We start from the raw sequence: 71893 nt of genomic DNA, 5'->3' as shown, positions 1-71893 counted from the left end.
TAGTTTTGGATTGATACAGGGCTAGGCAGAGACAGTGGGGCAGTGGCTTTAGTTTTGGATTGATACAGGGCTAGGTTCAGACTGTGGGGCAGTGCGTTTAGTTTTGGATTGATAGAGCTTGATAGAGCTTGGCTGAGTGTGTGGGGTAGTGGCATTAGTTTTGGAATTGATACAGGGCTAGGCTGAGACAGTGGGGAAGTGGGATTCGTTTCTGATTGATATAGGGCTAGGTTGACACAGTGGAGCAGTGGGGTTGTTTTGGATTGATAAAGGGCTTGGTTGTAACTGTGGGGCAGTGGGTTTCTGTATTGATAGTGGGCTTGGTTCAGACAGTGGGGCGGTGGGTTTCGTTGTGGATTGATACGGAGCTTGGTTGAGACAGTGAGATTAGTTTTGCATTGATGCAGGGCTAGTTTGAGACAGTGGGGCAGTGAGTTTAGTTTTGGATTGATACAGGGTTTGGTTGAGACGGTGGGGATGTGGGAGTAGTTTTGGATTGAAAGAGGGCTAGTCTGAGACAGTGTGGCAGTGGCTTTAGTTTGGGATTGATACAGGGCTACGTTCAAACATTCGGTCAGTAGGATTCAATTTAAATTGATAGGGCTATATTGAGACAGTAGGGCAGTGGGTTTAGTTTTGGATTGATACAGGACTAGGTTCAGACTGGGGGGCAGTATTTTTAGTTTTGGATTGATACAGGGCAAGGCTGAGACAGTGGGGCAGTGGGTTTAGTTTTGGATTGATACAAGGGCTAGGTTGAGACAATGGGGCAGTGGGTTTAATTTTGGATTGATACAGGGCTAGGTTGAGACAATGCGGTTAGTTTTGGATTGATAAAGGGCTTGGGTGGGACAGTGTGTTTAGTTTCAGATTGATACAGGGTTAGGTTGAGAGAGTGTGGCAGTGGGTTTAGTTTTGGATTGATACAGTGCTTGGTTGAGACAGTGGGGCAGTAGGTTTAGTTTTGCATTCATACAGTGCTTGGTTGAAACAGTGGATCAGTGGGGATAGTTTTCGATTGATACAGTGCTAGGTTGAGACAGTGGGGCATTGGGTTTAGTTTTGAATTGAAATAAGGCTTGGTTGAGACACGGGGCAGTGGCATTATTACTGGATTGAGAGAGAGCTTGGTTGAGACAGTGGGTTTAGTGTTGGATTGATACACGGCTAGGTTGAGACAGTGGGGCAGTGGGTTTTGTTTAGGATTTTTACACGGCTAGCTTGAGACAGTGGGGCAGTGGGTTTAGTTTTGGATTGATACAGGGCTAGGTTGAGTCAGTGGGTTTAGATTTGGATTGATACAGGGCTAGGTTGAGACAGTGGGGCAGTGGATTTAGTTTTGGATTGATACTGGGCTAGGTTGAGAAAATGGGTTTAGTGTTGGATTGATACAGTGCTAGGTTGAGACAGTGGGGCAGTGGAACTGGTTTTGGATTGATACAGGGCTAGGTTGAGACAGTGGGTTTGTTTTGGATTCATACAGGGCTTGGTTGAGACACTGGGTTTAGTTTTGTATTGATACAGTGCTAGGTTGAGACAGAGTGGCAGTGGGTTTAGTTTTGGATTGATACAGTGCTAGGTTGAGACAGTGGGGAAGTGGGTTTAGTTTTGGATTGATACAGTGCTAGGTTGAGACAGTGGGAGAGTGGGAATAGTTTTGGATTGATACAGGGTTTGGTTGAGACAGTGAGATTAGTTCTGAATTAATGCAGGGCTAGTTTGATACAGTGGGTTTAATTTTGTATTAATAGACGGCTAGGATGAGACAGTGGGGCAGTGGTTTTAGATTTGGATTGATACAGGCTAGGTTGAGACAATAGGTCAGTGGGTTTAGTTTGAAATTTATACAGGGCTAGGTTGAGACAGTGGGTTTAGCTTTGGATTGATGGAGGGATTCGTTCAGACAGTGGAGTTGTAGGATTAGTTTTGGATGGATACTGGGCTAGGTTTAGACAGTGGGTTTAGTTTTGGATTGATACAGGGCTAGTTTCCGATTGTGGGGCAGTGGGTTTAGTTTTGGATTGATACAGGGCTAGGTCGAGACATTGGGGCAGTGTGTTTAGTTTTGGATTGATACAGGGCTAGGTTGAGACAGTGGGGTAGTGGGTTTAGTTTTGGATTGATACCGGGTTGGGTTGACACTGGGACAGTGGGATTAGTTTTGGATTGAAACAGGGCTAGTTTGAGACAAAGGGGCAGTGGGTTTAGTTTTGGAATGATAGGACTAGGCCGAAGCAGTGGGGCAGTGGGTTTAGTTTTGGATTGATACAGTGCTAGGTTGAGAGAGTGGGGCAGTGGGATTAGTTTTAGGTTGATACTGCTTGTTTGAGACAGTGGGGCAGTGGGATTAGTTTTGGATACATACAGCGCTTGGTGGAGACAGTGGGGCAGTGGTTTTATTTTTGGACTGATACAAGACTTGGTGCAAACAGTGGGGCAGTGGAATCAGTTTTGGATTGATAAAGGGCTAGGGTGAGACAATGGTGCAATGGGTATTGTTTTGCATTGATACAGGGCTAGGTTAAGACAATGGGGCAGTGGTTTTAGTTTTGGATTGATACAGGGCTAGGTTGAGACAATGGTGCAGTGGGAATTGTCTTGGATTGATACAGAGCTACGCTGAGACACTGGGTCAGTGGGTTTAGATTTGGATTGATACAGGACTAGGTTGAGACAGTGGGGCAGCGGGTTTAATTTTGGATTGATACAGGGCTAGGTTGAGAGTGGGGGAGTGGGATTTTCTTCGATTGATACAGGGCTAATTTGAGACAATGGGGCAGTGCGATACGTTTTGGATTGATACAGGGCTAGTATCTGACAATGGGGCAGTGGGTTTAGTTTTGGATTGATACAGGTCTAGGTTGAGACAGTGGGGCAGCGGGTTTAATTTTGGATTGATACAGGGCTAGGTTGAGACAGTGGGGCAGTGGGATTTTCTTCGATTGATACAGGGTTGTATGAGACAATGGGGCAGTGGTTTATTTTTGGATTGATACAGGGCTCGGTTGAGACAAAGCAGCAGTGGGTACTGTTTTGGATTGATACAGAGCTAGGCTGAGACAGTAGGTCAATGGGTTTAGTTTTGGATTCATAAAGGGCTAGGTTGAGACAGTGGAGCAGTGGGATACGTTTTGGATTGATACAGGGCTAGTTTGAGACAACGGGGCAGTGAGATTCGCTTTGGATAGATATAGGGATTGGTTGAGACAGTGGGGCAGTGGGTTTTGCTTTGGACTCATACAGGGCTAGGTTGAGACAGTGGGGCAGTAGGATTCGTTTTGGATAGATACAGGGCTAGGTTGAGAGAGTGGGGCAGTGGCAGTTGTTTTGGATTGATACAGGTCTACGTTGAGACAGTGGGGGCAGTGGGATCAGTTTTGGATTGATACACGGGTTGCTTGAGACAATGGGGTTAGTTTTGGATTGATAAAGGGCTAGGTTGAGACAGAGGCTGTGGGTTTAGTTTCGGATTGATAGAAGGCTTTGTGCAGACAGTGGAGGGTTGCGATTAGTTTTGGATTGAAGAGGGTTTGGTTGCAATAGTGGGGCAGTGGTTTTAGATTTCAATTGATACGGGGCTAGTTTGAGACAGTGGGGTAGTGGGTTTAGTTTTGAATTGATACAGGGCTAGGTTCAGACAGTGTGGCAGTGTGTTTAGTTTTGGATTGTTACACGGGCTAGGTTAAGACAATGGAGGATTGGATATAGTTTTGGATTGATACAGGCTAGGTTGAGACAATGTGGTTAGTTTTGGATTAATACAGTGCTTGGTTGAGACAGTGGGGCAGTGGTTTTAGTTTTGGATTGATACAGGGCTAGGTTGAGAAATTTGGTGCAGTTGGTATTGTTTTGGATTGATGCAGAGCAAGGCTGAGACAGTGGGTCAGTGGGTTTCGTTTTGGATTGATACAGGGCTAGGTCAAGGCAGTGGGGCAGTGGGTTTAATTTTGGATTGATACAGGGCTAGGTTGCGGCAATGGGGCAGAGAGTTTAGTTTATAATTGATACAGTGCTCGGTTGAGAGAGTGGGCAGTGGTGTTATTTTGGATTGATACAGGGCTAAGTTGAGACAGTGGGAAAGCCGGATTTGTTTTGGATTGATACAGGGCTAGTTTGAGACAATGTGGCAGTGGGATTAGTTTTGGATAGATATAGGGCTTGGTTGAGGCAGTGGGATTCGTTTTGGATAGCTATAGTGCTTTGCTGAGACATTGGGGCAGTGGGTTTTGTTTTGGATTGATACAGGGCTAGTTTGAGACATTGGGGCAGGGGTTTAGTTTTGGATTGATAGAAGGCTTGGTGCAGACAGTGGAGAGTTGCAATTAGTTTTGGATTGAAGATGGTTTGGTTGAGACATTGGGGCAGTGGGATTAGTTTTGGATTGATACAGGGCTTGGTTGCGATTTGGATTGATACAGGGCTAGTTTGAGACAGTGGGGCAGTGGGTTTAGTTTTGGATTGATACACGGGCTAGGTTGAGACAATGGGGCAGTGGGTATAGTTTTGGATTGGTACAGGTCTAGTTTGAGACAATGCAGTTAGTTTTGGATTGATAAATGGCGTGGGTGGGACAGTGTGTTTAGTTTCAGATTGATACAGGGTTAGGGTGAGACTGTGGCAGTGGGTTTAGTTTTGGATTGATACAGTGCTTGGTTGAGACAGTGCGGCAATAGGTTTAGTTTTGCATTCATACAGTGCTTGGATGAAACAGTGTGTTTAATTTTGGATTGATACAGTGCTCGGTTGAGACAGTGGGGTGGTGGGTTTAGTTTTGGATTGATACAGGACTAGGTTGGGGCAATGCTGCAGTGGGATCAGTTTTGGATTGATACACGGCTAGGTTGAGACAATTTGGCAGTGGTTTCGTTTTTAATTGGTAGTGTTCGGTTGAGAGAGTGGGCAGTGGGGTTAGTTTTGGATTGATACAGGGCTAGTTTGAGACAATGGGGCCGTGGGGTTCGTTTTGGATTGATATAGGGCTAGGTTGAGACAGTGGGGCAGTGGGTTTTGTTTTGGATAGATATAGGGCTAGTTTCAGACAGTGGTGCAGTGGTTTTAATATTGGATTGATACAGCGCTTGGTGCAGTCAGTGTGGCAGTGGGTTTAGTTTTGGATTGATACAGTGCTTGGTTGAGAAAATGGGGCAGTGGGTTTAGTTTTGGATTGATAAAGGGCTAGGTTGAGACAGCGGGGCAGTGAGATCAGTTTTGGATTGATACAGGCTAGGTTGAGACAATGTGGTTAGTTTTGGATTGATACAGTGCTTGGTTGAGGCAGTGGGTATAGTTTTGGATTTATACAGTGCTAGGTTGAGACAGTGGGGCAGTGGGATTAGCTTTGGGTTGATAGAGGGCTAGGTTGACAGTGTGGGACAGTGGGATTAGTTTTAGATTGATAGTGCTTGGTTGAGACAGTGGGGCAGTCAGTTAAATTTTGGATTGATACAGGACTAGGTTGAGGCAATGGCGCAGTGGTGTTAGTTTTGGATTGATACACGGGCTAGGTTGAGACAATGGGGTTAGTTTGGATTGATAAAGGGCTAGTTTGAGACAGAGGCAGTGGGTTTAGTTTCGGATTGTTAGAGGGCTTGGTTGAGACAGTGCGTCAGTGGGTTTAGTTTCGGATTGATAGAAGGCTTGGTGTAGACAGTGGGAGGTGCGATTCGTTTTGGATTGAAGAGGGTTTGGTTGGAACTGTGGGGCAGTGGGTTTAGTTTTGTTTTAATAGAGGGCTTGGTTGAGACAGTGGGGCAGTGGGTTTCGTTTTGGATTGATACAGGGCTAGGTTGAGACAGTGGGGCAGTGTGTTTAATTTTGGATTGATACAGGGCTAGGTTGAGGCAATGGGGCAGAGAGTTTAGCTTTAATTGATACAGTGCTCGGTTGAGAGAGTGAGCAGTGGTGTTACATTTGGATGGATACAGGGCTAGGTTGAACAGTGGGGAAGCCGGATTTGTTTTGGATTGATACAGGGCTAGTTTGTGACAATGTGGCAGTGGGATTAGTTTTGGATAGATATAGGACGTGGTTGAGGCAGTGGGATTCGTTTTGGATAGCTATAGTGCTTTTTTGAGACATTGGGGCAGTGGGTTTTGTTTTGGATTGATACAGGGCTAGGTTGAGACAGTGGGGCAGTGGGATTAGTTTTGGATTGATACAGGGCTAGGTTGAGACATTGGGGCAGGGGGTTTTGTTTTGGATTGATACAGTTCTAGGTTGAGACAGAGGGCAGTGGGTTTAGTTTTGGAATGATAAAGGGCTAGGTTGAGGCACAGGGCAGTGGGTTTAGTTTTGGATTGATAGAAGGCTTGGTGCAGACAGTGGAGAGTTGTGATTAGTTTTGGATTGAAGAGGATTTGGTTGAGAAATTGGGGCAGTGGGATTAGTTTTTGATTGATACAGGGCTTGGTTGCGATTTGGATTGATACAGGGCTAGTTTGAGACACTGGGGCAGTGGGTTAATTTTGAATTGATACAGTGCTAGGTTGAGACAGTGGGGTGGTGGGTTTAGTTTTGGATTGATACAGGACTAGGTTGGGGCAATGGTGCAGTGGGATCAGTTTTGGATTGATACACGGCTAGGTTGAGACATTGGGGCAGGGGGTTTTGTTTTGGATTGATACAGGTCTAGGTTGAGACAATGCAGTTAGTTTTGGATTGATAAAGGGCGTGGGTGGGACAGTGTGTTTAGTTTCAGAATGATAAAGGGTTAGGTTGAGACAGTGGGTTTAGTTTTGGATTGATACAGTGCTTGGTTGAGACAGTGGGGCAGTAGGTTTAGTTTTGCATTCATACAGTGCTTGGTTGAAACAGTGTGTCAGTGGGTTTAGTTTTGGATTGATACAGTGCTAGGTTGAGACAGTGGGGCAGTGGGTTTAGTTTTGGATTGATACAAGACTAGGTTGAGGCAATGGTGCAGTGGGATCAGTTTTGGATTGATAAAGGGCTAGGTTGAGACGGTGGGGCAATAAGTTTAGTTTTGCATTGATACGGTGCTTGGTTGAAACAGTGGGTCAGTGGGTTTAGTTTTGGATTGATACAGTGCTAGGTTGAGACAGTGGGGCAGTGAGTTTAGTTTTGGATTGATACAGGAATAGGTTGAGGCAATGGTCCAGTGGGATCAGTTTTTAATTGATACAGTGCTCGGTTGAGGGAGTGGGCAGTGGGGTTAGCTTTGGATTGATACAGGGCTAGGTTGAGACAGTGGGGCAGTGGGATTTGTTTTGGATTCATACAGGGCTAGTTTGAGACAAAGAGACAGTGCGATTCGTTTTGGATAGATATAAGGCTAGGTTGAGACAGTGGGTCAGTGGGTTTTGTTTTGGATCGAAATAGGGCTAGGTTGAGACAGTGGGGCAGTGGGTTTAGTTTTGGATTGATACAGGACTAAGTTGAGGCAATGGTGCAGTGGGATCAGTTTTGGATTGATACACGGCTCGGTTGAGACAATGGGGCAGTGGTTTAGTTTTTAATTGATACAGTTCTCGGTTGAGAGAGTGGGCAGTTCGGTTAGTTTTGGATTGATACAGGGCTAGGTTGAGAGAGTGGGGCAGTGGGATTTGTTTTGGATTGATACAGGGCTAGTTTGAGACAATGGGGCAGTGGGATTCGTTTTGGATTGATATAGGGCTAGGTTGAGACAGTGGGGCAATGGGTTTAATATTGGATTGATACAGCGCTTGGTGCAGTCAGTGTGGCAGCGTGTTAATTTTGGTTTGATACAGTGCTTGGTTGAGACAATGGGGCGTTGGGTTTAGTTTTGGATTGATAAAGGGCTAGGTTGAGACAGCGGGGCAGTGGGATCAGTTTTGGATTGATAGACGGGCTAGGTTGAGACAATGGCATTAGTTTTGGATTGATAAAGGGCTAGGTTGAGCCAGGAAGTGGGTTTGTTTCGGATTGTTAGAGGACTTGGTTGAGACCGTGGGTCAGTGGGTTTATGGTGACATAGAAGATAGGAGCAGGGGTAGGCCATTCAGTCCTTCGAGCCTGCTCCGCCATTCAATGAGATCATGGCTGATCATCCAAATTCAGTACCCTGTCCCTGCCTTCTCCCCATATCCCTTGATCCCTTTAGCCTTAAGAAATATACCCAAATCCTTCTTGAATATATTTACTGAAATGGCCTCCACCGCCATCTGTGGCAGAGAATTCCACAGGTTCACCACTCTCTGGGTGAAGAAATTCCTCCTCATTTCTGTCCTAAATGTCTTACCCCTTATCCTTAGACTATGACCCCTGGTTCTGGACTCCCCGGCGATCAGAAACATCCTTCCTGCATCTAGTCTGTCAAGGACTGACAGAATTTTATAGGTTTCGATGAGATCCCCTCTCAATCTTCGAAACTCCAGTGAGTATAAGCCCAATCGACACAATCTCTCCTCATACGTCATTCCTGCCGTCCCAGGTATCACCCTGGTGAATCTTCGCTGCACTCCTTCCATGGCAAGAATGTCCTTCCTCAGATAAGGCGACCACAACTGCACACAATACTCAAGGTGCGGTCTCAGCAAGGCCCTGTACAACTGCAGCAAGACATCCTTGTTCCGGTACTCATACCCTTTTGCTACGAAGGCCAACATACCATTTGCCTTCTTAACCGCATGCTGCACCTGCATGCTTACCTTCACCGACTGGTGCACAAGAACACCCAGGTCTCTTTGCACTTCCCCTTCTCCCAATCTATTGACATTCAAAAAATAATCTGCCTTCCTGTTTTTGCCACCAAAGTGGATAACCTCACATTTATCCACATTATAGTGCATTTGCCATGTTTCTGCCTAAACATCCAGCCTGTCCAAATCGTACTGGAGTTTCACGACTTCCTCCTCACAGCATACCCTCCAACCCAGCTTTGTGTCGTCTGCAAATTTGGAGATATTACATCCAATTCCCTCGTCCAGATCAATAATATATATTGTAAACAGCTGGGGTCCTAGGACCGATCCTTGCGGTACCCCACTGGTCACTGCCTGCCACTCGGAAAAAGAGCCGTTTATTCCAACTCTTTGCTTTCTGTCCGCCAACCAGTTCCCTATCCAAACAATACCTTGCCTCCCAATCCCATGTGCCTTAATTTTGCACACTAATCTCTTATGCGGGACCTTATCGAAAGCCTTCTGAAAGTCCAATACACAACATCCACTGGTTCTCCCTTATCTATTTTACCAGTTACATCCTCAAAAAATTCCAGTAGATTAGTCAAGCATAATTTACCTTTTGTAAATCAATGTTGACTTTGTCCGATCCTGTCACTGCTTTCCAAGTGCTCTGCTATTACATCTTTTATAATGGACTCTAGCATTTTCCCCACTACCGATGTCAGGCTTACTGGTCTATAATTCCCCGTTTTTTCTCTACCACCTTTTTTGAATAGTGGGGTAACATTAGCTACCCTAAATCCATGGGTACTGTTCCAGAATCTATCGAGTTCTGGAAGATGACCAGCAGTGCATCTACTATTTCTAGGGCCACTTCCTTAAGTACACTAGGATGTAGATTATCAGGCCCTGGGGGTTTATCGGCCTTCAGTCCCATCAATTTTCCTAATACCATTTCCCTACAAATACTGATTTCTTTCAGTTCTACCCTTTCATCAGACCCTATGTTCCCCAGCATCTCTGGGAGGTTATTTGTGTCCTCCTTTGAGAAGGCAGAACGAAAATATGTATTTTGTTGGTCTGCCATTTCTTTTTTCCCCATTATAAATTCCCCTGATTCTGACTGCAAGGGACCTACGCTTGACTTCACCAATGTTTTTCTCTTCACACATATCTATAAAAGCTTTTACAGTCAGTTTTTATGTTCCCTGCAAGCTTACTCTCATAATCTATTTTCCCTTTCTTAATTAATCCCTTTGTCCTCCTTTGTTGAATCTTAAACTGCTCCCAATCCTCAGGATTTTTGCATTTTCTGGCAAATTTATATGTCCTCACCTTGGATCTTATGCTATCCCTAATTTCCCTTGTTAGCCACGGTTGAGTCACCTTTTTTGTTTTATTTTTATGCCAAAATGTGATGAACAAATTCTGTAGTTCATTCATTCGGTCTTTGAATGTTTGCCATTGCCTATCCACCGTCAACCCTTTGAGTGATATTCCCCAATCAATCCTACCCAACTCACTCCTCAGACCATCGTAGTTTCCTTTATTTTAATTGAGGACCCTAGTCTCTGAGTGAACTACTTCATTTTCCATCTTAATGAAGAATTCGATCATATTATGATCGCTCTGACCCAAGGGGCCTCGTACAACAGGATTGCCAATTAATCCTTTCTCGTTACATAATACCCAGTCTAAGATGGCCTGATCTCTGGTTGGTTCCTCAACATATTGGTCCAGGAAACCATCCCGTAAACACTCCAGGAATTCCTCCTCCACAGTATTGTTACTAATTTGGTTAGCCCAATCTATATGTAGATTAAAGTCACCCATGATGACTGCTGTGCCCTTATTGCACGCTTCCTTAATTTCCCTTTTAATGCCATCCCTAACCTCCGCCTTACTGTTTGGAGGTCGATATAACACTCCCACTAACGTTTTCTTCCGCTTAGTATTTCTCAATTCTACCCATACAGATTGATAGAAGGCTTGGTGCAGACAATGGAGAGGTGCGATTAGCTTTGGATTGAAGAGGGTTTCATTGGAACTGTGGGGCAGTGGGTTAGTTTTGTATTAATAGGGGGCTCGTTTGAGACAATGGGGCAGTGGGTTTAGTTTAGGATTGATAAAGGGCTTGGCTCAAACAGTGGGGCAGTGGGTTTAGTTTTGGATTTATACAAGGCTAGCTTAAGACAATGGGGCAGTGCTTATCGTTTTGGATTGATACAGTGCTAGGTTGAGACAGTGGGGCAGTGGTATTGTTTAGGATTGATACAGAGCTAGGCTGAGACAGTGGGTGAGTGGGTTTAGTTTTGGATTGATACAGGCTAGGTTGAGGCAGTGGGGCAATGGGTTTAATTTTGGATTGAAACATGGCTAGATTGAGGCAGTCGGGCAGAGGGTTTAGTTTTTAATTTATACAGTGCTCGGTTGAGAGAGTGGGCAGTGGTGTTAGTTTTGGATTGATACAGGGCTAGGTTGAGACAGTGGGGCAGTGGCATTCGTTTTGGATTGATACATGGCTAGTTTGAGAGAGTGGGGCAGTGGGAGTTGTTTTGGATTGAGACAGGGCTACGTTGAGACAGTGGGGCAGTGGGCTTAGTTTTGGATTGATACAGGTCTAGGTTGAGACAGTGTGGCAGTGGCATTTGTTTTGGATTGATACAGGGCTAGTTTGAGACAATGGGGCAGTGGGATTTGTTATGGATTGATACAGGGCTAGGTTGAGACAGTGGGATACGTTTTGGATTGATACAGGGCTAGTTTGAGACAATGGGGCAGTGGGATTAGTTTTGGATAGATATAGTGCTTTGTTGAGACAGTGGCCTAGAAATTCAGTAAGGCCCCGCCAGGTCTTTAGCGCCCGAAATTTAGCGCTCGCCCGGATTCCCGTAGCGCCCGCCTGAAATTCAGTTGCGACGGGCCAAGACGGAGGCGGGCGCTATTGCAGGGTTTGGCCGCCTCGCTTGGGGCGATGAAAGTCTATTTCAGTCATCCAGTTGCCGCTGCGCCACCCGATGCGGTGTGGCAGGCTGGGGTACTGCAGGCCTCCTCCTTCTCTTAAGGAGGAGCTGCCTGCAGCCGTGAGATCGCCGCTGGATTCCCCCGGCAAATGAGCCCGGCAGGACGGAGAAGTGCCGGGCTCGCGGGAGTCAGACAGCAATGCCGCGGGGGGGTGGTGCAGGAGTCCGGGGAGGGAGGTGCGGCCATGCGGCCGCCGGGAAAGTGGCCGGCCGCCCCTCCACATTTATGCGCCGGCCTCTCGGAGCTGCAAGGCCCCGTTTTTCAAACGTTGTTTGCGGCCGCTGCGGGCGAGGCGGCCGCAACTGAATTTGGCCTTTGGCACGGAATCGCGTTGGAACGGGGTGCTGAGCACACCGATGACGTCATCAGTGCCAGCGCAGCGCTACCGGCTAACGCCGCTGTTAGGGACCAACTTAATTTCGGGCACTAAAAAACTTCCGCCGCAACCCTCTCTTTCGCCCCTAAGTGGGCGTAAACGCGACTGAATTTCTAGGCCAGTGGGTTTTGTTTTGGATTGACACAGGGCTATGTTGTGACAGTGGGGCAGCGGCATTCGTTTTGGATTGATACAGGGCTAGGTTGAGACAGTGGGGCAGTGGGCTTAGTTTTGGATTGATACAGGGCTAGTTTATGACAGTGGGATCAGTTTTGGATTGTTACACGGGCTAGGTTGAGACAATGGGGTAAGTTTTGGATTGATAAAGGTCTAGTTTGAGACAGAGGCAGTGGGTTTAGTTTCCGATTGTTAGAGGGCTTGGTTGAGACAGTGGGTTTAGTTTTGGATTCATACAGGGCTTGGTTCAGAGTGTGGCAGTGGGTTTAGTTTTGGATTGATACAGGGCTCGGTTGAGACAGCGGGGAAGTGGGGTCAGTTTTGGATTGATACACGGGCTAGGTTGAGACAATGGGGTGGTGGGTCTAGTTTTGTATTGATACAGGGCTAGGTTGAGACAATAGGGTTAGTTTTTGATTGATAAAGGGCTTGGGTGGGACAGTGTGTTTAGTTTCAGATTGATACATGGCTAGGTTGAGACAATGTGGCAGTGGGTTTAGTTTTGGATTGATACAGGGCTTGGTTGCGATAGTGGGGCAGTGGGATTAGATTTGGATTGATACAGGGCTTGGTTCAGACAGTGGGGCAGTGGGTTTAGTTTTGGATTGATACAGGGCTATGTTGAGACAGTGGAGCTGTCGGTTTAGTTTTGGAATGATAATAGAATCTGGTGGGAGCAGGGCAGTGCGATTAATTTTTGATTGAAGGAAAGCTGTTTCGACAGAGTGGGCCAGAGGGATTAGTTCTGGATTCAAACAGGGCTATAGTGGGAGAGCGTGACTGTGGGATTTGTTTTGGATTGTTACAGGGCAATGCCTGGATGGTGGGTCAATGGGACTATTTTCGCTTGATAGAGATAAGGCGACACTGGGACAGTGTCTCTAATTTGTCATTCACACAGCGCTAGAGGGCAAGTGAGAGGCAGTAGGATTAGTTTGTGATTGATACAGAGCTTTGGGGATAGAGCAGGGCAGTGGGATTAGCTTGTGATCGACACAGGGCTAGGGGGCAAGTGTGAGGCAGTAGAATTGGTTTGTGCTCAATACAGAGCGATGGGGATAGAGCAGGGCAGTGGGATTAGATAGGGGTTGATACAGGGCTTTGGGGAGAGAGTGGGGCAGCAAGATTAGTTTGGGATTGATACAGCTTTATTGTGTGACAGTGGGATTAAGTTGTGATTGATACAGGGTTGTGGTAAGAGACTAAGGCAGTAGGATTTGTTTTAGTTTGATACAGGGCTGCGGTGAGAGTGGTGCAGTAGGATTAGGTTCTGTTTGATACTGGGCAACGGTGAGAGACTGCGCAGTGGGATTAATTTTGGATTGATACAGGCTTAGGTTGAGACAGTGGGATTAGTTTTCGATTGATAGAGGGCTAGGTTGACACAGTGGAGTAGTTTTGGATTGATAAAGGGCTTAGGTTGGACAGTGCGGCAGTGGATTCAGTTTTGGATTGATAGAAGACTTGGTTCAGACAGTGGGGAGGTGGGATTAGATTTGGATTGATAGAGGAGTTAGTTGGAACTGTGGGGCAGTAGGTTTAGTTTTGTATTGCTAGAGGGCCTGGATGAGAGAGTGGGGCGGTCGGCTTTGTTTTGGATTGACACGGGGCTTCGTTGAGACAGTGAGATTAGTTTTGCATTAATGCAGGGCTAGTTTGAGAATGTGGGTTTAGTTTTGTATTAATAGAGGGCTTGGTTGAGGCAGTGGGATTAGTGTAGGGTTGATACAGTGCTAGGTTGAGACAGTGGGGCAGTGAGTTTAGTTTTGGATTGAAACAGTGCTAGGCTGAGACAATGGGGCAGTGGGCTTAGTTTTGGATTGATACAGTGCTCGGTTGAGACAATGTGGCAGTGGCTTTAGTTTTGGATTGAGACAGGGCTAGGTTGAGACAATGAGGCAGTGGTCTTAGTTTTGGATTGATACAGGGCTAGGTTGAGACATTGTGGCAGTGGGTTGAGTTTTGGATTGATAGAGGGCTATGTTGAGACAGTGGGGTAAGTTTTGGATTGATACCCTGCTAGGTTGAGACAATTCGGCATTGGGATTAGCTTTGGATTGATAGAGGGCTTGGTTGAGACGGTGGGGTAGTGGGTTTAGTTTTGGATTGATACAGTGCTAGGTTGAGACAGTGGGGCAGTGGGATTAGTTTTGAATTGATACAATGCTAGTTTGAGACAATGGGGCATTGGGATTAGCTTTGGATTGATAGAGGGCCTGGTTGAGAGAGTGGGACAGTGGGTTTAGTTTTGTATTTATAAAAGGCTTGCGAGGGACAGTGGGATTAGTTCCAGATTGATACGGTCCTTTGTTGAGACAGTGGGTCAGTGAGTTTAGCTTTGGATTGATAGAGGGATTGGTTCAGACAGTGGGGATGTCGGATTTGTTTTGGATTGATACAGTGCTTGTTTCAGGCAGTGGGTTTAGTTTTGGATTGATACAGGGCTTGATTCAGACAGTGGGGCGGTGGGATTAGCTTTCGATTGATACAGTGCTTGTTTGAGACAGTGGGCTAGTGGGTTTCGTTTTGGATTGATACAGGGCTAGATTGAGACAGTGGGGCAGTGGGATTATTTTTGGAGTGATACAGGGCTATGTTTTGACAGTGGGGCAGTGGGATTAGCTTTACATTGATAGACAGCTTGCTTGAGACAGTGGGCAGTGGTTTTAGTTTTGGATTGACAGATGGCTATTTTGAGCCAGTATGGGCAGTGGGTTTAGTTTCGTGTTCATTCAGGGCTAGGTTGAGAGAGTGGGTACTCGGCTTAGTTATGGATTGATACAGTGCTAGGTTGAGACAGTGGGGCAATGGGTTTAGTTTTGGATTGTTACAGGGCTACGGGGAGACAGTGAGGCAGTGGGTTTAGTTTTGGCTTGATACTTGGCTAGGTTGAGATAGTGGAGAACCGGGTTTCGTTTTCGATTGATACAGGGCTAGGTTGAGACAATGGGGCAATGGGTCCAGTTTTTAATTGATACAGAGCTAGGTTGAGAAAGTGGGGCAGTGGGTTTCGTTTTGGACTGTTAGTGGGCTTGTTTGAGACAGTGCGTCAGTGCGTTTAGTTTTGGATTGATAGAAGGCTTGGTTCAGACTGTGGGGTGGGTGGATTAATTTTCGATTGATAGAGGGCTTGGTTGGAACTGAGGGGCAGTGGGTTTAATTTTCTATTAATAGAGGGCTTGGTTGAGACAGTAGGGCAGTGTGAGCAGTTTTGGATTGATAGTGCCAGGTTGAGACATTGGGGCAGTGGGTTTAGTTTTGGATTGATACAGGGCTAGTTTGAGACACTGGGGCAGTGGGTTTTTTTTTGGATACAGGGCTAGGTTGAGACAGTGGCCTTAGTTTTGGATTGATACAGGGCTAGGTTCAGACACTGGGGCAGTGGGGTTTTTTTTTATTGATACCAGGCTAGGTTGAGACAGTGGGGCAATCTGCTTAATTTTGGATTGAAACAGGGCTAGGTTGAGACAGTTGGGCAGTGGGTTTTTCTTTGGATTGATACAGTGCTAGGTTGAGACAGTGGGTATAGTTTTGAATTGATAGAGGGCTATGTTGGGACAGTGGACAGTGGGCTTATTTTGGGATTGATACAGGGCTAGGTTGAGACAGTGGATTTAGATTAGAATTGATAGATAGAATGCTTCAGAGAGTGGGGATGTAGGATTAGTTTTGGATTGATACAGTGCTAGGTTGAGACAGTGGTTCAGTGATTTTAGGTTTCGATTGATACAGGGCTAGGCTGAGTCAGGGGTGCAGTGTGATTTTATTTGGATTTATGCAGTGCTAGGTTGAGACAGCGGGGCTGTGGGATTAGTTTTGGATTAATACAGTGCTTGGTTGAGAAAGTGTCGCAATGGCTTTAGTTTTGGATTGATAAAGGGCTAGGGTGAGACAGTGGGTTTAGTTTTGGATTGATACAGGACTAGGTTGAGAGAGTGGGTTTAGTTTTGGATTGTTACAGGGCTATTGGGGAACATTGTGGCAGTGGGTTTAGTTTTGTATTGATACAGGTCTATTGGGGAACATTGTAGCAGTGGGTTTAGTTTTGGATTGATACAGGGCTTGGTTGGAACTGTGGGGCAGTGGGTTTAAGTTTCTATTAATAGAGTGCTTGGTTGAGACAGTGGGGTAGTGTGACCAGTTTTGGATTGATACCCCGCGAGGTTGAGACAATGGAGAAGCGGGTTTCGTTTTGGATTGATACAGGGCTAGGTTGAGACAATGGGGCAATGGGTCCAGTATTTAATTGATACAGAGCTAGGTTGAGAGAGTGGGGCAGTGGGTTTCGTTTTGGATTGTTAGTGGGCTTGTTTGAGACAGTGGGTCAGTGTGTTTAGTTTTGGATCGACAGAAGGCTTGGTTCAGACCGTGGGGTGGGTGGATTAATTTTCGATTGATAGAGGGCTTGGTTGGAACTGTGGGGCAGTGGGTTTAGTTTTCTATCAATAGAGGGCTTGGTTGAGACATGTAGGGCAGTGTGAGCAGTTTTGGATTGATACAGAGCTCGGTTGAGACAGTGGGGCAGTGGGTTTAGTTTTGGATACAGGGCTAGGTTGAGACAGTGGTCTTAATTTTGAATTGATACAGGGCTAGTTTCAGACACTGGGGCAGTGGGGGCTTTTTGGATTGATACCGGGCTAGGTTGAGAGAGTGGGGCAATGGGCTTAGTTTTGGATTGAAACAGGGCTACGTTGAGACAGTGGGGCAGTGTTTTTTTTGGGGATTGGTACAGTGCTTGGTTGAGACAGTGGGGCAGTGGGTATAGTTTTGAATTGATGGATGGCTATGTTGAGACAGTGGACAGTGGGCTTAGTTTGGGATTGATACACGGCTAGGTTGAGACAGTGGATTTAGTTTTGGATTGATAGAGGGAATGCTTCAGACAGTGGGGATGTAGGATTAGTTTTGGATTGATCCAGGGCTAGGCTGAGACAGTGGGTCAGTGGTTTTAGGTTTCGATTGATACAGGGCTAGGCTGAGACAGTGGTGCAGTGTGATTTTATTTGGATTGATACAGGGCTTGGTTGAGAGAGTGGGGATGTGGGATTAGTTTTGGATTGATACAGGGCTAGGTTGAGACAGTGGGTTTAGTGTTGGATTTATGCAGGGCTAGGTTGAGACAGTGCAGCTGTGGGATTCGTTTTGGATTAATACAGTGCTTGGTTGAGACAGTGGCGCAATGATTTTAGTTTTGGATTGATAAAGGGCTAGGGTGAGACAGTGGGTTTAGTTTTGGATTGATACAGGACTAGGTTGAGACAGTGGGTTTAGTTTTGGATTGTTACAGGGCTATTGGGGAACATTGGGGCAGTGGTTTTACTTTTGTATTGATACCGGTCTATTGGTGAACATTGGGGCAGTGGGTTTAGTTTTGGATTGATACAGGACTTGGTTGGAACTGTGGGGCAGTGGGTTTAATTTTCTATTAATAGAGGGCTTGGTTGAGACAGTGGGGTAGTATGAGCATTTTTGGATTGATGCAGTGCTAGGTTGAGACAGTGGGGCAGTGGGTTTAGCTTTGGATTGATAGAGGGTCTGGTTGAGACAGTGGGGCAGTGGGTTTAGTTTTGGATTTATAAAGGGCTTGGGTGGGACAGTGGGTTTAGTTTCAGATTGATACAGGCCTTGGTTGAGACAGTGGGTTTAGCTTTGGATTGTGAGAGGGAATGCTTCAGACATTGGGTATGTAGGATTTATTTTGGATTGATATAGTGCTTGGTTCAGACAGTGGGACGGTGGGATTTGTTTTGGATTGATACAGTGTTTGGTTGAGACAGTGGGCTAGTGGGTTTAGTTTTGGATTGATACAGGGCTAGATTGAGACAGTGGGGCAGTGGGATTATTTTTGGATTGATACAGGGCTAGGTTGAGACAGTGGATTTAGTTTTGGATTGATAGAGGGAATGCTTCAGACAGTGGGGATGTAGGATTCATTTTGGATTGACACAGAGCTAGGTTGAGACAATTGGTCAGTGGGTTTACTTTGGATTGATACAGGGCTAGGTTGAGACAGTGGGTCAGTAGTTCTCGGTCTGGATTGATACAGGGCTAGGCTGAGACAGTGGTGCAGTGGGATTTTATTTGGATTGATACAAGCCGTTGCTGAGAGAGTGGGGATGTGGGAGTAGTTTTGGATTGATACAGGACTAGGTTGAGAAAGTGGGTTTAGTTTTGGATTGTTACAGGGCTATTGGGGAAAATTGGGGCAGTGAGTTTAGTTTTGTATTGATGCAGATCTATTGGGGAACATTGGGGCAGTGGGTTTAGTTTTGGATTGATACAGGGCTTGGTTGGAACTGTGGGGCAGAGGTTTAATTTTCTATAGTACAGTGCTAGGTTGAGACTGTGGGGCAGTTGGTTTAGTTTTTGATTGATAGAGGGTTATGTTGAGACAGTGGGGCAGTGGTGTTAGTTTTGGATTGATACCCTGCTAGGTTGAGACAATGGGGCATTGGGATTAGCTTTGGATTGATAGAGGGCCTGGTTGAGACAGTGGGTTTAATTTTGTATTTATAAAGGGCTTGGGTGGGACAGTGGGTCCGTGGGTTTAGCTTTGGATTGATAGAGGGATTGGTTCAGACAGTGGGGATGTAGGATTTGTTTTGGATTGATACAGTGCTTGGTTCAGACAGTGAGTTAGTGGGTATAGTTTTGGATTGATACAGGGCTAGATTGAGACAGTGGGGCAGTGGGATTATTTTTGGATTGATACAGTGCTTGGTTGAGATAGTGGGTTAGATTTGGATTGATACAGGGCTAGATTGAGACAGTGGTGCAGTGGGATTTTATTTGGATTGATACAGGGCTTGGTTGAGAAAATGGGGATGTGGGATTAGGTTTGGATTGATACAGGGCTAGTTTGAGACAGTGGGTTTAGTGTTGGATTGAAACAGGGCTAGGTTGAGACAGTGGGGCTGTCGGTTTAGTTTTGGATTAATACAGTGCTTGGTTGAGACAGTGGCGCAGTGGTTTTAGTTTTGAATTGATAAAGGGCTCGGTTGAGAGTGGGTTTAGTTTTGGGTTGATACAGGACTAGGTTGAGACAGTGGGTTTAGTTTTGGATTGACACAGGTCTAGGTTGAGACAGTGGGTTTAGTTTTGGATTGTTACAGAGCTATTGGGGAACATTGGGGCAGTGGGTTTAGTTTTGTATTGATACAGGTCTATTGGGGAACATTGGGGCAGTGGGTTTAGTTTTGTATTGATACAGGTCTATTGGGGAACATTGGGGCAGTGGGTTTAGTTTTGGATTGATACAGGGCTTGGTGGAACTGTGGGGCGGTGGGTTTAGTTTTCTATTAATAGAGGGCTTGGATGAGACTGGGGCAGTGTGAGCAGTTTTGGATTGATACAGTGCTAGGTTGAGACAGTGGGGCAGTGGGTTTAGTTTTGGATTGATACAGAGCTAGGTTGAGACAGTGGGGCAGTGTTTTTTTTTTGGATTGATACAGGGCTAGGTTGAAACAGTGGGGCAGTGGGTTTAGTTTTGGATTGATACAGGGCTTGGTTGAGACAGTGGGGCACTGTTTTTTTTTGGGATTGATACAGGGCTTGGTTGAGACAGTGGGGCAGTGTTTTTTTTAAATTGATACAGGGCTAGGTTACGACAGTGGATTTAGTTTTGGATTGATATAGGGAATGCATCTGATAGTGGGGCAGTGGGATTAGTTTTGGATTGATACAGCGCTTGGTTGAGATAGTGGGTTTAGTGTTGGATTGATACAGGGCTAGGTTGAGACAGTGGGGCAGTGGGTTTAATTTTCGATTAATACAGTGCTTGGTTGAGAGAGTGGCGCAGTAGTTTTAGTGTGTGATTGATAAAGGCCTAGGTTGAGGCAGTGGGATTCGTTTTGGATTGATACAGGGCTAGTTTGAGACAGTGGGTTTAGTTTTTGATTGATACAGGGCTATTGGGGAACATTGGGGCAGTGTCGTTAGTTTTGGATTGATAAAAGGATCTGGTGGGGCAGTGTGTTTAGTTTTGGATTGATACAGGGCTTGCTCGAGACAGTGGGGCAGTGGGATTAGTATTGGATTGATACAGGGCTTGCTTGAGATTGATCTAGCACTGTGCAGACACCTAAAACACAAGCCCTCTCCTTTTGTGCTGTGAACCTCTCTGGTCCTATTGTCCATGTCTGTAGCATCAGTGCTTTGATTCAGACCTAATTTGATGGTTTTGAAGCACTTTGGCAAGGCGTGAAGATGTATAAGGCGCTGTAAGAATGCAATTTCTTTCCTTGGTGAACTGAGCATAAATGCCATTCTTTGTCTCCTTGAGTCGCAGCGGCGATTAACTCAAACCTTAATCTAATTATCCAATGACCTAGCAGTTCAGGCAGACACGGAGCTGTGTCCCAACAAAACGTCCGAATAACTCACAAAAAGTACAGCAGATGCCAGGAAAAAGAACAGCCTGTATTTTCCGTGCGGATGCCTCCGATCTGGAAAAAATCTACGCCCTTACCTGAAGGCACCAAAGGTCCGGCCATTTCCGCTCCTGGGTCTCTGCTCTACGAAATGCGCAGGGCCAGGTATCCCAGGGGCGCATGCGGTTCCCAGGCGTCGCTGAGATCACGTGGGCCAAGGGGAGCCAATGGTAGAAGGGAATCCCCCTTCATACTTTTGTCACCTTAGAGCTGTCAAAAGTATGAATGGAGATCACTGAAAAAACACACCAGAACATTAAATAACCTTTTTTTCATCACATTTTTAAAATTGTTTAAAATGATATTAAATGAAGTATTTTAAACAAAAATTTAATTTTTTGAATAAAAATTAAGCATTTTTACGGGCGAAAATTAAACTTACATTTTTTAAAAGTATTTTTAAATTATAAATGAGTGAATTTTTTTTTTTTACTTTTTTAAACTCTTATGCTGGTAAAAGCAGGCCATTTACCTGCTTTTCCCAGGCGTAAGATTTGTAAGTGTTTTCAGTGGGCGGAGGTTGTGCAGAAAGCGGAATTCTCCATCGCAGAGGCCCTTCTCCAGGGCAGACGTCGGATCTGTCAAGAGGATTCTTGACGGATTGGAACAGCTCGTTTTCAGCGCATGCGCTTCGCATGCCTAAAACCGGAAATTGCGAAGTCCCTGTGGGTGTGTACACAGCTCGTACGCACCCGTAGGGATCAGAAAATAAGGTCCATTGAAAAACGGAAAAGCCAAACTGGCATCGCCCTGCTAGTCAATCAGCCTCTCTGGAGGGACATGCAGCCTCCGGTTCCCGTGTGCACCCAGCTTACATACATAGCATAACACAGGATATCCGGCACAGTAACAGGTCATTCGGTCCAACCAGTCCATGCTGCTGCTTATGCTCCACTCGAGTCTCCTCCCGTCTTTCCCCATGTAACTCTATCAGTATACTCCTCTGTTCCCTTCTCCCTCATATGCTTGTCTAGCCTCCCCTTAAATGCATCCACACTATTCGCTGCAACCACTCTCTGTGGTAGCGAGTTCCACATTCTCACCACTCTTTGGGAATATAAGTTTTTTTCTGATTTCTTGCTGACTTTCCTTTATTGATGGCCTCCAGTTATGCTCCTTCCCACAAGTGGAAACACTCTCTCTGTATCTATTCTATCAAAACCTTTCATAATTTTAAAGAGCTCTCAGCCCTCAGCCTGCTCTTCTCAAGAGAAAAGAGATCCAGCCTGTCCATCCTTTCCTGATAGGTATCCCCTCGCATTTCTGGCATCATCCTTGTAAATCTTTTATGCCGCCTCTCCAGTGCCTCGATATCCGTTTTATAATATGCCGACCAGAATTGTACGAAGTACTCCAAGTGTGGTCTAACCAAGTTTCGATATAAGTTTAGCATAACTTCACTACTTTTCATTCTATCCCTCTAGAAATAAACCCTAGTACTTGGTTTGCTTTTTATGGCCCTTTTATTGTGTGTTGCTACTTTCAGTGATTTGTGTATTTATACTCCTAGATCTCTTTGTTCCTCTCCCCCACTTTGATTCGTATTTTCCAAGTAATATGTGACCTCCGTATTGTTGATTCCAAAGTCTAAATCATTAATAATGAATTGTGAGCAGCAGTGGTCCCAGCACTGATTCTTGTGGGACCTCACATCCCACCTTCTGCCACTCTGAATAGCTACCCTTTACCACTACTCTCTACTCTCTGTCTTGAAGCCACCTAGTTATCCATTCTGCTACTTATTCCCTGGTTCTGCATTCCCTCACCTTATTCAAAAGTCTATTATGGGGTACCATATCGAAGGACTTTTGAAAATCTAGATAAATTACATCTGCTGCATTATCCGTCTCTACGCTCTCTCTTATGTATTCAAAAAAGCAAGACTTTCCTTTTTGAAATCCATGCTGACAATTCTTTATTATATTTTTAGTTTCTAGATGTTCTTCTGTTTTCTCCTTTAACATTTCATTTAACCATACTTCCAATGATGCAGTCAATGACATCAAGAGAATAAGTATAACAGTTAAATAAATTGACCTTTAACAACAATATATTGCTGGGTTAATGGATTGCAGTGGATATGTTACTGGACAAGTATAGCTTCAGTTTAACAAGTTGAGTTTAAATCCCACTGCGGCACTTTGAGTATTTCAATTCAGTTTATTTTTAGTAAGCTGGTGAAAGATCTTAATGACCTAGCAGAGTTCTTGAACGAGACAACAACATAGGTAGCAACCAGTAGTGTTTGGGCAATAGATCAAGATTTATTAAGCTTACAGTGTAATATACTCAACAACAGGCGATAGTTTAAGGAGTAGCTCGCTGCCCTTGGTCTCTGGAACCTCTCGGACACAGGTGAGGTCATCTTCAGTCTGTCCCTTTGTTCTTGCAGCACGTCTGTGTAAAGTTGTTCTTTGAGTATCGAGGTTTTAACCCTTTTCTTATCAAAAGTTCATTTGGCCAGTGTTCATATATGGTCTTTAAACAAATCACCTTTTTTAATTGGTTCTAATGGTAAAAATACCATTGTCACTCAGACTAGGGGTAGCATCTTGGCCCCTCCTTTCCATTATTATTCTGACAACTTTGCCCTGTTCATCCTGATCTTGTTTATAGTTCTTCACCCCATTGAATTTACCTTAACACTCTCATTCTAGCTCCCCTGGTACGAGCAGTACAAGGCCTCGTAAGCTGTGTAAGCTGCATAACTGTCTGTTATCAGAACTAGTCAATACTGTTTCTGACTGTATTCGAGGTTACATTTTGAACAAGCCTCAGCATTTTAGTTGAAAGTTATTATGGCTCATACCCAGGAGTAATTCTGGGTAAGATTAGTTGGTCAATGGCTACACTTGAATGTATATGTATATTTATATGGTTCTCAGCTACTAGGGAGGGACCTCTTAATATCAGTCTTTCCTACACTAACACCAGTAAAATTAACCATGAATCTTTTGGATTGTTGTTAAAACCCAACTGATTCCTTTAGGAAGGAAACCCGCTGTGATTGCCCGGTCTGGCCCGAAAATGTGATTCTAACCCCACAACAACCTGGCTGATTTTTAAGTATGAAGTGACCCAGCACGAGCCTCAGTTCTCTCAAATCGCTACAAAGAACAGCACTGCAGGAGATATCATCACACAGAGAGCAGCGGGTCAAGAAGACGGCCTGCCATCACCTTCTCAAGATAGCTAGGGATGGGCAAGCAGAAGCACAACAGAAACACAACTAGAATCTCCTTATATCAACATTCACGGGATTTGCTTCTCAGCTACCAAGTGCTGTCCTCACCTTCCGCTCAGTAGCTGCAGTAACAATTGCAATAGTCCAGTCTGGCACCACTCCAGTATCATAGGAGGATTGAAATATTATGGCCAGATCCTCTGCGATTCCCACCCTTACTCCCATCAGCAGCCTAGAACAGAGCTTAAACATATAAGATACTGAGGGGGTTCGACAAGGTAGATGCAGACAAGATGTTTCCCCTCATGTCGGAATCTAGAACAAGGGGGCATAGTTTCAGAATAAGGGGTCGCCCATTTAAAACTGAGATGAGGAGGAATTTCTTCTCAGAGGGTCGTAAATCTGTGTTATTCTCTGCCCCAGAGAGCTCTGGAGGCTGGGTCATTGAATATATTTAAGGTGGAGATAGACAGATTTTTTAACAATAAGGGAGTGAAGGTTTATGGGGAGAAGGCAGGGAAAAGGTGCTGAGCCCAAGATCAGATCAGCCATGATCTCATTAAATGGTGGAGCAGGCTCGAGGGGCCAAATGGTCTACTCCTGCTCTTATGTCCTCACCCGGACCATCTGACTTTTCTACTTTGTTTACAGCCAACTGTTTTAGTAGCTCCTCTTCATCTATTTTTATCCCATCCAATTTCTCTACTACCTCCTCCATTATTGTGACATTGGCAGCATCCTCCACTTTAGTGAAGACAGATACAAAGCATTCACTCAGTAGCTCAGCCATACCCTCTGCCTCCACAAGATGGTTTCCTTTCTGGCCCTTAATCGACCCCACACTTGCCATGACTTTCCTTTTCCTCTTTATATATTAATTAAATACATTGTTACCCGCTAAGCTTTCCCCATACAGTCCCTTTGCCTGTCATATTTCCTTATTCATTTATTCTCTGCCATCTCTGTATTCAGCTCGATGCTTTACTGTATGAGGAACCTGACAGAAGTCTGCTTTTTCGGCTTCATTTTACTCTATTTATTCAGGCAGCCAGCGAGCTCTAGCTTGGGATGCCCTGCCTTTCCCCCTCATGGGCATGTGCCTATTCTGTATCCAAACCATCTCCTCTTTGAAGGCCTCCCATTGCGCATTTACTGTTCACCTGCTAATGGTTGTTTCCAATCCACCTATGCCAGATCCTTTTTCAATTTACTTCGCCCGAGTATAACTGAAATAAATGGAGATCAGGGGTAAAGTCACCGGTGGCTGAAGTCAAACCTCGCAGAAAGGAAGATGGTTGCTGAAAGCCAGTCATTTCAGCCCCAAAACATTACTGCAGGAGTTCCTCAGGGCAGTATCCTAGGCCCAGCCAGCTACAATGAATTTCTAAGATTCTAGACTGAGATCAGACAGGGATGAGACAGAGACTGTCCAATGTTCTGGGCAAATCTTTTCATGGGTCAAACGACAAAAGTTCAGTGAGTGTACAAAAAGTAAATAATCGTGATGCAGAACCAATTTATACCCCAAAGGGCAAGACCTCTGCTTGCCAAAAAAAAGTAAGCCGCCATGGACGACAAAATAGTCAAGGGACTACATAAAACTGAGCAATAAGCATGCAAAAAGTAGCACGGATCCTGACGACTGGGAGAGGTAAGAACAAAAGGTGACAAAATAGATAGTAAGAGTTTGGGAATATGAAAAGAAACTTGCAAGGAATATCAAAATCAGCACAATGTTTCTTTACAATTAAGTTAGGGACAAAAGCGTGGTCAGGAGCAATGTGGGCTACAACGTGATATTGCAAATGAAAATAAGGAAATGGCGGACATAGTGAATAATTATTTTATGTCGGTATTTACAGTAGAGGAGGAGGATAGCATGTCGGAGATCCCAAGGAAACTAATATTGAAACAGGGACAGGACTCACCAAAATTACATTAATGCAGAAAATAAAGGCATGAAAGATTAACAAATCCCCAGGGCCAGATGGTTTCCATCCCAGCGTTTTAAAGGAAGTAGGTGAGCACATTGCAGATGCGCTAACTATAATCTTACAAAGTTCTCTTGATTCGGGCACGTTCCTTTAGATTGGAAAATTGAACATGTCACTCTGCCAGTTAAGAAAGGTGAGAGCGAAACCAGGAAATGATAGAGCAGTTAGCTTAACACCTGTTGTCGGGAAACTACTAGAGTCTATCATTAAGGATAGATTGACTGAAATTCTTAAATTCTCAGCTAACCAGAGGGAGCCAGCCTGGATTTGTAAAAGGATAGGTCAAGCCTGACGAATCTTTTTCAATTTTTGAAGAGGTGACTAAAGTACTGGCCAGGGGAATGTCTATGGATGTTATTTATAGGGACTTCCAGAAGGCTTTTGACAAAGCCCCTCCGAAGAAACCGTTCGCTAAAGGTGGAGCTCATGGATTCGAAGGCAAATTATTGACCTGCTTAGGATATTAGCTGAGCGCTAGGAGACAGAGTGGGGATAATGGGCAGGTACTCTAATTGGCAGGATATGACTAGTGGTGTACCGCAGGGATCTGCGTTGGGGCCTGAACTATTTGGCGCATTTATTAATAACTTAGATGATGGGATAGAGAGCTACATATCCATGTTTTCCGATGACACAAAGATAGGTGGTATGGAAGCAGTGTAGATGGAAGCATAAAATTACAAAGAGATCTTAATAGATTAAGTGAATGGCAAAACTGAGGCAAATGGATTTCAAATGTGTGAGGTCATCCACTAGGACCTAAAAAGGATAGATCAGAATACATTGTAAATAGTGAAAAGCTAGAAGCAGTGGAGGTCCAAAGAGACTTAGGGGGTCCATGTACATAGATCGTTAAACTGTCATGGAGAGAAACAGAAAATAATTAACGAGGCAAATGGAATGCTGCACTTTACATCTAGAGGACTAGGCTACAAGGGGGTAGAAGTTGTGCCACAGCTGTACAAATCCATGGTTAGACCACACCTGGGTTATTTTGGACAAAGGGTGAAAACAGGCGCTAAATGGGTGCTGTACTAAATGGGCGCCTGTTTGAAAATCTATCGATCATGAGACCAGCTGTTACCATCAGCATATGTGCCAGAGGGTCAATCACAGGAGGTGGAGAAGGAACGGGGGAGCACCAGAGGCTTCCAGCTAGATGAGCCGCACCTGGGAGGGTTGCTCGTCGCAATCTAATTGAACAGAGCTTTAGAGGGACGAGCTCCACAGACCCCAGAGCACTGTGGCCACACGAGGTACCTTCCACCAGAGAGTCCATCATCTGCACTCAATCCGGTCACCCCTTCCCCCTGAAGGTTACAATAAGAGACCACCGATTCCACGACTACCAAATTACCATAATCAATGTTATATACACATCAGAAACAAAATATGTAAATATGACAGAAACAACATCACTTAAAAACATTAAACTGTTCACCCTGGGGTTTACCCTCAGTGGCTATCTATAAGTGCTGTTGGGTAATCTGGTGCTTCTACGAAGTACAACCCCATTGGCAGCAGCAGGCGGGGTGGAGGCTGCTCAGAATCTGGAGAGGGAAGTTCAGATGTCCTCCTGGGACGCCCTCGAGAGGCTGGAGGCCGTGATGGCCCCGCCTTAGATTGCATCATCCCAGCATGTGCTTCAGCATTCTGGGCCACCTGGCTGACAGGCAATGGCAAGAGCAATGGTGGAGTGGCGGGGGAGGGAGTAGGAATGCTGGTATCCAGATAGAGGCCTGTAGATTCCTGCTCCACGATTCCCACGCCACTACCTGGGGGCCTCTGTTCAACCCACCCAATGATCTGGTAGAGGACAGATCTGCATCGGAGTCAACCTGCAAACCCCTTTCAACCGAGGAGCCTAGAGCCACCAGGGCAGCTGCCTGAGCTTCCATTGCAGCAGTTTGCTGCTCCATGGGAGCTGCAATGACTGCAGTGGAAGCTGCAACCTCTGTCATCAGACGCTGCATGATGTTGGGCTCCTCAGGTCACTGGCTGGAAGTCACCAGCCGCTCCATGCTGGAGAGGATGGGTTCCAGGCTCTGGGTCCAGCCCCGGACCAAGGTGGAGGCGGACACCACCATCCCTCTCGCCACGACCAGTAGGCTGTCAGGCAGGCTCTCCATTACAACAAGCATTTGGTTTGTCGCATCCATCAGCCATCTTCTGAAGCTTGGCCCTGTGAGGTCCTCATCCGACTCCTCTCCAGCAGAGCTAGCACAAGATCTCGCCTCCCCCCCCCCCTGGAAAGGTGGCATCTGTGTTCCTTCCACCCAGCGTGGCTGCTGCCCGCTATTGCCTGGTGCATCGCTCGATGAGTACCCCTCTTCTAAGCCAGCTCGTGGTGGCGGCCTCTGAGCTGGTGCCTGCTACAGTGTTAGCCAGTGACACAGTGCATTCGTCCTTGCTCTCCTCTTCCTCCAGGGAGTGAGGTGACTGTTGCTGTTGCTGAACCTGCTCCACGGGCGAGGTGTGTCTTGCTCCTGGGAATCTACAATGTAAAGCGGGGAAGGATTAGGGTGCAGCGATAGCAAGTATATCTTTTGGGCGATTAGAGACAAGGAATAGGCCAGCATCTGCAAGGAAGCCACAGTGGCCACATACCTCTCTGCGAGATGCCCTCTGCTCTACCTCAGGCCCCACTGCCTGCCACACGTCTCCCGATCACGGCCAGCATTGCTTCCTCAAGGGGAGTGATCTCATGGAGTCGTGTTTCCCCGCTCCCGGTCGGCTCCTGCTGCTGATAGCCATTTGCTTATTTTTCCTGGAACAGAAAAAGAGGGGCTATTGTGAAGGAGTGTATTGGCAGGCGTGTTTGTGTGTGTGGGTGAGATGCCTCACATGGTTGAGGAGCTGTGAGATGTGTCTGAGGTGCGTGCACTCTTCTGATGGGTACACTAAAATAAATAGACTGTAACTAATAAAACTTTAAAAGAACATAAACAAATTAAATTAAAATGTCATTGGCCGGGGTGATGATGCACTGCAGTCCACGCGGCGCCCACCTGTCGCGGAAGGCCTCAAGCATGCCAGTGGACAACGCGTCCTCCATCTCCAGGGCCACCGGGGTGTGAACATGGCCATGGAAGAGGGAGGCAGGCAGTCGGGCCCCCTCGACCGGCCGCTGCCTGGACCACTTGAGTGCATTATCACCCCGGCCAGTGAAATTTTAAATTAATTTGTTATGGTTCTAGGTTATAGAAAAAGGTTATAACCTAAAAAATTAAAGCATTTCAAGAGGGAAGTTAGGAAACATTTCTACACGCAAAGGTTGTAGGAATTAGGAACTCCCTTCCACAAACGGCAGTTGTTACTAGGTTATTTGTTAATTTTAAACTGAGACTGATTTTTTTTCTTAACCAAAGCTATTAAGGGATATCGGGTAAAGGGAGGTCTATAGCGTGAGGTCACAGCTCAGCCATAATCTCATTGAATGGAGGAACAGGCTCGTGGGGCTAAGCAGCCTGCTCCAGCTCCTATATTCCCTCCATCATAACGTCAGGAATGGGCCTGTTCGCTAATAGTTGTAGTACTCAGCTCCATTCACAACTCCTCAGATAGTGAAGCAGAGAAACATTTGAGTGAGAGGGGAGCAGTGGGTTATGCAGATAGATTTAGATGAGGAAAGGCGGGAGGAGGCTCTAGTGGAGCACAAACAATGAAATGGACTGGTTGGGTCGAATGGCCTGTTTCTGTGCCTTATAATTGTGAAAATTGACAGACAGGATGTACTAGAAAGGCTGGGTATGCTTAGAGTGGATAAGGCGCCTGGTCCAGATGGCTTGCATCTCAGAATACTAAGCGAATTGGGGGAGGAGATAAAAGAAGTGCTTGCGTTAATTTTACACTATTCCCTGGATGCGGGGGAGATGCCTGAGGACTGTAAAATAGCAAATGTGACACCATTGTTCAAGATAGGGTGTAAGGACAATCCTAGTAACTGCAGGCCAGTCAGTTTAACATCAGCAGTGGGTAAAATTTTTGAAACAATTTTCAAGGAAAAAATTAACGGGTATTTGGAGAGGTTTAAGCCATTTAAGGAGAGTCAACACGGGTTTGTAAAAGGAAGATCGTGTTTGACTACTCTAATTGAATGTTTTGATGAAGTAACAGGAAGGATCATTGAAGGGAATGCAGTGGATGTTGTCTACATGGATTTTCAGAAGGCGTTTGACAAAGTACCAAATAGAAGGCTGGTTAACAAAATTGAGGCTCATGGAATAGGTAGGTCAATGGCAGCTTGCAAAAGGAATTGGTTTAAGGACAGAAAACAGCGAGTTGTTGTAAATGGCTGTCTTTCAGACTGGAGGATGGTAGACAGTGGTGTTCCCCAAGGGTCAGAAGTGGGACCACTGCTTTTTGATATATATAAATGATCTGGATACTGGAATACAGAGTAGAATTTCTAAATTTGCCGATGACACCAAACTTGGAGGTGTGGCAAACAGTGAGGATGATAGCAATCGATTGCATCAGGACATAGAAAGGCTAGCAGAATGGACAGACAAGTGGCAGATGGAATTTGATACAGAGAAGTGTCAGGTGATGCATTTTGTCAGATGGAAGAAGGAGAGGCAATATATAATTAATGGCACAGTTTCAAAGAGTGTGCAGGGACAGAGGGACCTGTGAGTTAATATGCATAGGTCCCTGCAGGTGGCAGGACATATTGAGGGACTGGTTAGCAAAGCATCTTGGATCTTGGGTTTCATAAATAAAGGTATTGAGTACAAAAGTAGAGAAGATATGCTGAATCTTTATAAAGCACTGGTTACATAGAAGATAGGAGCAGGAGTAGGCCAATCGGCCCCTCCAGCCTGCTCCACCATTCAATGAGATCATGGCTGCTCATCCAAATTCAGTACCCTATCCCTGCCTTCTCTCCATATCCCTTGATCCCTTTCGCCTTAAGAAATATATCTAACTCATTCTTGAATATATTTAATTAATTGGCCTCTACTGCCTCCTGTGATAGAGAATTCCACAGATTCACCACTCTCTGGGTGAAGAAATTCCTCCTCATCTCTGTCCTAAATGGCTTACCCCTTATCCTTAGACTGTGGCCCATGGTTCTGGACTCCCCGGCCATCGGGAAGATCCTTCCTGCATGTAGTCTGTCTAGTCCTGTTAGAATGTTATAAGTTTATAAGTGTTTAGGCCACAACTGGAGTATTGTGTCCAGTTCTGGTCACCACACTTTCGGAAGGATATGAATGCCCTTGAGAGGGTGCAGAGGAGATTCACCAGAATGGTTCCAGGGATGGGGGGTGTTAGCTACAAGGACAGGTTGGAAAAGCGGGATTTGTTTTCATTAGAGCAAAGGAGGTTGAGGGTTGATTTGATAGAGGTGTACAAAATGATGATGGGTTTGGATAGGCTAGACGAGGATAGGCTGTTCCCACTAGTTGATGGTACAAGGACTAGGGGACACAGATTTAAGGTTTTGGGCAAGAGATACAGTTGGGATGTGAGGAAAAACTTTTTTAAGCAGCGAGTGGTGAGATCCTGGAACTCACTGCCAACGGAAGTGGTGCAAGCGGAGACACTCAGGGCTAAAAATTCGGTATCGCCGCGCCAGGTCTTTAGCGCCCGAAATTTAGCGCTCGCCCGGATTCCCGTAGCGCCCGCCTGAAATTCAGTTGTGGCGGCCCAAGACGGAGGTGGGCGCTATTGCAGGGTTTGGCCACCTCGTTTGGGGCGATGAAAGTCAGTTTCAGGCGTCCAGCTGCCGCTGCGGCACCCGATGCGGTGCGGCAGGCTGGGGTACTGCAGGCCTCCTCCTTCTCTTAAGGAGGAGCTGCCTGCAGCCGTGAGATCGCCGCTGGATTCCCCCGGCAAATGAGCCCGGCACCACGGAGAAGTGCCGGGCTCGCGGGAGTCAGACATCAATGCCGCGGGGGGGTGGTGCAGGAGTCCGGGGAGGGAGGTGCGGCCAGGCGGCCGCCGGGAAAGCGGCCGGCCGCCCCTCCACCTTTATGCGCCGGCCTCTTGGAGCTGCAAGGCACTGTTTTTCAAACGCTGTTTGCGGCCGCCACGGGCGAGGCGGCCGCAACTGAATTTGGCGGTCGGCACGGAATCGCATTGGAACCGGGGCGCTGCGCACACCGATGACGTCATCGGTGCTGGCGCAGCGCTACCGGCTAACGCCGATGTTAGGGACCGACTGAATTTCGGGCGCTAAAAAACTTCGGGCGCAAACCACTCTATAGCCAATAAGTGGGCGCAAACACGACTGCATTTCTAGGCCTCAATGTTTTCAAGGGGGAACTGGATAGGCACTTGAGCGAAACAAACTTGCCGGGCTACAGGGATAGAGTGGGGGAATGGGACTGACTTGATTGCACTACAGAGAGCCGGCACGGACTCGATGGGCAGAACGGCCTCTTTGTTTGCCATTATGTCTCTATGGCTCGATGAAATTGTCCCTTTAAACAGACACAAAGACTCTCTCCCTTTAAACAGACACAGGGACACTGCCACTTTAAACAGACGCTGTCCCTTTAAACAGACACAGAGACACTGTCCCTTTAAACAGAGACAGAGACACTGTCCCTTTACACAGACACAGAGACACTGCCCCTTTAAACAGACACAGAGACACTGCCCCTTTAAACAGGCAGAGAAATATATCGCCGATCCTTCATCGTCGATGGGTTAAAATCCTAGAACTCACTCCCTAACAGCACTGTGGAAGTACCTTCGCCACACAGACTGCAGCGGTTCAAGCAGGCGGCTCACCACCACCTTCTCAAGGGCAATTAGGGATGGGCAATAAATGCTGGCCTTGTCAACGACGCCCACATCCCATAAACAAATTAAACAAAATGTAAGTGTTGCCCTAAAACGGGCACTTGTTGCGATGATTGTTGTTTGTTAACTGTGGGGCAATCCAGTCTCACCCTTGTTGGTCCATCAAAAAGACCCAATGACTGAGGATCGGTTTTGATTCGCAGCGTATTTTCCACTCAATCCCATCCGACTGGACAAGATGCTGCCTCTCAATCAGCACGGACACCCATCGGGCGAGAACATTGCTGACGGCACTGGTCACAGGGATTTAATTAAAACTGAGATTTGATTGGTCAACGCACGATTCGAGTCCCGTATAAAGCAGAGCTGCGGGCTGAAGAGCTATAAACACAGAAGTGAACGGTGTTCGGCGAGGTTTGACATGTTGGTATTTGCGGTCCACCTGATGCTTTTTGGAAGTAGTTTCTGGGGTTACAGAAAAGGAAGTTTTAGTGAGCGGGAGATTGTTTCATTCTCTCTGACCTCAGTTTGTTTTCCTTCTGTCTTTAGTTGGGAACCCAAAAGTTTTGGGTTGAATCTGGAGTGGTTTCTGTGCCGATGCTGTTTGAGATAGTTGCTGTAATTTTGTATTAATTATTTATAGGCCACAGGTTAACCGGCGTTTGGTTTTCCAGGTCTTGGGGTGGACTCCTGGTCTCGGCAGCTTGTTTCTTTCTGATTTAGGCTAAGGCTTTTTTGTAAGCTGCTTGGCCGGGAATGCAGCGCCGCAATCATAAGAGCATAAATAGGACCAGAAATAGGCCACTTGGCCCCTCGAGCTTGCTCCGTCATCATTTCTGAGCTTGCTTCACTGAGCTTCCTTCACACTGTCCTCCTATTTACTGACACATTACCGTGTCCTCAAGATATGTTAATGGTCATTCCTAACTGAGCTGATTGTCTCCTTCTGACGCAGATTAAATCTGTCATTCGGTGTAAAACTAGCAGATATGGAGAGTGGTGCCAAAATCAATTTACCTTGTAAATGTTGGCGATGTGGAGTTCCAAAGGCTGTGGTGAGCCCTATGATTGAACGGGAAGAACTCTGCGATTCCGGTAAGTTGCTTTTTCTTTCTACTCACTCGGTCTCTGAAATCCAGATGTTTGGGAGATCCGTGATTTAGCGGCTGAGTCTGGAGAAGGTTCACTCGGTGACCTGGATGTTTAATGTCTCCTGACTATTAGAACGATCTCTTTTCTAATGGTGTTAAGAATCTTGAGAAACTTTCATGTAGCACCTTTCATGACCTCGGGACGTCCCAAAGCGCCTTGCACCCAATGAAGACATTAAGTAGTTGCTTAAGTTTTGATGTGAGCATGGAGATTAATCTCAGTCCAGATCTAATGGATTGCCCCACACCTTTCCACTGTCTGTAATCTTAATCTGGGTTTCTAGAGATGAGCTAGATGTAAGTAGAATTTTTACCATGCCAGTTAGGTGTTGGAGGGGCCCTTGCTCTCGAGAGCTGTGATGGTGACACTGGGCTGCAGGCCTGGGGTAGTTTCAGGCTCCAGTTCACTTGCTGGACCTTAACGGTTTTTTAAATTTGGAAAATACTTTACAAACTACTGTTTGCGGATATCTTAAGGTATTGTAGTACTTAATTTTTAATCAAACTGGTTCAAAGACGAATTAAAACAAATTAAACCTGGTCAATCCACAACACTTGGTCATGAAATGGGCAGAGTTTAAGGCCCAATTTACTGATCAACTTGTGTCGAGCTGTGGTTCAACTGGTTGCACCCACACCTGAAGGTTATAGGTTAATTCCCACGACAGACACTTGAGCAGAGAAAACTCTCTAGGCTGACACTCCAGTGCAGGACTGAGGGAGTGCTGCATTGGCTGGAGGGTCAGATGTTCAACCAAGCCCTGTCTGCTCTCGGAGATGTAAAAGATTCTGACACTAATTCAAAGAGCAGGAGTTCTCCCTGGTGTCTTGGGCAATATTTACCCCTCAATCAGCATCACTAAAGCAGATTATTTGGACACTACCTCATTGTGGGAGCTTGCTGTGCACAAATTAGCTGCTGTTTCTAACAGTACAAGACTGGAGCTAATACTAAATGTAGCAAAGGGGGAATTTAACATCAGCTGTGGCTCAGTTGATAGCACACGCCTGAGTCAGTTTGTGGGTTCAAGTCCTGCTCCAAATTGCTGTTTGTGGGAGTTTGCCGTGTGCAAATTGGCTGCTGTTTCCCACACTACAACAGTGACTCCTTCAGAAGTACTACTTTGGCTGTAAAGTGTTCATTGAGATCGTGGCTGATCTGTGACCTAACTCATACCTGCCTTTGCCCCTTATCCCCTAATACATTTGGTTAACAAATCTTAGACTGAGTTAAATTTAACATTTGAGCTAGCATCAATTGTTACTTGTGAACGAGAGTTCCCAACTTCTACTGCACTCTACACTCTACTGTCATCTGAGTAATGTTTCACTTTTTACACCGAACCTGGTACTGCTGGGTTAGACACTTTTTTTTTTTTTTTTTTTTTTTTCTTTTTTTTTTCCGGATCCAGTTCCTGCGGGACCTGGACCGCGGCTCCCCCTTCTACTCGCTGGAAGAAAGACAGGGGGTCTGTAAGCAGCTCTTGGGGCTGATGACGGATCTCTGGTATCGGATGCGGAGGGAATCAGCGTGGAGGCCCTTGCCTATTGTGTTACAGTCACGGATCCCGCTGACTTGCGGAGGATGCGGGAATGCCAGCAGATTTACTCGGACGTGTCCTCCGCCAAGATCAACTGGGAGAAATGTTCTGGACTCCTGGTGGGTCAGTGGCAGGTGGACTCCCTGCCAGAAGAGTTCAGGTCCTTCGCCTGGAGCACAACGCACCTCCTCTCTTTGGGAGTCTACCTTAGCCCTGTCGAGGACGCCTGGCCAGTGAACTGGCAAGAGCTGGAGGCCAAAGTCACTGCTCGCCTAGGATGCTGGACAGGACTGCTCCGAGTGTTGTCCTACAGGGGTCGAGTGCTGGTCATAAACCAGCTGGTGGCCGCCATGTTGTGGTATGGGTTGGTCACTTTGATCCCTCCCCCTTCGTTTGTCGCCAAGATGCTGAAGAAGCTCCTCGACGTCTTCTGGGACAAAAGGAAGCACTGGGACTATGCTGCAGATCTGAGTCTTCCACTTAGGGAGGGCGGCCAGGTGCTAGTGTGTTCGCACCCACGACTGCAGGTTTGGTGGCTAGCGGAGCACAGGGCTGTGCCTGGTAAGGTGAGTAGAGTCGGGGACCTGCTCGATGGCGGAGGAGCGGGCTGGATGGCGCCGGAGGAGCTGGTGTGGAGCCCGTCTTTGGCTAATGTCCGGCTTGCGGTCAAAGCCATCGAGTCGGTGAAAGTGGCACTGGGCCCCTACTCCACTAGGTGTATCGTGGTGGCTCAAGCACATGGGGTGATCCCGTCCGAGCTTTCCCCCGTTCGGACGGACTTCCTCATCGGTGCCCGGCACCACACAACTTGAGCCGTCTCCAGGAAATACCCTCCGTGTCTCTTCATTCAGCGTGGAGTTGTTCCCTGTATGGGCTGCTCCTGCACACTCTCCACTTTGCCATCTTTGCCTGCCGTCTTGCCATCCGGCGGAGGTCCCCAATGGAGGGCTCTCTATGCGGGAGTCCACCCTTGTTCTATTGGGGACTTGGCCTGGAGGGTGTTGCACGGAGAAGTCCCGTGCAATATGGTTTTAAATAGGTTCACGGACTCCCAGGCCGCCTGCATTTTCTGCGGCCTGGAGGAGTCAATGTTTCACATCTACACTGAGGTTCCAGCCCCTCTTTCACTATTTGAAGGGGCTGCTCCTCGATTTTGGGCTGCACTTCAGTCCCACGCTCTTGATCTAGGGTCACCCAGTGCGGAGGGGAGCGGGCAGGTTGGAGGACCTCCTTTTTGTAGGACTGGGCCTGGCCAAGAGAGCCATTAATTGGTCCAGGCAGCGGGCGGTTGAGGGGGTCGTTCAGCCCAATTGCCTGCCTCTTCTGTGGCCATGTTTGCGCCCGGGTGGCCGAGATGGAGCACGAGGTGTCACCAGCAAGCTTGAGTACTTCTGCGACCCGGGGGGGGGGGGGGGGGGGGCTGGAGTGCATTATCAACCTGTACAACCAAATTCTAATTTAATTTGTAAAGTTTTATTAATTTTACAGACAATTTGTTTAAGCACGCAATCAAGAGTAGACACGCTTTCGATGTGAAGTTTGCTTTTCAAACTTTGCCCCGCCTCTGTCGGTGACTTGGCCATCCACGTGGGCCACTCGAGTGATCTTTCCAAACCAGGAGCTCGGGGGTCTGGGCTCACTAGCCCAGACCAGACTGAGTTCAACGTACTGCTGTGAACAGACCGAGTCCCGGAGTGTGGTCAACTTGTCACGGGGACCGAACCCAGTGCCCGCCGCGCACTCTAGGCTAGAAGTTCCCGGAGGATTATAACCGGCTGGGTTAGAATGAAATGTCATCCTTAGCTCGAGGGGCTTGGGAGGGGATGAAGAACTATTCTGACTCGGGTTATTGTCTCTAACGCTGGGCTGGGATCCCTTTAAAACATATGACGCAAGATGTGTCTCTCCTAGAATCCTGTTAAAGCGCAGCTTCTGCTTTCGTGACCGACAACCTGCGATGCCCCGGGAGCGCCCGCCGTTTAAATCTAATATCGAGTTAGGAATGGGTCTGTTTGGTGCTTGTATACCGGCTCCTAAAATCAAGCGAACCCGAGCGAGTGATTTCCAAGGTTTGGGGGCTGAGGATTTACCCCGTTCCTAGATTAATCGCTCGCCCTCTGTACAGGGAAGGGGTGTGGATTCCTCCTCCGGGGAGTGTTTCTTGTGGGGTCGGGGGCTAAATCCAGACTCTGAACAGGCCCTGGACTCGGATCCTGGAGTTTGTGTAAATGTGGCTCTAGACTGCCTCAGTATGCCGGTTTGGCCTCATTTTAGGAGCTCTGACCGCCCCCACCACCTAAACTCCTGCCTCTCCTCCTGTCTCTGCAGAGGGCGGAGCGTCGAGCGCTGGAATCCCCACCACTCCCCCGAACACGGTAAATTCGCTGGCGGCCAGGAGACGGTCCACCGATGGCCAACTGTCCGCTGCTGAGGGTCCGGCCCAGCCTCGGGGGTAAGTAACGCCGAGTCTCCCTCAAACTCCAGTGGCGGAGTCCTGTAGATTTGCCGTGTCACCATTCAGCCTCGCCGTTGGCCGCAAAGACCAGGCTGAACGTGAGGAATGAGTTTGGGTTTCCAGGATCTCTAGACCCTGCCTGATACTATCCGGCTTGTCTGTGCTCCCTCTCCGCCGACCGGTGACTACCGAAGGATTGGTGATTAGCTTCGTTGAGTTGGTGTTCGAACTGGTTTCAACGTGGATTTTAGGGGGGATTGTTGCCACCAGGAATGTAACCTAACAGCAATTTTAAAAAGCAGACTGTCCAGGGTAGTAATATCTGGATTATCCCCAGTGCCACGCGCTATTGAGCAGAAATGGGAGGTGAATGAATGGCTAGAGACATGGTGCAGGAGGGAGGTCTATCGATCCCTGGAACATTGGGACCAGTTCTGCGGCGGAAGGGACCTGTTCAAGAAGGCTGGCTGGCACCAGAACAAAGCTGGGACCAATACTTGTGGACAGGTTAGTCAATGTTGGGAGGGTTTAAACTAATTCGGCAGTATGGTTGGGCACCAATATTGTATTTATAAAGTAGAAATGTACACAACTGAGTTCTAGTTAGAAATACAGAATTGGGTGGGACCATGAAGTCCAAGCTAGGTTTGGAGTGCCCATGTGAATGCACGGTTTGCTTAAGGTTGGCGAGCTGCAGGCGCAAAAAAACACGAATATGTGGCGTTAACGGAAACTGGCTCAAATGTGAAGATTGGATGCTTCATATCCTGGTTCCAAAGTCTTCAGGCGAGATGGGGAGGGGAACAAACACGAGTGGTAGAAGTTTTGATTGAGGAAAATATTCTAAATGTCCTTGAGGGATCAACGGCAGAGTCTTGGTTTCTCAACTACAATCAACGTGGAGATATTGGGCTACTTGGTGTATTTTATAGGCCATTAATTGGTGAGATACATGGGCAGAGTTTTCAAAAACTAGAGATGCATGAACGATAGTGATAATGGGAGACTTTAACTCCCTCTATGGAATGAGGCAGTGATTTTTCAAGGAGGTAATTCGGGTGTGTTCAGGAGAAGTTTATTAGCCAAAGAGGAAAGGAGGCATTGCTGGATCTAGTCCTGGGGAACGAACTTGATCACTTGATGAATGTAACATTTGGAGAGCATCTCGAAGATTTATCATCGTATGGTAAGATTTAGCCTAGTTATGGAGGGCTATTTTCAATGAATTTAGCAGGATCAGGACAAGGTAAATTGGAGTTGCAAGACTTGAAGTCAGACATGGCAAACGGTGAAGGTGAAACCAGTCGACTGCAACAGGACATAGGAAACTAGCAGACAAGTGGCAGATGGAATTTAACAGTGAAGTGTAAGGTGATGCATTTTGGCAGAAGGAACGCAGATGCAATATACACTTGACACAAAGTGTGGAGGGACAGAGTTAGTGTGCTTAGGCCCCTGAAAGTGGCAGGACATTGAGTGGTTAGCAAAGCATATGGGATCTTGGGCTTCATAGAGGTATTGAGTATAAAAGTAAAGTTATGCTGAACTTTTATAAAGCGCTGGTTAAGCCACAATGGAACTATTGCGTCCAGTTCTGGTCACCACACTTTAGGAAGGATGTGAAAGTCCTTAAGGGTACAGACGCGATTTAACATTGGTTCCAGGGATGAGTAATTGCAGTTAACTGGATAGTGAAGCTGAGGTGGTGGTTCTTGGAGCAGAGGAGGCTAATAGGCTGTTTGATAGTGTTTAACAATGAAGGGCTTAGAAAAAGAATCATCTTCCAATGGCTGAAGGGTAGCTCACGAGGGCACAGATTTAAGGTGATTGGCAAAAGAACCAGAGGCGACATGAGAAATTCTTACGAGTGGTTAGTATTTGGAATGCACTGCCTGCTAGGATGGTGGATGCCGATTGAACAGTAGCCTTAAATAGAATTGGATAAATACTTGTAGGGATAATATTGCATGGATATGGAGGAGTGGGACTAACTGGACTGCACGACGAAAGAACAGGCGCAGACTCTCTAACTCTTTGGATATCGTGACTCGGCCTTGCTCTGGCGGCTCCTCACTTTACAGTTCACTGGCTGCAAGTGGAACGGTCAGCTCGATGCTGTTTGAAGATTCGCCTTGTTAATTCAACCTGGTTACATCCCGGGGGCTGCGGTTCATTGAGCCGCTTTAAAATATGACCAGAAATCGGCTGGCTTCCCGCACCTGCCCAATTTGGTCTCCTTTGAGAACTGGCTGGTCTTGGTCGTAATTTCTCCCACCGCCAGTTGCTCATATCTAGACTTCACCAGTAATTTGTTCGGTAAATAAAGCTAGAGTTCCTTTCCAGAATAGTGGCCGATTCACCAGGTAGTTAACGCCCACAGTCAGGACTAACTGAATATGGTATTCATAACCAACAGGTTTCACTTGGTTCCATATAATGCTTCCTTATTGCAGCTGGTCTCCCTCTGATAGATGATTGGATGTTAAATGAATCGCTCTCTTCCGGCAGGATTGCTGCAGTCCAACAATCGGGAGGTGATCGCGGTCACGTGGTGGTGGTCCCCTGGCGCCCCAAGCTGACTCAGCCTCTAACTCCCACAGTTCTCAAGTAAGTTGCAAACACGTCGGTCCGAACTGGGCTTGTTCCTTCAGTGTCCAGCTTCCCCATGACTTAGGGCGGCGCATTTTAACCAAGAGAATCAGTGGGATAAATGCGTGGCTCCTGTTGCAACTGTTCTTTCTCACGGTCGCGGTTCTGATAATAATAATTCAACTTTATTGTCATTGTACAATGCACAAGTACATGAACAACGAAATGTGATCTTGCAAGCTCCCATGAGTCCAGTACAAATAACATTAACATTAAACGTAAATAGCACCGTCCTGGGAGAAGCAAAGCCGCTGCGTCTGTGCGCGCCGCCATTCCATTTCCACCATTCCTCCTGTCCGACAATCTTCAGCCCAACGCCCGGGCCTGCTCACCAGCCGCCCCTCCCGGGGCTCCTTCCGTGACCTTCTCTCCAAACGCCCCTCGGGGCTCCTTCCGTGACCTTCTGCACCTGGTCTTCCCTGATGGTCACTCCTCCAGGTACTAACCAGGCCTGGCTTTGCTTAGACTTCCAAGCCTTGACCAGTGACCCTGTCCCTAGTCCCAGGAACAGGGCTTGTCTTGTTTCCCTTGCCAATAGTTGGGCTACAGCTAGATCACGGTATAGTTTTGGGGTCACCGTTAAAGGAAATGTGATTGCGCTAGAGACGGTCCAAGGGAGATTTACGAGGATGTTGACGGGGCTGGAGCACTTTAGCAATGAGGAATAATTGGATGGGCTGGGGTTGTTTTCTCTGGAAAAGATTTAATTGTGGTGTATAAACTGAGGGGTCTAGATAATGGATAGGACGGACCTATTTCAGTTGGAGGTCAATAACCAATGGGAACAGATTGAAAGTCTTTAGAGAAGGATTAGAGTTTAGAAATTTTCACCGAGGGTGGTGGGGCCAGAGACCCTCATTTCATAGGTACTTGGATATGCAGTGTAGTAACCTGTAAGGATAGGGATCGAAAGTGGGATTAGACTAGCTGTCTATTTCGACCGGCCCATTACATGATGGGACGAATGGCATCCTTCTGTACGTAAACTTCCAATTGTGATTTCCACCAATCCCGATTCACCACATTGAGCCTCTATCTGCTGTTGTCACCCGTGTTAACTGCTCCCCTGTCAAATCAAACCTCGAGTTTCGGATTTGCCTCGGCTACATCCGGACTAGTTAGTTAAATTCATGCCGCCCAAAAGTCGGTGTCCGGATATTGCATTTTGAGACCTGTGTAAATTCTAAATTCACGCCGCTTCTTGCAGTGATTCCCTGGGTTAAACGCACCACTTGATGATTAAAACCGATCGCAGCTTAATGCCTTAGTCTGGACCTGATTTCTACCGTTTCAGCGGAGTGTTGGACCATCCGGTGTCCCCGCTATCCATTTAGAGTAAGAGGTGGGGATGGGGAATGGCTCTAGTGTAGTGTCACCTCTGAATGGTCTTGTAAATCGGATTCTGAGGCGTTGGCTCCGTGTCTGTTGTCCGTGCTTGAGGCTCAAACGCCTGCAGTTCAATTATCTAACCAGGAACTCGCGACCCTCCAGTGACTCTGGGGCCGAGGGGAAGTAGGACTAGAAGTGACCATTGCAGACCTGGTGATTTTTGAAATTCGGATCCAGATTAACTATCGCAGCCCCGCTAATGCGTGACCTCTGCTAAGGACGTCTACAAGACTCCGAGCTGGTCTCGCTCACCCCGAAGGTTTGAGCCTTCACTCGTTCCTGGAGGATATTTTCCCTCCGAATAACCTGAACGTAAACAGCCCGAGACCCAGCTAGAGGATGATCACCAGCTGACTCATGACGAAGTGAAGCCCTCTCGTTCAGGTCCTGGCACCTGTCCCAATTCATAGAAACATAGAAGATAGGAGAAGGAGTAGGCCATTCGGCCCTTCGAGCCTGTTCCGCCATTCAACGAGATCATGGCTGATCATCCAAACCCTAGCACCCGGTCCCTACACCGACAGCCATCCCACACAAGCCCTATTCCCCGTAACCCCACGTATTTAATCCCCCCTAACACTAAGGGCCAATTTTTTTTTTTTATCATGGCCAATCAACCTAAGCCGCACATCTTTGGACTGTGGGAGGAAACCAGAGCACCCGGAGGAAACCCATGCAAACACGGAGAATGTGCAAACTCCACACAGTCACCCGAGGCCGGATTCAAACCCGGGTCCCTGGCACTGAGGCAACGGGGCTAACCACTATGCCACCGTGCTGCCTCCTTGTAAATTTACTGGGGTTGGGGTGCAAATTGAACATGACTTTTCTTAGGAATTCGCCAATTTTGTGGGGGGAGGCAGGGAGGAGTCGGCTGCAGCTCAGTTGGGAGCACCCTCGCCTGAGTCAGCAGGTTGTGGTTTCAAGTCTGACTACAGAAACCAGAACAATAATTTCGGCTGACACCAGTGCAGTACTGAGTGCTGCACTGTTGGTGGTGCTCGCCTTTCGGATGAACCATTAAACCGAGGCCACGTCTGTTCTCGGGTGAACGTAAAATCCCCCATGGCACTAATTCGAGAAGCCGCAGCAAGTTATCCGCGGTGTGCTGGCCAATATTCAATCAACGTCAGTAAAACCGAATATCTGGTCTGTTTTTGGGAGCTTCCTGTGTGCAAATTGGCTGGCACCTTTCCTACATTACAACAGTGGCTACATTTCAAATTTCTAAAGCGTTTTTGGAATTGTGGTCGTGATGAGATATATATAAAAGCAAATCTTAAAAGATGCTTTATGCTTGCTTTCTCTTTGGGAGCGCTTGAATTGTGTTGGTGTGAATCAGGTTCATGGAATAGACTGTCTAGTTCGTAGTGTTGGCCAGACTGAACTAACTGCCAACTCTGCTTTTCTGGGTGAACTAACTGCATCTGTGCTTCCCTTTACCCACTAGGCGGTCCAGGAGCCATGTATACTGGAGGCCAATGAGCTCGGAGGAGCGGGAAATGTCGACAATCGCTCGATTACAAAAGGAGACGGCAGAGCACAGGCTGCTCAACGAAGCAGTGATGCCTCTCGCGATTGCTGGCACAGGTAAACTGGCTGACTACACATGGCTGATCTGGAAGAGATTCCACGTACCTTTTTGTAGGGAGGTGTCTATATCCAATGTTGGAGCGATGGACATCAAGATTCATTAATGCTATTTCGTGAGGATGGCTTTAGCTAGTCCACAGGCTCTTTGTAATCACCTGAACTATGGGGAGAAGGGTAGTTTGTATGGGGTGCGTAGGTTGTACTGCCTTCTAAAGTAATTCCGATTCTGTTTCTCTAGAGTCGAGTTCAATTTGATTCCCAACATTGTCCATTTCTAAAACTCATCTTTCATGATTGCCCCTGTCGGCAGTTTCAACTGAGAGGCTGTTCTACAAGGGAAAGACCAATTCCATCAGTTAGTTGATCCGAGGCTGACGATCAATATTTAACACAGCGGCTGAGGCTAATAATTGGGTCCGTTTGAAGGTGGCCGCCTTTGATCTGCTGATATTGGAGCCACCAGTAGTCTGCATCTGTATTGTCTCTTCCACTTGAGGGAAGACTTTCCAGCAGGATGGTCTGGCACCACATCCCTACTGAGCATCCCAGGGATGGATAGCGCTGAATGTGTCAGAGTGGCATTTATTCCTTCTCGGGTCCCGGATCATTCTTCCAGTGCCGATACATAAGGCAGTAGCCAAACGACACAGCTCCATTCTGCCTTGGACTTTTAACTCCAGTTCACTTCAGCTGCTTCCGTGTTGGGTTGTGTCCATCTCCACATTTGCTTAGGGATCCTGGTGAGGACTTCAGAATATGACCAATCCAGGTCCATCTTTTCTGGCTAGTGGCATGCAGTAAATTGGGGCCATTGGATCATGATCAACCCAATTTCTATTTGGAGAAATGATCTTCCACGAGAAAACATGGGGTGGGGGCTCCCACTGCATCAATGGCCTCCAGGATCTTGCCCAAGTGGTTGTGTTTGTGAGACGGCTCTATGCAGGAGCGGGCCCATCACGGAGTCTCCTCATTGCCATATTCCAGTGTGGTGCTGCTGACATTTCAAGTGGTGGTTCTCTCGATGATGGCGAGTGAATTGTTGTCGTTGATGTTCTGCCAGAGTCCAGCAACTCTGCCCCAAGGGCTGAGACTGTCCTGGGCCTTACTCAGCACCGCAATAGATGGCCCATTCACGTTCTAGGAGAACTTGAATATTGTCCTTGTGCCCTTCTGAGCTGCGTCACTTCAAACGCCCTTTTAATTCTGAAATGGTTCCCCTTGCTCTGCTGATGTATCTAGTTTTACACAATGTTTCTTGCTGCTCGCCTCCACTTGCACTGCAGAAACCCCTTCAGCTCCTGCTGTGGACTTTCAGTTAATAGGGATTCAGTGACAATCCTGTAACTTTTAGATTTTTTGAGGTGACTGAAGTGATAGCTCAAGTGGGCAGTAGGGAGACCTATGATGGGATGCGCCCAAATTTCCAATCTGCATGGAAGATTACACATGACAGACTATTGGTTGACTTAAGCGATTCAGGGGTTATATTAGGTTGTGGCGCAAAGGCCATTCGGCCCAACCGAATGTATGTTCCACTCGAGCCTACTCCTGCTTTTCCTCCATTAACTCTATCAGCATAACCCTCTCTTCCCTTTTCCCTCATGTTTGTCTAGCCTCCCCTGAAATGCATCCATACTGTTCGCTTCAACCACTCCATGGTACCGAGTTCCACATTCTCACCACTCTCTGGGTAAAGAAGTTTCTCCTTAATTCCCCCATTTGATGTCTTGGTGACTATCTTTCATTGATGGCCTCTTCCCCGCAAGTGGATTCATTCACTCTGTATCCACTAACCTTTCAATATTTTAAAGACTTCCTATTAGATTGCCACTCGGCCTTCTCTTCAGCCTGTTCGTCCTTTCCTGACAGGTATACCCTCGCATTTCTGGCATCATCCTTGTAAATCTTCTCTGCACCCTTTTCAGTGCCTCATATCCTTTTTATAATATGGTGACGAATTGTACGCAGTGCTCAAGTGTGGTCTAACCAAGGTTCGATACAAATTTGGCATAACATCACCAGTTTTCAATACTTTCCCTCTAGAAATAAACCCTAGTTTGCATTTTTATGGCCTCATTAGCCTGTGTCCCTACTTTTAGCAATTTGTATATTTGTACGGAGATCCCTTTGTACCTCTGCCCAGACGCTCAACCTGAAAACTAAGTGACATTTCTGTTCTTGCTACCAAAACCTAATGCCTCTATCTGTTAAATTCATTTGCCAATTATATGCCCATTCTGCAGGTTTATTCATGTCCTCTTGTAATTTGTTGCAGTCCTCAGTATTCACTATCCACCCCCTACCCACCCAATTTGGTGGTTAGCTGCAGATTTCGGAATTGTTTTTGATTCCAAAGTCTACATTGTGAACAGCAGTGGTTCAAGCACTGGTCCTTGTGGAACACCACTACCCACCTTCTGCCACTGTGAATAACTACCCTTTACCCCCCACTTTCTGTTATGAAGCCAGCTAGCTATCAACCTGCTACTTGTCCCCTGACTGTGCATTCTCTGACCTTGTTCATCAGTCTGTTATGTAGTACCTTATCGAAGGCCTTTTGCAAATCTAGATAAATTACATCGTCTACTTTCCCTGTTACTACTTCCAAAAATGCAGCTGAGGTTGATCAAGCAGACTTTCCCTTTCGAAATCGATATTGACCATTTATTTTGACTTCTGTTCTGTTTTCTCCTTTAGTAGGGATTCCATTATTTTTCCTACCACCGATGTAAAGCTGACTAGTCTATAGTTCCCTAGACATGTTCTTCTGCCTTCTTAAATATAGATATTTTAGCTAACCGCCAGTCATCTGGCACCACCACTTTAACAAATTACTAAATATGTAGTAATGCCTCTGCTACCGTCCCTAGGTTATTTTAAAATGTGATGTAATCCATTCGGACCAGGGTTTTGAGTTTTTAGTTTATTTAATATGTCAATGCATTTATTTCATTTCTAATCTCCTTCCAGCGTCATGTCCACTTGTTCCATCTCCCTGGTAAAGACGGAAGCAAAGTAATTATTTATTTCTGCCATCTCTATTGCTGCCTGTGGTATTATCCTGCCCATCCCTTAGTGGCCATATTACAATGCCAACCTTCCTTTTCTAACTTGTCTAACATTTTACTATTGTTTCAGGCAGCATCTGTGGAGAGAGAAACAGTTAATGGTTTCAGGTCGATGACCCTTCGGCAGAACTGGAAAAAGCTGGAGATGGAGAGGTTTTTAAGCAAGTGGAGGGGGAGGATCGAACAAAGGGAAGGTCTGATGGGATGGAAGGCAGGAGAGATTAAGAGATGGTGCATGGCAAAAGAAGATGGCATTCTGAAGGGACCATCCCTCTGCAACACCCTGGTCCACTCCTCTATCACCCCTTCCCCTTTGCCCAGCAGCTTCCCATGCAAGTGGAGCAGATGCAGTACATGCACTTATACCGCTCACTGTCCAGGGCCCCAAACACTCCTTCCAGGTGAAAGTGAATAACTTGTAATTCAGTAAACTGAATTCGCTGCTTGTGATGCAGTCTCCTCTACATTCAGGAGACCAAATGCAGATTGGGTGAATGCTTTGCAGAACACCTCCATTCAGCACGTAAACGTGATCCCGAGCATCCGGTCGCTTGTCACTTTAATTTCTCCTCCGCTCCCACTCGGGCCTCACTGTCCTTGGCCTCTTGCACTGTTCCAATGAAGCTCAGCGTAAGCTCCTGGAACAGCACCACCTCTTTCGATTAGGCACTTTACAGCCTTCTGGACTCCACATCGAGTTCAACAATTTCAGACCATAACCTCTGCCCCTATCTTTTTTCCATTTATTTTTTCCTCACATGGCAAGTGTCTTTCATTCTGCCAGTGCCATTTACACTTCATCTACAGCCATCTTTTATTTCTTGTCCCATTACCATCTCCTTTTGCCTTGCACCATCTATTAATCTCTCCTGCCTTCCATCCTAACACAAGCTCTTCCTTTTGTTCTTTCCTTCCCCCCCCCCACCAGCCCCCTCCCTTCCTTGCCCCTACAATTGCTTAAAAACCTGTTCCATCTCTGGCTTTTTCCAGTTCTGACGAAGGGTCATCGACCTGAAACGATAACTGTTTCTCTCTCCACAAATGCTGCCTGGCCTGCATATTTCCACCATTTTCTGTATTTCAAATTTTCAGCACCTGCAGTATTTTGCTTTTTGTATTACTATTGTTTTAAGTTCCTTAATTTAATTTCATAGTTCCTCTTTGCATTCCTAATTGAGGCTTGACTTCTCTCCTAATCTCTTCGTATTCTCCCCTTGCTGTCCATGTACTTAATGTATGCCTCTTTACACTCATTTCTCTTGTGGCGTTATTCCTCCATGGTGTCTCATTCGTATTTAGTTTGTGTTTAGCAAAATCTAGAGAATGCAAGCTTGGGTTAAGGATACCGTGGGCACTTGCTAGTCAGGGAGAGGGTCAAAGATAAGCATCGGGTCTTGTGGGCAGACTGGGGAACGCCTGATGCCTTTCCCATCTTGAGTTGATCTACAGGAAGAAATTGGATTCATCAAGTCAATGTAAAAATGATATTTATAGCTAAACCTGGGACCGAGTAAAGAGGTGCTTGTATGAAAAACCGAAGGGAGTTTGGATGGAGCGGTGTCTGTTAATTAACTATCAGTAGTGTGGAAATGGCGAATGACTATTGGGTCTTTGAGCCTACTGAGCGATCCGATGCCTTTCTCAATCTTCGTGCTCTCCTCTCAGGTCAGAACATGAGGATTTCCGTCCCGCTCACCAGGCCGATCAATGTCCAGTTCTACACAAACAGGCCAGCCGAAGGTCACCGGGAGTCCGGATCAGACCCAGAGTGCAAACTGTCGCACTTCATCAAGGATCTCCGCAAGTACCCGCCCTCGGTGAGTGATGAACACCGAGAACCACGGTAACATTTAACGCTGAGAGGAATACTAAGATACCTTGAACCGTTTCTCATTAAAAGCCCTGATGGCTACATAAACAGGAGCAGGCTATTTAGCCCCTCGCACCTGATCTGCCAAGTGAGATCATGGCTGATCTGTGACCTAACTGCATATACATGCTTTTGCCCCATATCCCTCAATACCTTTGGCTAGCAATCTATCAATCTTGGATTTAAAATGAACAATTGATCCCAGCATCAATTGCCGTTTACAAAAGTTCCAAACTTCTAACACTATTTTTATGTCGAAGCGTTTACTAACTTCACCCCTGAGAGGTCTGGTGCTAACAGTCTATGTCCCCTAGTCCTAGACTTTCCAACCAGCGGAAATAGTTTCTCTATCTGCCCTCAGTTCAATTTAATATCTCTAACTTGACCAAATCCTCTTCACCTAAGTTCTAGCTAATATAATATCTCCTCGTAATTTAAGTCTTGGCGATCAGGTATCGTTCTGGTAAACCTACGCTGCACTCCCTCCCAAGGCCAGGCCAATATATCCTTCCTAAGGTGCGGTGCCCAGAACTGCGCTCAGTTCTCCAGGTGGAGACTAACCAGGGCTTTGTCTAAGAGTAGCATAACTTCTGCCTCTTTTCCCCCTTGTTCAATCCTCGATATAAGACCAGCATTCCCTTAGCTTTTTTTAACGATCTATGTACATGGTGGGGGGCGGGTGCTTTTTAGGCCTCGACTATTACTAGCTTTTCACCATTTGGCAAGTAGTCTGATCTATCCTTCTGTCCAAAGGTGGATGACCTCACACTTGCTTTGAAATCCATTTGCCACAGTTTTGCCCATTCGTTTAATCTCTATCTTTTGTAATTTTATGCTTCCATCTGCACTGCTCACAGTGCTACCTATCTTCTTCATCGTCAAGCTTGGATATGCGCCTTTCTATCCCATCAGTTAGTTAACAAATACTGTGCAAGTTTGCGGACAAAATATTCATGTGGGACACCGCTAGTTACATCCTGCCAATTATCTCTACTGTCTCCTGCCGCTCAGCCAATTTCCTAACCAGGTCAATGATTTGCCTTTAATTCCATGAGCTTGAACCTTCAGCTAACAGTCTTAGGAACTTATCGCGAGCCTTATGGAATTCCATAGACCCTCCTCCGACTACACCTCCATCAGGCATGATCTGCCTTTCACAAATCCATGTTGGCTGTATGATCGGCTGCAAGTTTTCAAATGTTTGGTCTCTATCCTTAGACTCTAGTATTTTCACAACAGGTGTTAGGCTAACTGCGCTCTCATTCCTGGTTTCACACTCCTTGAATAGCAAGTGACATGTAGTTTTCCCACGAAAGGAATGGTTGTTGAATCGAGAAAAATGTGGAACATGATAGTTGCGGCATCTGGCATGTTCTCACTCCTTTAAATCCCTGGGATGGGAGCCATATGGTCCGGGGATGTGTCACTTAGTGCCATTCATTGCTTCATTACTGTTAGTGTTTGCTTTCATTGAGTCCACATTTCCTTAATGTCTGGCATGTTGTCGTCTTCCATTATAAATAGTCATTATGAAACATGGCCACATTTCCTCTCTTACAGTATCAGTTACTGATTTTCAAGGGGGGTGCACATTGCTCACGACCACCTTTTTCCTAATATAAACTTAAACAATTGCAAGTTTCGTGCCATACTGAGCATCCGCAGATAAAGTCCATGCTGTAATTGAGTACAAGGAAATGGCAGACATGCGAAATAGTGAGTAAGAGGAAACAGTGTAGAATTAATAGAATTTTTAAATCCGTGAGAAAATTGTAACGGGGGGGGGGGGGGGGGAGGGCATCAAAGGTGAAGATTGACGATCTTCCACGACATATTAGTGGTAGTGACTGAGCATTAGGACAACGGAGGCAGCATGGCATTGTAAAGGGTAATTGATTTGCCTATTTTTCTTGGTCACGTGGTAAATCGCTTATTTAAATGGCAAATTAATTTAAAGGAGTTGGTGCATCTTGGTAAGGAAATGATGAGGCCACAATCATTGGTAAACAAGAATTGAAATGAAGTAGAGGAGGAAATGTCTCTAGGAACAGATTCACAAATCCAAAGTAGCGACAGCAAGGCCGGGTTAAGAACCCCGACAAACCAAAGCCTGGGGTTTACTAGAAGACAGTAATTGAAAAGCAGAAGTTGTAGTTCATTTTTATGGGACTTCCTGAACTGTAAACGTGATCTCTCTCTATCTATCTATTTTGAAGAGACACGGGGGAAGGACCATCCATGTAATGTTTTGCACCATCGGGAAAGACTAACGGGCTGGGGCTCTGAGGTGACCTGATGGAAGTCTCTAGTTATGCGGGGCTTTAGGGGAAAAACTAGACCGATTGTGTCTGCTTGTGGGGAATCCAAAACTAGGTCATAAAATGGTCCAGAATTAAACCGAATAACAATTCAAGAGGAGCTACTTGGTGGATAGAAAGTGGAACTGGATACCACGGGGGTAGCTGAGGCAAATAGCATAGATGCATTTAAGGAGCAGCTACATTAACACAAAGTAAAATGAATACAAGGTTCTACCCATGGAGCTGATTAACTAGGGTGGAAGGACGCTCTTGTGTAGCTTACAGCAGTTGGACAGAGCGGCTGTTACTGTGCTGGGGATTCTATGTAATTCTACGGATGTTATTTATATGGACTTCAGAAGGCATTAGTTTACGGTTTCATGAAATAGACTATTGGCATAAATAAAAGCACATGGAAAAGGAGGCAACCATTCGACATTGGTAAGCAATTGGTTAGCAGGCAGTAGGGCTACTGGACATTTACTCCAATTGGCAGGTTGTGACTGGTGGTTCCCCTAGGGAATCCGTACTAGGGCCTCGGCTTTTCACTTTCAATGAGTTGAATGAAGGAATAGATTTCCATATATCCAAGTCTGAGAGCGAGTTGGATGGCGCAGTTAGTAGTGTAGGTGGGAGCAGCAATTTTCAAAAAGCCACTGATAAGTGATCGAGCAAAACTGTGGCCAGATGGCGTTTAATGTAGGGAAGTGAGGTGACCCACTTTAGACCCTGAGGAACTTGGATCCGAGTATTTTTATAAATGGTCAGCTAGGAACTGAAGGAGTAGTGATTGAGAGGCACATGAGCAAATCATTAAACTAGTGGACAACTACAAAATAACTTTACAAGGCTAGTGAGATGTTGGGCTTATTCGCGTGAAGGCCGGCAGTGGAAGTACTTGGTTGTACAGAGCTCTGTTTGGACCACCTCTGGAGTACTTGGTTCAGTTCTAGGCAACGCGCCTCGGGAAGGATGCATTGGCCTTGGAGGTGCAAGACATTGTATGCACTTGTCAATCTTGGGATTGAGAATGGAGTAGGATCAAGAGATTGAGATTCTGCACTGGCGTAGGATAGATATTGAGATTCTGCACTAACGATACTGTCATTCCAGGCACTCTCACCCAGAGGATGCACGGTGTCGAGACCGTTCAACATGTCTTGCCCCAGGAAAAGGGAGTGCGACAATGCATCTGTCGGGCAGTATATCTCGATGGCCGAGTACATTGACGCGCTTGAACATCGAACACAAGCGAGAGGCCGCAAGCGGGCCAGGCGCCAAGAGACACCAGGTACTAGAGTCGGCTCTTCTCCCGGCCATTCTCGGAGGCCCTGTATCTTCACCTTCTCCGCGCTCTCTGCCCATAATCTTCAATTCGTAAACATTGAAATGAGAACCGATTTAAACATTGATCCCCCACCAACTCGAAACAGCCCCCCCCCCCCCCCCAAAACACTGGCCTGTTCGAGCATCTCTGGACACGCCCAACTCTCAGGCCAACCAGAATAAGGCTGGTACTCTAGGACCAGGGCCCACGGCGGGACTGTGCCTATTGAAAAATGGCTTGAGGCCCACATTTCTTCAGGTATTTTTGGGAGAGGCCTCGGCAACTCCGGGCTGGATTTGAATCTAACCCCAGAGGTAAACGGCCAGCGTCTGAGCTGAGACACTCTGCAAACTAATGGCTGTCGGCTCTGGACATTGAGAGCCGAGAATCTCGTTTGTTTCACAACAGGACCCTGGGGATTGGAGTCTCGTTCCCTGACGGGTTATTAAAGGGGCGTCGGGGAGATGGATGGCCCGCACTCTTCCTCATTGTCAATCTGCTCTAATTGTGCCGCACCCACCAATTAATGTACAACTTGCAGTTTGTAGCCTCATAGTGGACGGGTAAAGGGCAGCTTGTTCAAACTGGACTGAAATAACGGGAGGGCGCGAGTAACCATCAAACGCTGGATTTGTATCCCTTCTCCCAGCGGGCGTTGGGACACATGAACGGGAAGATCCCAGGTCTTGGTGACTGACTCGGTCTATCGCAAGGGGACCAGGCGAGGTGTCCGGGACACAAACTATTCAAGGGGGGCCGGGGTGAGTCCAGCTGGCCAGAAGTCACTGTCTTGAGACTGAAATCCGCGTTTCTCTCTCTCCCTCTGAACTTTACAGATGAACAAGGCGGGTTGAGGCTAAAGGGAGACTGGAAACCGGAGTCAGTGAGCAGTGGAGAGCCGGAATGTCCTGATCAGTGTGTACGTTTGTCGTTGCTCAGTCCGGTCTTATCCAAGGGCCTCTGAAACCTCTTCCATGTTTTAGTATTACTACTGCCGCCGTTATAATCCCCAACTTGCGATCACTGAATGATTCCGTTCCGGTTTAGTGTCTCGTCAAAACCCAACCGGGCAGCGGAACTGTTTTCTAAGCTGGAATTTTGAAAACGGGCCAGCGCCCGAGAGCTAACATTGTGCCCGATGCTTAATTCTCCGTTCCACGTGGGATCTCAGCGGATCAGTGTGAAATTTTACTCATTCTTCAGACCGATCCGCTGGCGCTCACCCGGCCGATTTGATCAGTCGCTGACTTTATTGGATAAGAAATGTCTAACATTGTTTGATTAGTGATGCACGAGTCTCTAATCTTTATGATTTGCTCTTCCTGATCCCCAGAGGGGAAATCTTTCCCATCCCCAAACCTCCTTCTCCTCCTTTCCCTGTATCTGGTTTCGAAGATGCTGATGACCGTTATTGCGGTCCCAGGGGAGCCGGGCAGCAAGTGGCCAGGGATTGTCAAACTTGGTAATTGTATGGATGTGATTTTAATGTTTAACTTGCTACTTGTTTGTACTTAATAAAGATCTTCGACATAAGGTTCTGGTCTGCGGTCCTTGTGTTTGGATCTTAAACAGCCGAGCTTATTCAGGGTGAAGTGGGAAATTCGCTGCCACAGGAATAGCAAATAAGACTAGGCCGGAGCCGGGTAAACTCGGTTAGATCTTGTTGTATTGCGGATATGCGGTGGTGCATCAACAGATTTCGGGAAATGTCCAGTTCTGGTATAATGTGATTGATTTTTTTTTTCTGCCCCTCTTCCTTTCCTGCTGACCTGGCCTCATCAGGCCGCTCCTCCTGTTCACGGACACGCACTACTGGCAATGGAGGCCCAGCAGATTCACCCAGTTTAGTGGGCTGACTCCGGACTCGGGTCCCCAGTCCCAGCACGGTCAGTGTTCAATATTGAATCAGTCTGAACCGCTGCTACCACCTGCCTTTAACCCTTAATAACCAAAAGCATTATAACCGAGTGTTTGACCTCGCCCTGCCACACCCGCTCTTTGTTCTCTTCTACATGTTGCCTTGGCAACATCATCCAAAAGACAATGGGCCTGATTTCACAGAGCTATGACAGCGTGCGTATGGCGTCATATCGCCCCACGAGTTCCAGCTTTCCACATGCTATGGTGCCCATCCGCTAGAAATTCACTTGCGCTGGCGCTGGGTTGGACATTTGCCCAGCAAAAACACGAAACCCTAACGCCTCCTTTCAACCGCATAAGGCATAAATAAATGTTAAATACAAATTTTATAACTGGTTAACCATTCACTTACATGTAAAATTAGGTGAAAGTTCCTGGTTAAAAATGTTTAATTCTTTAATGTTTAAATGGTAATTAATTTTGAATCTGATTTACTTTATTTTAATGTGTAATTGTATTTTTGGTGATTTTCTATTCTGTAGGTGAGGGATCCCTACGCGAATGGAATCTCCATGAGCCCAACGGGAATCCCCCTTTGTCATTGGTTGGCCTATCCCAGGGACGCTTGCGACCCGCCTGGGCTCCGTGGGCCTTTATGCAGGCGGATCCCTGCCGGCGCAGGACCGCCAGATTCAATTTCGTTAAATGTGCCAGTCTCGCATTGACCCTGACAGTACACAACGGTATTCCTCGAACCCTCCTGACTGAGCTGTCGCGCTGCTTGTCTGACATCAAGCATATGCTTAAACATTATTCTTGAATTACTGGCCAGATTGACGCCCCAATCTGCGGTTACCAACCCACCATCACTCCCTCTGAGGGCGGTCGGAATGAGGCGGAAGCAGACCGTTCGCAATCTCGACTCTTTATTTGACTTCCATTTATATGGCGCCTTCCGCTACCTCGAGACATTCTAAAAGCGCTTTTGAACTGTTTTATTGTAGAAAATGCTGCAGCCAATTTTCGCTCCGCAATGTGATAATTGCAAAATAATCCGTAAGTGATCTTGACCGATAAATATTGGCCAGGACACCGGGGATAACTCCCTCGTTCTTCAAAATAGTGCCATGGGAGCAGTTACATACACCTGAGAGCGGACGTCGCCTCAGTTTAACGGCACCTCCGACAGTGCAGCAATGCCTCAGTCCTGCACTGGATTGTCGGCCTAGATTTGAACCCACAACGTTTTGACTATCCTAACTCGCAGCAAGTCCTTTTCATTCATAACTCCTGTGATCTCTGACCTACATTGGGTCCCGGTCTGGCAACGCCATGATTTTAAATTTTCACCCTTTTTTATAAAAAAAAACAAAAATCCCCTCCACCCCCCCCCCTACTGGTCTATTGTGCACCCAATTTTCATACTTGGGCAACTGAAGGCAGGGCCGCCAATTGCGGAAGCTCTGGAACACCCTCCCTAAACCCCTCCACCTTTCTGGTTATTTCTCAGTTGAAACGGCTCTGTAAAACTTACCTTTGACCAAGCTTTTGTCAGGTGTCCTAATATTTCTGTGGCTCGAAGTTAAATTGTTTGGTACCACTCCTGTGAAGCACCTTGGATGTTTTAATGTTAGGGGCGCTATATAAATGCAAATTGTTTTGACTTTAATGGCATTTGGGTCTCCTTATTTAAGGAAGGATATACTTGTATTGGAGGCAGTTCAGAGAAGGTTCACTGATTTCCTGAGTTGAAGGGGTTGTCTTATGAGAAAGTTAAGCAGGTTGGGCCTATACTCATTGGAGTTTAGAAGAATGAGGTGAGATCTTATTGAAACATAAGATTCTGAGGGTGCTCGACAAGGTAGATGCAGAAAGGATGTTCCCTCGTGGGGAATCTAGAAATAGGAGGCATCGTTTCAGAATAAGGGGTCGGCCATTTAAAACAAATGAGGAGGAATTTCTTCTGAGGGTCGTGAATCTTTGGCATTCTCTACCCCAGAGCTGTGGAGGCAGAATCAGTGGATATATTCAAGGTGGAGATAGACAGATTTTTTGAATGGTAAGCGAGGCGAAGGTTATGGGAGTGGGCTGGGAAGTGGAGTTGAGGCCAAGATCAGATCGGCCAAGATCAGATCAGCCATGATCTTATTGAACGGTGGAGCAGGCTCGAGGGGCCTAATGGCATATTCCTGCTATTTCTTGTGTCATTCTCGGGATAAGGGTGTCACAAGCGAGACTGGTAATTGCCCATCCCTAGTTGCCCTTGAGCAGGTGATGGGCCGCCTTGAACCGCTGCAGTCCCTGTGGTGAAGGTGCTCCCACAGAGCCGTTTCACCCAGTGACGATGGTATTCTTTACCGCGATGTGATACAACTGACTGGCTTGCTGGGTCACTTCAGAGAGCAGCCGTGTTGGTGAGAGACTGGAGTCTCAGACCAGACCAGGTAAGGACGGCAGCTTTCTTTCCCTAAAGTACATTAGCGAACGGGTAGTTGCGACAATCCGACAGCTTCGTGGTCGTTTTTTCAGATCAGCTTTTATTATAAACTGGACTCAAACTCCAGCATAGTGCGATTTTAAGCCCAGAAATTCGGTCCCAACGCGTGAGTACGGACGGAGTACCCACGCGTGGACCCGATGGAAGTGCCGGTTTCTTGCATGCGCGGGAAACCGGCATTTCTGAACCAAGGGGTCTGCGCGTGCGCGTTGATCTACCACGTTTTTTACAGGTTTGCCCGTGCGTGAAGGCCTGTACTTTTTGCACATTTAAAAACCAGACGTAAGGACTTCATTTTAAAAGGTAAGTGGTTAATTAATTAACATTATAACATTTTTTCCACAAGTTTTACAGTAAGGTAAGTATATTTAGCCCCGATTTCTTTTTTTTTTTCAAAAATTTAAATTGTTTAAATTAGTTATTTAATGTTATTTATAGTTGATTTAAATGGTGTTTTTTTTTTTTCTAATTTATTTTCAGGTTAAGTACTGTTTTGGGCGCCCGGAGATTCAGTTTGACCGTTCTTTCTGTCAAACTCATGAATGGACTTTTCCCCCCTCCGATTGGTTGCCCAGTGCACACGTGATCCCAGCCTACGCATCGCATTAACTACGCCGCTGGATCAGGTAAGCGCGCCGGGAGCTGGAACGGGCCACAGACCGGAAATGCACGCAGGCCCAGGCCTCAACGGCCGGCGCGCTAGGTAAGTGCAGGTCGGTGGCTTGCACCTGCGGGAAGCCCCCGACCCGAATTTCTAGGCCAGTCTGGATTATTTGTGACATGACCACGACACTGGCTTTAAATGCAGTTTTTTAAAAATAAATACTTGGAAAGCAGAAATGATGATGGTTCAGGGAGCGTCTGTAAATGAGAGCCATGCCCGAACGTTCAGTTCCTCTCCACTTCAATCCCTCACCACGGTATTCAGTCCCTCTACACTTCAAACCCTCACCACGGTATTCAGTCCCTCTACACTTCAAACCCTCACCACGGTATTCAGTCCCTCGACACTTCAAACCCTCACCACGGCAGTCAGTCCCTCTACACTTCCATCTCTCACCAGGTTGATTAGCGGCCCAGCCAGTCTCCTTCCCACTTACTTCATCCAGATAAGTTGTCACTATGGGGGATATTGCTGTACATACTTTACCTCTAATAGGAAACATTGAAACTCCAGTGAGCACCGTATAATAAATCGTCAGAGATAATAACCTACCCCCTTGTACGCCGTGTATTTGAGGTAAATACCAATTCTAGCACAATAAATCACATTCCAGCGGCTCCCTTCAGTAGATCGACAGTCTGTCGTCATTAACTGCTTACAATAGAACAGTCCCCCCCACCCCCAGGTGCTCCACCTTTTTTATATGGTCAATTAGGCCTTCGGTTAATGCTATTATGTCAATGTGTAATCTCCCTTCAACAGGCCTAAATAAGACTTAAGTCGCGCCTTTCACGACCACTGAAGCACTTTTTGAAGTCGAGTCACTGTTGTAATGTAGGAAATGTAATGTAGCCTGCACAATAACCTCTGTTTAATCACTAACGAGAAACCGTGGATCAGTTATCCCCTTATCTCTTCCCAGTAAATTCATAAAACAAGCCTATTAATCCCACAACACCTTCCCGACAGTCACTTGACTGATTTGCTATATTTTCTCATGGATGGCTAATGAGCGAATGTTTCCACCTGTACCAGGCCTGACCCCTCTTTTGTGCTGGTAACCGATTAGTGTTTAATATGTGGACATATTTTCAAAGCTCACCATGGGCTTTCCACTTGCTACACCCATACTTGCATTTCCCAACTCGAGGGTCTGCAATAACCTGGTTGCGGCCTCGAAGCCTACTTTCTATCCGAGCTAATATTCCTGTTGCTTACAACAGCCTGCAAAGCTTCTGTCGGGGGCAATGTTTATTGAATTTCTGTGACCGAGAAACATAGATAGGAGCAGGAGTCGGCCATTCGGCCCCTCGAGCCCGCTGTGCCATTTTAATTAACATGGCTGATTATCCAAACTTAGTACCCTGTCCCTGCTTTCTCCCCATATCCCTTGATCCCTTCAGCCTCAAGAAATATATCCAACTCTTGAATATATTTAATGAATTGACCTTAACTGCCCTGTGTGGCAGAGAATTCCACTGGTTCACCATTCTCCGGCTGAAGAAATTCCTCGTCTCAGTCCTAAATGGCTTGCCCCTTATCCTTAGACTGACCTCTGGTTCTGGACTCCCCTGACATTGGGCACATCCTTCCTGCATCTAGTCCTGTTATAAAATTATAAGTTCCAATAAGATCCCCTTTCATTCATCTAAACTCTAGCGAATATAAGCCTAATCGACCCAATCTCTCATGTCATTCCTGCCATCCCAGGTATCAGTCTGCTGAAACTTTGTTGCACTCTCTCCATGGCAAGAACATCCTTCCTCAGAAGGCGACAAAATCTGCACACAATACTCAAGGTGTGGTCTCGCCAAGGGCCTGTAAAACTACAAGATATCCCTGCTCCTGTATTCGAATCCTCTCGCTATGAAGGCCAACATTCCATATGCCTTCTTAACCGCCTGCTGCACCTGCATACTTCAGCGACTGGTGCACAAGGGCACCCAGATCTCGTTGCACTTCCCATTTTCCCAATCTATTGTCGTTCAGATAACCTGTCTTCTGGTTTTTGCCACCGAAGTGGATAACCTCCCATTTATCCACATTTATACTGCATTTGCCATGCATCTGTCCCATCACCCAACCTGTCCAAATCGTACTGGAGTTTCTCTGCATCGTCTTCACAGCACACACGCCCACCCAGCTTTGTGTCGTCTGCAAACTTGGAGATATTACATCTAGTTCCCTCGTCTAGTATGTGTATGTATGGGCAGCAATACCTAATCCCCAATTTTAGTCATTCTGGTTGGTGTAAGTGAGAATGTTGACCACCAAATCTGACATGAAGTGCCCCATGCGTGTAGAGCATCTTATTAGCTGTAATCACAGGTGATCTCATTGCAGTTTGATGGGGTAGATGCGGGGAGGATGTTTCCCCTGGCTGGAGAGTCTAGAACCAGGGGTCACCGTCTTTGAATAAGGGGCCGGTCATTTAGGACTGATGAGAAATGTATTCACTGATTGTGGTGAATCTTTGGAATTCTCAAGCCAGAGGGCTGTGAAGGCTCAGTCGTTGAGTATATTCAAGACGGAGATCGATAGATTTTTGAATATTAAGGGGGGAAAAAGGGATATGGGCATAGTGCAGGAAAGTGATGAGGTAGCAGATCAACCATGATCTTATAGAATGGCGGAGCATGCTCAAAGGGCCAAATGTCCTACACCTGCTCTTATTTCTTTTGTTCTTCTCCGTGTCGATGACATTTGTCCTTTTTTGAATTGCATCGAGCCATTTGAATAGTACCATTATGGGAATCCCCTTCCAAGATGAAACCACAGGCTGGCTCTACATAATAGAAGGGAACGTAGCTCAGTAGTTACTGGACTAGTAATCCCGAGGCCTCTACTTAATGATCCGGCGCCCTGTGTTCAAATCTCGAGCTGGGTAAATTACATAGGGTATACGGCACAAACACCATTAGGCCGAACCAGTCCATGCCGGCGTTTATGCTCCAGACGAGCTTCCTCCCGTCTTTCCTTATGTAACGCTAGCTTTAACCATATATTCCTTTCTCCCTCATGCTTGTCTGGCCTCCCCTTTAATGCATCTATACTATTCGCTTCAACCACTCCCTGTGGTAGCGAGTTCCACATTCTCACCACTCTCTGGGTAAAAAAAGTTTCCCCTGAATTCTCTATTGGATTTCTGGGTGACTATCTTATATTGATGGCCTCTAGTTATGCTCTTCCCCACAACTGGAAACAATCTCTCTGTATCTACCCAAACCTTTCATCATTTTCAAGGCCTCTATTGGGTCACAACTCCGCCTTTTTTTCCCCCCCAAGAGAAAAGAAACCCAGCCTGTCCACCCTTTCCTGATAGGTATACCCTCTCATTTCTGGTAGCATCCTTCTAAATCTTCTCTGCACTCTCTCCAGTGCCTCTATCCTTTTTATAACATGGTGACCAGAATTGTAGGCAGTGTTCCAAGTGTAGCCTAACCAAGGTTCGATACAAGTTTAGCCTAACTTCCTTTAAAATCAATTAATTAAATACATCGGGAATAATAAGTAACGGTGACCATGAAACTGTCGGATTGTCATAAAACCCCATCTATTTAACTAATATCCTATATGTGACACCAGAGCCACAGCAATGTGGTTTACTGTGGAATAGCCTGTCAAACCACTCAGTTGTACCGAACTGCTACAATTCATGCTGCGGTTCAAGAAGTGGGTTCACCACCACCTTCTCAAGGGCCATTGGGGAAGAGCAATAACGGCTAGCCTTGCCAGCGGCACCCTTAGCCCGTAAATATATAAAAAAGGAATTTTGTAAAACGTCACATCCGCATAACCAGGCCCAACATCTCCGGAAAGAAGGTGAAGTGTCTGGTGTGCTCCGGCTCCCTTCCTCTCATCGTGCAAAGGACCGTTCACACTTCACATTCGTTTCGTATAGAATCCTCTGCCAACTCTATCGATTCGATCTTGCATGAATAGATAACAATGGTATTAAGTGGCGAAGTAGCTTTAACGTAGATAATTGTGAGGTGATGCACTTGAATAGAAATATCTCCGACACCTTGGATCATGAAACTGATTGGGGTAGAAGAGCCGAGGAATGTAGGGATACTGGTGAAAAATCATTAGTAAATAAATTCTACCGAAGCACTAGGATTGAGGTTTAGGGATATAGAATTCAATTTACTGAAGCTATGTTAAACTTGTAAAAAGCCCTGTACTTGGAGCACTGAAAGAGATTTGCATTTATATAGGGCCTTTCACGACCACGGGGCGTCCCAAGCGCTTTACAGACAACGAAACACTTTTTTTTGAAGCGCAGTCACTTTTGTACTCTCGGAAACGCGGCAGCCGATTGCGCACAGCAAGCTCCCACCACCAGCAATGTGATCAGGAGCAGGTAATCTGTTTCAGTTCTGGTTGCACCGTTCTGGCCTCCATACTATAAAAAAGACCTAGAAGCAGTGGAGGGAGTGCCAGAAAGATTTACAAGAATGACACCAGAACTGAGAGATTACAGCTATCGTAAAGCATTAACAGGTTGTGGTTTACTCTTCAGAAAAGAGGAGACCTGATCGAGGTCTTTAAATTATGAATGGCTAGGTCAGATGTGGAGGGAACGTTTCGACTTGTGGGAGAATCCAAAACAAGGGGCCATAAATAAAAGATAGTTACTAATGAATCAAATAGGAAAATAAGGAGAAATACATTTACTCAGTGATTAGAAAGTGGAATCGCCACCACAGGAAGAGGTTGAGACAAATAGCTTAGATACTTTCAAAGGGAAACTGGACGAGTACATGAACGAAAAGGGAATAGGAAGATATGCTGAAAGGGTGAGATGAGGTTGATGCAATGGGAGGAGACTTGTGTGAAGCATAAACAGCAGCACAGACTAGTTGGGCAGAATGGTTTGTTTCTGTTCTATCCAATTCTATGTATTGCCATTGTCCCAGGGTTCAGTCCCAAAATAATGTAATTCCTATTGCAAGGCTCCATGGTATCATACAGCGATCCGAATCTTCGCACATTGCCCCGATCCATATCCCCATCGGATTTCCAGATGTTCATTTCTTTGGCAAATATAACATTTTGGATCCTACTGTGTTCTGCAACATCCAGCTCTTTTTGAACCTGAGTCAGCACAAATCCTCCATACATACGGCAAGTGATTGCCTGGGAGACCAGTTGCTCCCAATAATGTTTGTTGTTCTGAATGATTACTGTATTAACTTTATTGTTAACCTGTCCTAACCCTTCTGCCAGTTCAGTTACTGAACCCACGGACCCTGCTTGTTCTGATACACCACCGTCTGCCTATTTAATTCTTTTAAGCCAACCCCGTAATTGTTAGAGGATTGTCTCATCATCTTCCCGCACTGTCTCTCCGTTAATTCATCTAAATCTCTAACCTGACTAGCGATTAGTAAAATGATGTCTCATTTCTATTATCACCGCAGGCTACAAATTCTACACATATTCGAGTACATAAATAGGAAGGCAAAGATACAGAAGAATATGTTTACCGGAGGAATGATCTGGAGTTACAATCCACAGTATAAATCTTCATGTGCACGCGTCCCTACAAGTCATTTACAGGTCCTTCCAGAAGATGGGAACATTGAACTTTGCTCTCGAGTCTCCCAGCTCGCAGTTTTATTTTATCGCTGTCTGCTGCGTGTGTTATACATCACCGCGGAAGAGCTTGTTCAAGAAGTGCTTTCGCAGTCGCTAAAGCAGTACAGCGACGAAAAGGAATAGCTTCGACCCACGTAGTGAAATAATCAACAGTAACTGAAAGATATATATTTGCCCGTGCCGTCTGAGGAAGCTCGCCTGTGTAGTCAATTTTCAATCGTTTGCAATATCCCTTCGGGGGGTTGGCTAAGGTGGGAGTCTCGCTTCTTTCGAGAGGGAGGATTGTCATTTTTCACAGGGGAGCCGAATATCAAAGTGCGCCTTGACCTCGTCTTTTTTCACCGGCGGCCACCACCCGTGACCAGTGATCCCCGTAATAAAGAGCTGGAAATTCCCGGGGCTCAGCTGGGGAGTCCTGGAATGGGTGAAAGAAACGTATTTGTCAATTTTCTATTCGCCTTCTGTCATCAGTTGCTAAATAGCCCCTCAAATTAAAGCTTGACAGGTAAAACAATCTAATACAGCATTGATGATTTCACCGGCAGCAACGCAACGTGCCAAATAGCAGTAACGGTTTAAATACTTGTTGACTTTTCAAACTTTGCAAGTCGTTGAGGGAGGACTCATCCACTGTAACAGCAGTTTCAATCTCGCCGAAAGCTGACATCATCATGCAACTGTGCCCTTGTAATCTTCAAAAACTCCCTTTTACTTGTTTATTAAAGCTTTGTGCGAATCTGTTAAAACAAGCAGAAACCATTAGTCAATTATTAATATTAAACTTGGGGAAGGCAACATTTAAATATCGTTTAGATCATTTAAACAGGATCGGTTTTCCTGGCCTTTTGGCACTTCCTGAAGGGAGGGCCTTAAGAATTAGGAGCAGGAGTCGGCCACTTGCCACTCGAGCCTGCTCCGCCATTCAATGAGATTATGGCTGATCTTCTGCATCATTTCCCCATATCCCTTGATTCCCTTAATATTTAAAAATATATCGATCTCTGTCTTGAATATACTCAATGACCGAGCCTTCACAGCCCTCTGGGGTAGAGAATTCCAAGATTCACCACCCTCTGAGTGAAGAAATTTCTTCTCATCTCAGTTCTAAGTGGCCGACCCCTTATTCTGAGACTGTGACCACTGGTTCTAGACTCTCCAGCCAGGGGAAAGATCCTCCCTGCATCTACCCTGTCAAGCCCTGTCAGAAATCAATGAGATCACCTCTGTGATTACAGCTAATGAGAAGCACTACACGCACGGGCACTTCATGCCCAATTTGGTGGTCAACATTCTCGATTACACCGACCAGAATGACTAAAATTGGGAATTAGATATTGCTGCCTATAAGGGCCCACAATGTCACAGACATTCAAGTAAACATTGCCCCCGACAGAAGCCTTCATGCTGTTGTAAGCAACGGGAATGTTAGCTCGGATAGAAAGTAGGCTTCGAGACCGCAACCAGGTTATTTCGGAGCCTCGAGATGGGAAATGCAAGTATGGGTGTAGCAAGTGAAAAATCCACGGTAAGCTTTGAAAATATCTCCACATATTAAACATTAATCGGCTACCGGCTATAGAAGGTCAGGCCTGGAACAGGTGGAAACATGATCTCATTAGCCATCCATGAGAAAATATAGCAAATCAGTCAAGTGACTGTCGGGAGGTGGTGTGGGGTGAATAGGCTTGTGTTATGAATTTACTGGGAAGAGATAAGAAGGGGATAACTGATCCACTGTTTCTCGTTAGAGATTAAGCAGAGGTTATTGTGCAGGCTACATTAATTTTCCTACATTACAACAGTGACTCGACTTCAAAAAGTGCTTCATTGGCTGAGAAATTCTTTGGGACGCCCCGCGGCCGTGAAAGGCGCGATTTAAGTGCAAGTTAGGCCTGTTGAAGGGAGATTACACGTTGACAGACTAGCATTAACCCAGCACCTAATTAACCATATACAAAGAGGAGTCATATAAAGTTGCCAGGAAAAGTAGCAAGCCTGAGGATTTCAGCAAAAAAAGGACCAAGAGATTGATTAAGAGAGGGAAAATAGATTAAGGGAGTAAACTTGCTAGGGATCAGTGCTTGGGCCCCAGCTATTCACAATATATATCAATGATTGGGATGAGGGAGCGAAATGTAATATTTCCAAGTTTGCTGAAGACATGAAACTAGGTGGGATTGTGAGTTGTGAAGAGGATGCAAAGAGGCTTCAAGGCGATTTAGACAAGTTGAGTAAGTGGGCAAATACATGGCAGATGCTGTATAACATGGATAAATGTGAAATTATCTACTTCGGTAGGAAAAACAGAAAGGCAGAATATTATTTAAATGGTGATGGATTGGGAAACGTTGATGTACAGAGCGACCTGGGTGTCCTTGTACACCAGTCACTGAAAGCAAACATGCAGGTGCAGCAAGCAGTTAGGAAAGCAAATGGTATGTTGGCCTTAATTGCAAGAGGATTTGAGTAAAGGAGCAAGAATGACTTACTACAGTTATACAGGGCCTTGGTGAGGCGACACCCGGAGTACTGTGTGCAGTTTTGCTCTCCTTGTCATAGAGGGAGTGCAGCGAAGGTTCACCAGACTGAATCCTGGGATGGCAGGACTCTCGTATGAGGAGAGATTGGGTCGACTAGGCCTGTATTGACTAGAGTTTAGAAGAGTGAGAGGGGATCTCATGGAAACGTATAAAATTCTGACAGGGCTAGACAGACTGGATGCAGGGAGGATGTTTCCCCTGGCTGGGGGATCTAGAACGAGGGGTCACAGTCTCAGGATACGGGGTACGACATTTAGGACTGAGATGAGGAGACATTTATTCAGTCAGAGGCTGGCGAACCTATGGAATTCTCTACCAATGAAGGCTCTGGAGGTCAAGTCACTGAATATATTTAAGAAGGATAGATTTCTAGACACAAAAGGCATCAAGCGGTATGGGGTGAGAGCTGGAATATGGTAATGAGATAGAGGATCAGCCATGATCGCATTGAATGGTGGAGCAGGCTCGAAGGGCCGAATGGCCTACTCCTGCTCCTGTTTTCCTATGTTTCTAAAGCCTTCACCTCCTTCCTAAAGTGTGGTGCCCAGAATTGGACACAGTACTCCAGTTGAGGTCGAACCAGTGTTTTATAAAGTTTCATCATAACTTCCTTGCTTTTGTTCTCGATGTCTCTATTTATGAAGCCCAGTATCCCGTATGCTCTTTCAACTGCATTCTCAACCTACCCTGCCACCTTCAACGATTTGTGCACATATACCCCCAGGTCTCTCTGTTCAAGCACCCCCTTTAGGATTCTACCCTTTATTCTCTCTTGACTCTCCTCATTCTATCTACCAAAATATATCACTTCGCAATTTTCCATTTTAAATTTCATCTGTCACGTGACGGCCCATTCCACCAGCCTGTCTCTGTCCACTTGAAGTCTATCACTATCCTCCTCACTGTTCACTATACTTCCAATTTTTGTCTCATGATTTCCAAGTAACGAGTTCCTGTGGGTGAAATCTCTAATTAGCTTTTCAGCCCTCCTTCTCTTTGTTTCCAGTCCCTCTCAGATAGACTAATCAGAGGGGAGCAGCCACAAGAGCTACTGATAGCTTGTTATGCACACATTGAAATGGTCTCCACCGAGGGGAACAGTAACTGGGAGGCACCATTAGGCCCCTACACCTCATTTTCTTGCTATTACAATGCCTGTGCATGCTGTAGGCACAGATATTCCACCCCACTTCCCCACGGAAAGCCTTGGGAATCCCACAGGTGGAGGAACAGCATCACGAGGGCCCATCGCCTTTCCCTCCACGGTCTCTAAATTGACACAATGCTTGTCCAACATCCAGTTTTGAATGAGCAGAAATTGTCCCGAATTAACTATTAGGAAGACCGAAGCCACTGTCTTCGGGCCCCATCAGAAACTCTGTTCCCTAGCCACCAACTCCATCCCTCTCCCTAGCATCTGTATGAGGCTGAACCATACTGTTCGCAACTTTGGTTTCATATTTGACCCTTTAATGAGCTTCCAACCATATATCCGCAGCATGACAAAGACAGCCTACTTCCACCTCCGTAACTTTGCCCATCTCTGCCCTTGCCTCAGCTCATCTGCTGCTGAAACCCTTATCAATGCCATTGTTACCTCTAGACTTGACTATTCCAGCCCACTCCTGTCTGGCCTCCCACATTCCACCCTACGTAAACTTGAGGTAATCCAAAACTCGGCTGCCCATGTCCTAACTCGCACCAAGTTCTGTTCGCCCATCACCCCTGTGCTCTCTGACCTACATTGGCTCCCAATTAAGCAGCAGCTTGATTTCAGAATTCTCATCCTTGTTTTCAAATCCCTCCATGGCCTCGCACCTCCCTATCTCTGTAATCTCCTTCAGCCTCACAAACCCCCCGAGATATCTGCGCTCCTCTAATTCTACCCTCTTCAGCATCGCTGATTTTCGTGGCTCAACCATTGGTGGCCTGCCTTCAGCTGCCTTGGCCCTAAGCTCTGGAATTCCCTCGCTAAACCCCTCCGCCTCACTACCTCGCTTTCCTCCTTTAAGGCGCTCGTTAAAACCTACCTCTTTGACCAAGCTTTTGGTCATCTGCCCACATTTCTTACGTGGCTCGGTGTCAATGTGTTTGTTTTATTTCACTCCTCTGAAGCGCCTTGGGACGTTTTCCCTCATTAAAGGCGCTATATGAATACAGGTTGTTGTTGTTGCTGTTCCCTGCCTTGAAACCTCTCCTCACTACCCTTCTCTCTCACTGGGTTCTCACAATTTGATCCTCTTTGGTTACCAGTCTGTGCTCCCTGCCCTGTAGAGTGTCCTGAGGCACCAGTTGTCATGGTAGAAGTGGGAGTCCAGTTTGGTGCAGGACGATAGTGCCTTCATGGTCCACACCGGGCTGTGGCTGGTCCTGGTCTTATGCCCCTACCCTCCTAATCATAGTGGAAGCCATAATGGCAAGGTGCTTGCCCAGACGAGGGGATGAACCATCACAAGCCGAGATACTGGGCAGCTATCCGGCAACTCCGAGCGGCTGGGAAGAGTCGAGAATATGTTCCTGGAATACAATAGCACTATCTTTGTGACTCTGGCTATGCTTGCTTTCACGATATTTGTAATCAATAACATTTGGTTCATTACTTTAATATTAAATTATCCTTAACCGTCCTTTCTCCTATTTATATGGATTAATCTCACCCAGAGTGTCAGCTGCCCACTCCGGCTCCTGCCACGGTAACTCCAACTGATGAATTTTAACCAGGGGCTAAAGTCTGGCTCCAGGTGACATCACAAAGGGAGCTAGGAGCCAATCACACGGCAGCAGGATGAAGCCCCGCCCACACGCGGTACCACAGGGTCACATGGCCAGGCTCTGCTCCTGGTGCAGTCTCACTGGACTGGAGCACAGGCCGCAGGATCTGCCCAATCGTGTGATGGCCATGTCACCTGCCCCAACTAACGCCGCCCCATGCAGGGAAAACTGCCTCCCAGAATTAACCTTCATGAATTCTGTCTTCCGACCTTGAAATGTGAAATCTCACTATTCAATGCTCGTCCCACTACTCGTCCACCCCTTGCTTCATTGAACCGAAGATCTGGCAAGTGGGTTTTTGAAGCAGGATGTGGTAAAGAGACGTTCTGCTGCTGATGGAGAAAATATCCCAAAGGCAGTGTTGGTGCCTTTAGATAGATGAGCAAGATGGACATTGAGGATTGTGAATGAACATGTCCTACCTCTTTGGCATCACTCTCTTGTCTCTTGTATAGTCCTGCAAATGTGCTGTCAGCAAACGCATGGCATCTCAAAGCCAGCCTTGGTCTTCAAAGAAGAGCTGAAAAAAAATAATGAAGAGAAAAAAGTGGAATATTCGCAATAGTCCAACAGCTACAATCAGGAAATCATAATGTAGAATGGGAGCGAATGGGTGCTGATCTCCAGAGGTTGTTAATGGACCCACAGAGTTAGTGCAGCACCTTTTCAGGGTTAGATCCTGTGCTTGTGAAGTTCCGGGCTCTTGTGGTGATCTCTGTGAGTGTGCGGAGTCTTCCTGATTACAGGCCAGTGCTGGGTTTGTGTAATAAATGGTCAAAAAAGCACTAGTCAGTCGAATAGGGCAATTAAACCAAGCAGGAAACTAGTTACCCCAGAGAACAATCTCCATCACAGCTTTGTGAGAGGTGGCAGGAGTTTAATACATTTTGCTGAAATGATTGCCTCGCATAGTTTTTCCATTGAATGTTTGTTCTAATGTCTTTTCAGTATTTGTAGAACAGAAAGGGGTGGAATAATGAGCCATCCTGATTTTGTACAGCATCCAACATAAAACCCAAAGATCTTTGAGGAAAAATTTACAACTAGAATTTATGGGGAAGATGACAGTTTCCCCAGGGATGAAGGTGGAATAATGGGGAAAATAAGATGTGTGTACTTCAAAAAGGAATGGTATGTGCCCCACGCTAGAGTTTGAGAGCCTGGTTTCTGTTGTCGTGGAGTGAGAAAAGACTGAGTATTTTTCCTTTCCAGCCCCCTGACACCATCCTCTAGACGGCTTCTGGGTGCCGTTCGGACAGCCCCAAGATCGAATGAGTTCCTGAAGGGAAAAAATCCCTAACTAACTCTTTACCCCTACTTCACGCTGTTTCCGGTGCCTCTCAGAAAGACGGGAGCAGCCATAAGGGCCACTGACAGATTCCTCATGCACCCTTCGAAATGGTTTCCACCGAGAGAGACATTATCTGGGAGGCACCGTTAGGCCCTGACCCCTCATTTCCCTAACTTTACAATATCTATGCATGTTGTAGGCAAAAATACTCCACCCACTTCCCCAGGGACAGCCTTGGGAACCGCAGAGCTGGGACCCAGAATCAGGGGTCTCCACCGCCGTTTCTTCTCCTTGCTATCGGTGAACTAAGCATCCCCCAGACGCTTAGGAGAGGAATATAGGGGCCTATATCATGTCCAACAGTTTGTCCACTGTCCACCTATGATTTATCCCTGGAAATTTTCCTTGGTCTCCAGACACTAATCCCTGCAAGACCAACAGGATACGTGTTACCAGCATCCCCATGCAGGCCTACGACACTCTCCACATCATCTATTGCCCACTCTCCTACTGTCTGGCCAATTTTGAGATCTGGATGTGACAACACTTACTCGAGAGAAATGTTGGCCAAATTGAAGCCGTTCTCTTTGACTTCCACAAACACCATAGCAATGCCAGTCTTTACTCTACCAGTCTGCCAACCGTCACCTCAGGATAAGCCCAGTGGTATCCGTTTTGACCGTGAGTTCAGCTTCCTCCCCCTACACCAAATCCATTACTACCCAACTGTCTCTCACCAGCAAAACATTGCCTGCTCAGCTGCTCTGCTGCCTGAACCCGAATCCAGCCTTTATCACCTCGAAGCTCAATCTCCCCAACGCTCTCCCTACCCCACAAACGACAAGGTTCCCGACTGCCACATTGCGAAGTCGTGACCTGGATAAAGTCCCAAACACATGTTCTCTGCCTTCTTGCCAAGATCTCCTGGTTCCCAGAGCGCCAGTGATTTGATTTGAAGATCCTTGTTTTATACAGGTTCATCCTAATGTCCTTGCTTTTGTACTCTATGCCTCTATTTATGTAGCCAAGGATCCTGTGTGCTTTTTAACCACTTTCTCAACCACCTTCACCTGTGCACATAAACCCCCAGGTCTATCTGTTCATGGACCCCCTTTCGGATTCTACCCTTTAGTTTATATTGCCTCTTCTCGTTCTTCCTACCAAAATGTATCACTTTGCACTTTTCAGTATTAAATTTCATCTATCACGTGTCCACCCATTTCACCAGCCTGCCTCTGTCTTCCTGAAGTCTGTCACTATCCTCCTCACTGTTCACTATACTTCCAAGTTTTGAGTCATCTGCAGATTTTTAAATTGTGACCTGCACTCCCAAGCCTAAGTCACTAATATATATGTCAAGAAAAGCAGTGGTCCTAGAACCGACCCCTGGGGAACACCACTGCCTACCTTTCTCCAGTCCAATAAACAACCGTTCACCACCACTGTTTCCTGTCACTTAGCCAATTTCGCATCCATGCTGCCACTGTCTTTTATGTGGCACATTGTCAAATGCCTTTTGGAAGTCCATATACACCACGTCAACCGCATTGCCCTCATCCACTCTCTGTAAACCTCATCAAACAACTCACCTTTAACAAATCCGTGCTGGCTTTCCTTACTTAATCCACACTTGTCCAAGTGACTGTTAACTTTGTCCCTGATTGTCGTTTCTAAAGCCTTCACCACCACTGAGGTTAAACTGAAGGGCCTGTAACTGCTGGGCTTATCCTTACACTCTTTCTTGAAAAAGGGTGTAACATTTCCAATTCTCCTGTTCTCTGGCACCGCCCCCTTTCTTAAGGAGGACTGGATGATTATGGCTATTTCTTCCTTAACCTCCCTTTGTATCCCAGGATGCATCCCAGCCGGTCCTCGTGATTTATCTACGTTAAATAGAGCCAGTCTTTCTAGTAACTCCTCTTTATCAATTTTTATCTCACCCATTATCTCCAATAACTCCTCTTTCACCATGACTTTGGCAGCATCTTCTTCCTTGGTGAATACAGTTGCAAAGTACTCATTTAGTAGCTCAGTCATGCCCCCTGCCTCCATGCGTTTGTCTCTTTTTTAGTCCCTAATCGGCCTGCCCTTCCTCTTACTACACGTTTATTATTTATATACCTGTAGATGACTTTTGAATTCCATTTAATGTTAGCTGCCAATCTGTTCTCATACTCTTTCTTTGCCCCTCTTATTTTCTTTTTCACTTCCCCTCTGAACTTTCTATATTCAGCCTGATGCTCACTTGTATTCTCATCCTGACATCTGTCATATGTGCACATTTTCTGCTTTTTCTCTCTATCTCTTTTATCATCAGGTAACTAAGCTTTAGTTGCACTACATTCTCCCTTGTGGGAATGTTCCTCGATTGTACCCGAAACACCTCCTCTTTGAAGGCAGCCCATTGTTCGATTACAGTTTTGCCGACAAATCTTTGATTCTAATTTACCCGGGCCAGTTTCTTTCTCAACGACTGAAATTTGCCACCCTCAAATTAAGTATTTTGATACTACAGACAGGGTGAGTTAGGAGAACATACAACAAACAGGGATTTAGGAGAGAGACGAGAAACAGTGCAATTAGGAGCACCAGAAACAGGGGAATAAGGAGCCTCAGAAACGGAATTAAGACCATTAGAAACAGGTATTGAAGAGAGAGACCAGGAACAGAGAAATTAGGAGCACCAGAAACTGAGGAATTAAGAGCACAGCAAACAGGGTAATTAAAAGCAGCAGAACCAGGGAAAAAGAAAGCGAACACCAGAAATTGAGGAATTAGGAGCACC

The 71893-nt window shown here is 46.3% G+C and overlaps 1 protein-coding gene across 1 annotated transcript; it reads left to right on the top strand.

Moving 5' to 3' along the window:
- Window positions 1–32911: 32911 nt before the first annotated feature.
- On the top strand, window positions 32912–55412 carry LOC147119858 (targeting protein for Xklp2-like). The gene is made up of 8 exons (XM_085985282.1): window positions 32912–32960; window positions 33493–33632; window positions 37558–37681; window positions 40193–40291; window positions 43173–43312; window positions 48052–48203; window positions 51670–51847; window positions 54286–55412. The coding sequence occupies exons 2-8, from the start codon at window positions 33527–33529 to the stop codon at window positions 54561–54563; spliced, it is 1077 nt and encodes a 358-aa protein (XP_085841408.1). The 5' UTR covers window positions 32912–32960; window positions 33493–33526; the 3' UTR covers window positions 54564–55412.
- The last annotated feature ends 16481 nt before the right edge of the window (window positions 55413–71893 follow it).

Source organism: Somniosus microcephalus, chromosome 4, assembly GCF_052327205.1.
Source record: "Somniosus microcephalus isolate GS21.2 chromosome 4, FLI_Smic_1.0, whole genome shotgun sequence".
NCBI classification, from domain to species: Eukaryota; Metazoa; Chordata; class Chondrichthyes; order Squaliformes; family Somniosidae; genus Somniosus; species Somniosus microcephalus.
Note: the sequence above shows the minus strand (reverse complement) of the source record. Positions and strands in the feature narration are given on the sequence as shown.

What these genes read in the sequence shown, in the direction of transcription:
- LOC147119858 (XM_085985282.1), top strand. Translation starts at nt 33,527, where the DNA reads ATGGAGAGTGGTGCCAAAATCAATTTACCTTGTAAATGTTGGCGATGT. An exon ending in GGAAGAACTCTGCGATTCCG is followed by an intron (nt 33,633 to 37,557) that starts GTAAGTTGCTTT and finishes CTGTCTCTGCAG; the next exon opens with AGGGCGGAGCGTCGAGCGCT. An exon ending in TCCGCAAGTACCCGCCCTCG is followed by an intron (nt 48,204 to 51,669) that starts GTGAGTGATGAA and finishes CTGTCATTCCAG; the next exon opens with GCACTCTCACCCAGAGGATG.